The sequence below is a fragment of the Phalacrocorax carbo genome, chromosome Z (assembly GCF_963921805.1).
Source record: "Phalacrocorax carbo chromosome Z, bPhaCar2.1, whole genome shotgun sequence".
Classification (NCBI taxonomy): domain Eukaryota; kingdom Metazoa; phylum Chordata; class Aves; order Suliformes; family Phalacrocoracidae; genus Phalacrocorax; species Phalacrocorax carbo.
Window position 1 is genome coordinate 43,401,218 of NC_087548.1, and position 72,089 is coordinate 43,473,306.

The following is a 72,089-nucleotide window of genomic DNA, read 5'->3' on the forward strand; positions in this document are numbered from 1 at the left end:
TTAATTAATGATTGAAGCATCTTGAAGAGGAAAACTACTTTATAATCAGTAAGTACCACCATTAATCAGTTTAAGTTGATTTTCTTTTTTCAAACAGCCTGTTAGGCTGAAAGATTCCCCTACAGGTTGTGGAAGGACATAATACCCTCAGCATTTCTTTGAGCTGAAGGGCCTGTCAACTTATTGACTATTAGGGACATGAAGTTCAAATGCAGCAGCTCTGTAATAGCTCTTATGTTCAAACAAGAAGGCCACAACAAAGCCATTACAAAAAAGAAGGCAGTCTAGTGAGAGACAGATAGATTTCGTGCACACTTGTGCATACACACACAAAAATCCTATACAAAGGAGTCTCCAAGTGTACCATCAGAAGTCTAAATATGGATCAAACAGAAGCAAAGTAATTACTGGTCTCTATTGTGTTAAATATGAAAACACATAGAGGCTATGAACGGGCAGCAGTCAAGGTTTTGACCAAGCAAGTATTTGTACATACAATTTACGATCTCACAAGGAGGATAGTGTTGCAAACAATCCATGTTTCACAAGTTATGATCACAGATAATTTGCTAATCTGTTAAGACCTGACTGGTTATATATTCTGTTATTTTCCTGTAGTTGTCATCAGCTATCACCACATTACACATTCTCTGAAAGACGACTCTTCTCTGTAATGAGAGAAATGAGAGTAATAAGAGAGACAGTAATGAGCTGGTCTCAATTAAATGTGCATCTATGCAATGGAGGCTACAGTCTAGCATTATTTAGCACGCCAGAGATAAAGTTCATAGTTGTAAGTGAATCAATGCTTTGACATGCAATCAGTTTTTCAACAAGCAAAAATTACTATTTTCAAACGCTACTTAATTCCTTCTTTCACATCTGCAGGAGACAACCCAGCAACATGGAATTTCTGCTCCAGTGACTGCCCCAATGTGTTCTGCTGCCACTGATAGCAGTACTGCCCTGTTTGCTAAAACATGAATCAGAAGATTTACCTCATGCCCAGGTATTACAAGACCTTTCTTCTTCCATTCATTCATTTATTTATTGGGTTTTGTCTTTTAATACAAATTTGAACTGCTGAATACTGACACCATTGTCTGAATTTAAGGTGTAACACTCTAGGCCTTAGTTATCAGAGATTTGTAAATCCAGGTCAACAGACATGCTTACACTTGATCCAAAAGACTAAATCCCCTCTCTTCAACCAAAAGATTTGAGCAAAAAAAGCCACAAAGAAGGATTATCTTTGCAAGAGTACATAAAGGTTATTCCTTTAGCTGCTGTAGTAGAACACAACTACTTAAAAGCCCTATGAGTTAGCAACCTTCTTTTCAAAAAGAAAAAAGAATATTAAAAAAATCAGCTCAGACCCACAACTTTCATATCTTAGTAGAAAAGATTTGCACACATCAGCCACACATTTCAACCTATGCCACAAAAAAATTCTTTTGTTCTTGAAAATAGACCCAAAAAAGCAGAAAAAATGAAACAAAATTTGATGGCAAGTCAGTAGTTGTATAATTCTTTGGCTAGACCATTGTATACCTCTTTTTGGGAATAAAATATGGATACTCAGTAGAATTAGACACCGGGATTAAATGACATTGCCATATTCTTCCCAGGAAAAAAATTATTTTCCATTATTTGCATTATATCCTTCTTTGGTGCAAAGAATATTCTGTATGTGTCATTTATGAGCATACATGAGTGGCTGAGGTCCTTACCATATGTACGGTAAATTGAAGAATTATTTAATCAGAAAAAAAAAAACAAGTGGAAAAGAAAGATAAACTGATTTAACTTTAATTAACTACTCATCCCTTTCTGTACATTCCTTAGTACTATACCTAGATTAATTTTTAATATGCCAGTTATCTTGTTCCGTTTTGGTTCTTTTTAATCTACAGGATAGAAAAGGAGGTCTAGTTTTAATCAGATATTCCATAAAATGATACAACTGTGACTTCAGTGTTCTCAAGCATTCTTTTCAAATTCTTACTCCACAATTTTAATAAAACGCATTTGAAAACATAAGTAATTTCTCTTTGATGGCGGTTTTAGCCTTTGATTATTTGCAAATTAATGTATCTCAAGTCAAAACTGTAGTCTTCACATAAATATACACTATCTATGTTTGAGTGATTCCTCGCATACTGTAAATCTCAGGTATTAATTTAAGCTTTAACTCAACTTGCCTTTAAGCTAAAAAGATACCAAAACCAAGTAACATGACTGAATCAAAACATAAGGAGACTGAGAAGGACAATTTCACTATCAATAACAGAAAAAACTCTACTAGATCACATGAAAGATCCCTGCAGGCTAAATTCCTGTCTCAAATAGCATCTAGTAGTTAGTTTCTTCCTGGCTTCCTAGAGAGAGAAGTCTAAGGTTTTGAAAGGGAGAGGTGACACCCATATCCAGGGAGAAGACCTTGAACTTTTTAAAAAGTATCTTGTAACAGATAAGTAGCTGTGGTGGGTTGAACCCAGTCAATAGCCAGACAGCTGCCTGCTCATTCACCTCTCCCATAGGATGGGGAGAAAATAGGAGAAATGGGAGAAGACCATAAAAGTCCATTGACTTTATTCAGTCCACAGCTTGGGCTCCATCTATTACAGAGGTTGCTCAGAAGAGAAGACATGGCTTGTTGTGTTGCTGAGAAACAAAGTCAGCTCAGGCTGAGTCACCACCGCCCTTGCCCAGTTTCTTGTGAGGTTCACCCTCCATTCATTTGGGTGGTTCTTGCTGTAGCACTTTCTCTAAGGTACAACTCAAACCATGGGTTACCACAAGTTACATATATATCCATTACACTCTCCACCCCTTAGCCATTTGAGGCTACAGTGTTAGTACTGCAACAACATCCACTCATTGCACCTGTATCAGCAGGGCTCCTCCATGGGCTGCAGTCCCTCTGAGGGAGTACCTGCTCAAGTGTGGGCTTATTCACAGGCCACAGCCCCTTCAGGGGTGTTCCTGCTCCAGCTCAAACTTGGCTTCCTGCATGTCTGGTATGGCAGTACAGGAATGGCAGCATTGCCAGGGTCATACACCAGCCCAGGCACATGGGTATATACTGTTATCAAAATGTTACCAGGCACAGCAAAGTAAGATGATAAGTAGTACATCAAACAGCAAAACCCAAAAACAGCCACTAACAAGCCATACACTGTAATATACAACAAAGTAAATGAGCCCTGTGGCAAGGACAGGAGCCTGTCTATTAACTGCTAAGAAGTTATAACAGCTGTAAATTCAGACTAGCACACTATAATCAAATCTGACATTATGTCAAACCCTTTAAGCCCCATGTTGGGCAACAAAAAGGCCTGTGGTGGATTGACCCAGGCCAATAGTCAAATACCTATGCAGATACTCCCTTATCCCTTGGGAAGGGGAGAAAACAGGAGGAAGGCGAGAAGACTCATGGATCGAGACAGACAGTTTAATAGGTGAAGCAAAAAGCTGCATGTGCAACCAAAGGAGGAACTTACTCGCTATTTCCCATGAGCCAGCAGATGTTTAGCCAATTCCTGGAAAGCAGGGCCTTAGCATGCATAATGGTTACTTGAGAAGACACAAACCATAATCACAAATGTCCCTACTCCTTCCTCCTTTCCTTCAGCTTGTATTGCAGACCATGGTGCTATACCGCATACAATACCACTTTCATCAGTAGGGGTCAGCTGCCCTGGCTGTGTCCCCTCCCAGGTTCTTGCCCACCTTTAGCCTACTCACTGCGGGAGGGAGAAGAAAGAGGAAAATAGAAAGCCTCGATGCTGGGCAAGTTCTTCTCAGCAACAGACAAAACATCGGTGTGTTGTCAACACTGTTTCAGTTACAAATTCAAAACAAAGAACCATAAGGCCTACTATTAAAAAAAAATTAACTCCATCTCAAACTGACAGAGGGAAGAAAAGACTGATGAATTAAAGATATTGATACTTCTCTGATGAACTTTCTTAATTTTCAAAAGTGCACATCTTAGGGACTTCCTGAGGTGGTGGCATTAAGCATTTGATTGGATAGCTTGTGCTAGTACTACATTTTAGTTAGAATTTAGAAAATTCACCAAATAAAAACCTCCTACTCTTTTTTTGAATATATGTAAAGTACTGGCATACACACTCTGTATGAAAGATAGTGTTACTGTAGCTTTAATTCGCAAGTGAAAAACATGTTTAATCTCTGCTGGAATGGTTCTGTCCAGGGAAGTACACACGGAAATAAGATTTAGTGCCACACAGTGCATGCCTGGGGAAAAAAAAAAATTATTTGCACTGCACAGACAGTCTACATGCACACCACTAGGTCAGGTCATTGAAGTAGGTTATCACACCCCAGGTTATTAAAGCTTATCAGACCTTTGGAAATCTTGGGGGAGTGGTCAGAATCCTCACATTCTGCACAAAACAGTTCAACGAGGGCTGAAAAAAATATATAAATAAACTCCACAAAATTGGCCCTGCTTCCAGGTTTTCCTAAATACATGGCAATGAGAACCACTGCTCTTAGGTCTTTTCTGGACACATGCTTGCATCTCTCCACTAAACACTTGCATGACTAGTTATTTCTTCTTCCTTTGTCTTTTATCATATTCTGGGAAGCTCCTCTTTTTTGTGTTGATTCATTCTGCTATATTCTCACTGTTTTTTCTGTCCTCACATATCCTACCAGTTTAGCAAAGCCTGTGCACTCTGCCTCTTATGCACTCGGCATGAAAACACAGGCACATATCATCAGCGCTACATGACTTAGGTACCCCTCAAAAAATCAACACACAGACCAATCTCACCCCATCAGATTGTAAGAACTGTATCCACAGCCTTTGAATTGAACAGTTCACAGAAAACTACCAAATAGTTCTGTAAAACCATTTTGTATATTTCATGTTGGATATCAATGCAGTAACAGATCACACAAGAGTATGATTCTGCACATTTATCACCATTTATAGAAGCAATGATTTTGACATGCATTCTTCTTCTTTCCCCCTACAACAACTTGCACTTCAGTTCTACCGACATATATTTTCATTTGAGTTGCAAGAAAAATGAAGGTTGCATTATGCTTGTTACAGTTCTATCCCTTCCTTATAATGTCAGCAAATTTTACTAGTTAGGAGTGAAATTGTCATGCTTCTCTCTCCTTAAGGCTATATTAAGTTTATTTAAAAGGACCAGCAGACACAGCTCAACCATTTCTCAGAAAGAGGTCAATGTAAAAAAAAGAAAATTAGTGAAACTACCTAGTTAAGTCAGATGATTTTTTTGGACACTACTAGCCACTTCATGACTTGTGTTCTGCAGAGGATGAGCAAACAATAAAAAACTTACATTTGTTACCTTGATAAATATATACAGATTTGTAAAAGCATTTGGAAAACAGAGAAATCTTTTGTCCAAGCTTTAAGTGAAATTTGTATCTTAATTCCTTGAAAGGTCTAGCTTTCCTTGGCATTCCCAAATCACTTCAAACAGGCACCTTGGCAGACTGTTACCTACTGGCATGAAAGTCTCATGAAAATACACTTTTATTTACCAGGGGTAATACTATCCGTTTTGCAGTATCTTCTGGTACAACCAAAAGAGAACTAAGTCTTCTACCACACAGAGATATACCATCTAGGATGAGCAGACCAAGTCTAGGCTTGACTGTTCTATCTTCTACAAGAGTTTTCCCAGAAATGTTATACTCCTGCCAGGGTCAACGGTCAATCACAGGAACTTCAGGTATCAGCATGCCCCTGGTTTCCAGCTTACACACACTAGAGCTTCAAGTAACATCATATCTCCAGTTACTTACTGTCATGGTTTAACCCCAGCCAGCAACCAAGCCCCACCCAGCCACTAACTCAGTTGCCCCTGCCATGGGATGGGGGAGAGAATCAGAAGAGTAAAAGTGAGAAAACTTGTGGGTTGACATAAAGACAGTTTAACAGGGAAAGCAAAAGCCACACATGCAAGGAAAGCAAAACAAGGAATTCACTCACTACTTCCCACCAGCAGGCAGGTGTTCAGCCATCTCCAGGAAAGCAGGGCTTCATCACACATAATGGTTACTTGGGAAGACAAAGACCATTACTCCAAATGTCCCCCCCTTCCTTCTTCTTCCCTCAGCTTTATATGCTGCGCATGAAGTCATATGGTGTGGGATATCCCTTTGGTTAGCTGGGGGCCAGCTGTCCCGGCTGTGTCCCCTTCCAGGTTCTTGTGCACCCTTGCTGGTGGGTTGGTGTGAAAAGTAGAAAAGGCCTTGACTCTGTGAGCACCCTTCAGCAATAACAAAACCATCACTGTACCATCAACACTGTTCTTAGCACAAATCCAAAACATAGCCCGTACTAGCTACTATGTAGATAATTAACTCTATCCCAGCCAAACCCATCACACTTACATTAAGAACACAAGCAATAGAACATAAGAATTTCTTCTTGTGTACGACAAATCCAAGGCTGAGATGCAAACAATGAGTATTACATGAACTTTGCCCCTTTTGGGTTCCTTTGATACACTGAAACAAGAGAATAGAAATTATTAGCCAGATCATTCAAACTACAAAACCCAGACCACTGCTCTGGTAGTCTAAATGGATCACTATATGTACTTGCACTCTGACAAGATGTAACCAACTTTTTTTTTCCAGACAGATGGAGTTCACCATTGAGGAGGGGTCACTATTCAGAAATATGTGTTTTAAGGAATTTATTTTAGACCTCATGTACCTCCATTTTACATTTACAGTAGATAGTAGAGACCAGCTCCACAAACCACATGCTTCTCCCTCCACACTGCTGGGGGTTCAGCTGTCTCTCACTGAAGGTAATCATGCTGTAATTAAGAAACCCTTAGCTTGAGCAGCTGTTTGATGAACTGGGTTGTTGTGAATTCAGCCTCTCCAACACCTGACTTACCCAGACAACAGGAAAAACAGATTGGACAAAGATTATCACAAGTGCACAGCCTATGGTTTTCTCAGAATAAATTAGAGTTTTGCAATACAGACAGTGGTCACACTCCATCCTGCACTCAGAAGGTAAGTTCTATACAGAATCTGTAAAGAACAAAAAAGACAAGGAAAATAAAAACAGACAAAAAGGTTAGATAAAAACAAATTATACATGGAGTTAGACTTTCAACATTCCAGTTAAAGCTGTCTTGCAGCAACTTTTGAAGGGCTAGAATACCTTTACCTGCTGTGCATGTTTAAAAAGAAAACCCTCAAGACAAAATATGGAAAAATAATTTGTCTTCAGAGTTAAGTTACAGAACAGGAAGTTCTATTTTCCAAGTGTTTAAAGTTCTTGCTCTGAGGTCAGCGGTGGTTTACCTCCTCATTGTAAATACGGAACAGATTCATATCCATAGCTCAAGTAGATTCTGAATGTACTTATTATGAAGTTCCTGAACCATGAACAGAAGAGTCCTTGAAACTGTAATCCCAATATAACCACTAAAAAATGAATAGCAAGCATCTGATGTCAACATTTCCTGCTACTTAAAAAAGGATTAAGCAAATCTTCAATCTAGATTTCCGGACTTTTTTGGCAGACAGCTACAATTCACAGACTGGACTCTGGAGCATACTCTGGAGATGGTATAATTACCTTGATTTTTCATGTTCCTCCTGATAGCCTCTCTAACTGATAGTCATTTCCTTGCTAGGCAGAAACCCTCCTAGACACTACTAGTTTCTTATTTGCTAAATTTTGAGGTGGTAAACTGAAATAACATAGCAAGCCTGTAGACTTTAACATATTCTACTGACTTGAGCAGTCACAAACAGTCTGTGAGAAGTGACTTACCCAAATACTTGTCATGTCCCTCCTTCCCTAGGTGCAATCAGTTGTTTTCAAGTCTGGATTGAATTCCAGGTTTGGGTTTTAAGCTATTAGACTTCACAAGTATGGAACTCATTTGAAAGACAACCCTTCTCCTTTGCCATACTCTTAGAATTACTAATACCAGAGTCTGAGCTGGAACTTCAGTGACACATGAGAAGGCACAGCTGGTAAGACTTTCAGCTTCAAAACTCTACTTTCATACTTGTTCCAGAAGAACCCTTATCTGTCTCTGGGGCATACTGAAAGAAACTGCTGAAGTGGAGCTGCCAGAATGTGGCTGGAAATGCATACGACTGCTGAATTAGTTGAAATGTGACTAGCCTTCTATATCTATCACTTCTGGATTAACTTTATCTGACTGAGTTTCACTCATCTGCTAGGACAGCCAATTCAACTCAGTGAGAATAGTTTGGAGTACTGGTAATATAATAGTTAAGCCTGCTTTTGTAGGCTAATCTAGATCAGCATCACACATGCCCTGTAATGATTGTTCCACTATCGCCTTGTGAAGATTCTGTTAAGGTCATAAAGATATTTGCCTACCTGAAACAACTTTCATCATCGATCCCTAAAATATACTGCCAATTAGGAATTCTTATTTACACAAGGAATTAAGATCTCTTAATTTACAAAATCTATATTTGCCAATAATTCACATTTCAGTTCTACCACAACACGCAGCAACATTTACATCAATTATAAACAAGCTGTTCAGTCATATATTTTAATGTATATGTTGAAACCTAATTAGCCTCTTAGGTCAAACTGATTATGTCTTTTTAAATCTTTGCTTTTCGTATTTGCTATAGTAAGCTTTTAAATGCAAAACATACTAAGCAGCATTTCATCTGAATCCTATCAAACAAAGTTATTGAAGCATGAGGTCTGTATAACCAGTGAAGCAGAAGTCCTTGCTATTACATGGATAAATGCTCCAGAGTTACTGAAGCAACACAAAAACAATCATAGAAACATGGCTTTTGAAACCTCATAAGCAACTCATTTTGGAAAAAAGTTTGTGTGTGCATAGATATATATACAGATATATTTATGAATATACCCGCACATAAAAATATAAGCCATTTGACATCAAACTCCAGAATAGATACACACGGCTTTGATTAAAAAAAAAAAAATTTTCCACTCATCTGCTCCCAAAAACAACAGAATACAAGCCAGAAATCAAAGCTGTCTAAGTGAGTTAAAAAAAAAAACAACCCAAAATCAACCTTAAAATGAACCTTATTTCCTTATGGTTTATTGTTCTTTTTCACATGTTCAGACAAAAGAGAAATAACAGTTATCAGCCTGTTTCATCTCTGGAAACACAGTACCTTCAGCACCCACCATTTTAACAAAATCCTCCAGGGCTCCAAGGGTGTTCTGCACGGCCTCAGTTACCATTTAGGATTAGATCCTACCGCCTGGCCTACCTTTTAGACAGCTGAACTTATGCCCATGTATGTAGGGCATCTGGGCATTTTCTCCCCAGAGTCACTGAAGTGAGCTACTGGGTACTTAGGCCCAGATGCCCCAGCTCCCAAACCTTCGGCAGCTGCAGCCAAGACCACCAGGGAGGTGGATGATAGCAGGGCTGGGGCTTTTCCAGAGAGTGGACATGACTGACTCATCTTGGTTTAAAAAAAAAACAAAAACAAAACCTTATGCAAAACAATATGAGTTTGTATAAAACAGTACATCCGAGTCCCATGTAGGGCTGCGCCCCGCTCCCTGCATGCTGTGTGGGAGCATGAGGCAGCACCAACACCCCGAGCAGGGCAAGGCCGAACACTGCAGAGAGGCTGGCCAAGCACGAAATTTTACTCTTCTTTATGCAATTCACCCAACGATGCGGGAGAGCACTCTTAGCAGCCTGCAGCCCAGACATCCTCTCGAAAATAGGTGCTGTTACAGGCTGCCCATATAAATAGCACTCTCTCAATGCCTCCATTTACCCACTTCGTCCTTTCTGTCCCCATCTCTCCCCAGCCCTCTGAGCCTATTCCCCTTCATAAATGTTAATTTCCTCACCACCCGCACCACAGCCTTCCTAGCCTGCAGCAGGGCAATGTCTGCTGTCTCTCCTCCTACACACAGAGACTCCATGCAAAATATGGGAGGGGTTTGGCTCAAAAAATCCACCCTGGGAGATATCCCTGACAGTAGACATCAGCACTCACCACCACTGCCTCGGTCAGAGGGGGCGGCCCTGTGGCTCCACCCTCACACGCTCACACCCCCACTCAGCAGCCCCACTGCCAGGGGGGGAAACCTTCACGTCAACCCCCAGGACCAGGGTCCTGCTTCACCCTTGCCCACCAGCTCCAGGAGCCCCAGCCTCCTTAGACATCCCCCACCAGGACCGGTCAGTATCTTGCAGGGCTGGGACCTCGCAGGAGGGCAACAGCAGCTGGTTAGGGCAGATTCCTTTTTCTCCCATGTTTGTGCAGCACGTGGAAATTTTTAATTCAAGCCTCTCATGATCTCAGGGGGCAGCAAACTCTCCACAGCAGCAGGCAGCTAGCCCAGGGCTCAGGAACAGGGACACTGGGCTCTGCAGGCCATGGCAGGCCAGCTCTCACCTCAGCCCACAGCCTCCACAGTGAAAGCAAGGGCTACCATAGCACCAGGACAGCATCTTTGATCCAGGATCAGAGGCTTGCCACTTAATGAGTAGTTTTTTCCATGTTTGCAAGTGTTTTCCATGGCACACAGTAAGATTAGCGTGGAGCTCATTTGTTTCCAACTGCAAACATTTGTTCATTACCCTGGGCTGATCAGCAGGGTAAAGAACAAACATTTGCTGCATTGATGAAATGGGGCAATGAATAAATACCTTGGGACTAGCCAGTCTTAATATTCACAATTGTTTTAGTTAACTTGAGTTAATTGCCAATTAATGCATGCCACTACACAACCAAAAATTCTAATCAGGGTAGTCCCAAAGTGAAGGCCTTCTGTTTCTTATATTTTAATTATTTATCTATTTAAAAATTAACAAATTCAGACTATCGAGATATATGTGTAAAGGGACTCTTAAAAGAAGTTATCTCTTCAGCCCACAAGATATTCCAGGACACAAACCATGGCACACATTCCTCATTCTGTGCAACATTGTCAGTCAGAGGAGTTGGAATGGGTTTTTTCCTTCTTTCAAAGACCATAATGAAATGCATTTCATTACAGAAAACTACCCTACAGCAATTTGTTTTCATAATAATAATAACCTAAAAGACAAATGAAAGCAAAGAATGAAACTACTCCAAGAATTTTTGCAAGATAGCAGCTGGCAACCATAGCCACAGATATATCTGCTGCACACTAACTGCAACATGAGAAGAGCCAAACCAATGTACGGCAAAAGAGATGTGCTATGGGAGTGGGAGGGGGTCTGTGTGGGTGTGAGGGTGGGAGTGTGTGTGTGTGTAAGATTTTTGAATATGAAACTTAGCTTTGGGGTAATTTTTACAAGCAATGAATAAACCACTCAGAAGGGTTGTTTTACTGAAAACAGTACTGAATTTAATTAATGTAGTACAAATGTTCTGCTATACTAACCTACTTATTGACTGTATGTATTTCTAATGCGGGAGTTTTCTGTGGTTTTGCAACAGGAGCCTAACTGATGGATTAACAGAATAGAATGTTATGCTGGACGTTGCTGCCCTCTAGTGACTACACAGAACAAGTAACTGGAAAAGTGCTGCAAAAGGTTTCTTTGCTTTCAACATACAAGTGATCAGCTGGGTATCACTGAACTGTGACAGAAATTTATTAAAGTGAAATCTTAGTTAATCTTAGCCTTAAAATATCATTTGAATAAAGAAAGTACGTGAATGTAAAATAAATAAACATTTCTGTAAATGGAATATGTAGTGCAATAAATGATCACAAATTATAACCAGCAATACTTTTGTGTTGCATTAAAATACTGCATGACGAGTAATTCGGAAAAGTTACAGCTGCAAACAAGAAATCTATATTACATGACAACTAGTTCAATGAACAAATTAGTCTAATTTATCTAGGAACTGTGTTACATATGTTATAGTGTTTACACTACTGAGGATTTTCACAATAAACAGTGTAGGACATTTCAATAGAAACCAGCATAAATCATAAATGTGCACCATTGCCTTCGTTCCATAAATTGCGTATGTGCAGAATTGCCCATCGTTTCAGTAGGAGTAAATGACTACTATAAGGTGTGTTAAAAATTCAAATATTTTTTTTTCAAAATCTCTATTTTATGGTAGACAATTTGTTCAATTGTTCTTAATAGCGTAGTTCCAATTTTCCAACACTTTGTGACCATGGTGTTTTGTTTAGATTATAGACCTTAACTCTAATGGGACCTTGCCCATATTATGAACAATGCTGAAAATCATACCCTTTGATGCAGTTTCTTGATGCAAAATCTCAAACCTATTTATTTCACTACATAAATACCAGTTAACTTGACCAATTATAACAAACTGAATCATCATAGTCATCATAGTAAAACACTTCAGTGAAAACCCTGTTTTTTATCTTGATATGGAGCAAGCAGGTGGAGAATATCTGAATCCTACAGACATAAACCTCCAGTTTTCACTGGAGTTTGCCTGGAATGTCATCACAGTTATTTGTAGCAATATAATCAAATTACCGCAGCTAGCAACATAATCACATAACTAGCGTAGGTTTGCTGGTGGGAAAGGGGTTTGGAAAGGGCTAATGCACCATTAATGTTTCCTAGTGTAATAATTTTCGAGAAACTTAACTGTTGTTTTTCAAAAGTAAGTTCCGGATTATGAGATGGTTGTTTTATAAAATTACTGCTGATTTCTCAGATTTAACTTTGTTAAACTGGCATTTCCTCCCAATAAAGAAAGCTATTGCCACTCAAGTACAGTTATAAGTTAGGAAAAGGAACAGTCTGTTCAAAAATTACTATTTATGGTGTCGTTGACTGTGTTAAGGCATTGCCTTGGTCTATATTTGGCCTTATCAGGACATTAAAAGTCAGTTGCTGACCCAATGATATTATAAACTAAGTAGAGGGTGCATCTATTTAAGCCAGACTATTTCCTTTTCCAAGTTCTCAGGCTATATCTAAACAGCATGCACCACAGATGTTCCTTGGATACTCCAGGGAAGCTTCTTCTGGACCTCACTCCCATTTCCTTTCTGCTAAAAACCAAGATGAAAGTGCAAAGCAAGGAAGAAAGGAAACAAACATGTTGTGAATGGGGAACATGATCAGAGCACGCACCCAGGTCTAACAGATCAAAGTTAGTCCTGAGTCCATAATGGTTTTTTTGGTAGTGCAAACTTGTGTTCTGTAGCTAGTTTCAGGAAAATTCTTTTGAATCAGATCTGTACTGAAAAAAAACCCCAACTTGTTCATGCCACCTTTACAGTCTTTCTGTTTGCCAGTGCCTTTTGGTTTCTCATGCATTTCTGCTCTGACTAGCAGAGCACATTCCAGTTTTTGGTTAACCGGGGACTACAATGCTCCAGGTGAATGCAGCAAAACTATTTCTTCTGTCATTAGCAACCTTTTATCTCTGTAATGAGCCTGGCAGAACTGAGGGTGCTAAATACTAAACAGCTACCTAATAATCAACCCCTGGGACACACACATGCACTCCTTTAGAATCTTGCATTGCACTTTTCTACTCCACCCATGAGCTTTTATCTGAAAAGAATCAGTGATAAAAACAGCTACCCATTTTCCTATCTGAAATCAGACCAATGCCAACCACTCTCAGAGAAAGCATCTACCTCCTGGGCTCTTTAGTAATTTGGCAAAGAAACTACAACATGATTATATGAGAAAGTTTTCCCTGAGGTAGAGCAGAGACAGGCCCAGGAGTGTCAGAAGACAGAGCCCTTGCACTGGGATCACACTGAAGCAGAAGGGATAGAATTTTGCAGAGGAATAGCTGTGGGTGAAAGAAAAAGAGAAACTACATGAATAATTGGAAGTAGATTAATCAGAGGGGTGTGGAAAAGCATGGAAGGAGAACAGTGAGAGTATGGGATGGATAGACAGGTAGAGATGCAGGATAAAATTAAAAGTAAAAAAAAAACTAAAATAACAAGAGAACTCCAGTACTTGGGAGCAAAACAGCAAGCTTTTCTGGGTGTACTGTGCGCGTCAGCTTTTGGCCCTCAACTGTTTGGTTATATTTTGTGGATATATGACTTTCCTTCAAGAAAAAAAAAAATTAAATGTCTTGATGTATAAAGTACTCAGTTGCCTAAATCCTAAATCTCAAATTTAAGATAAAAGCAAGAAAAAGATGGGAATAATAAAATGTTATGACTTAACAAAATGTTTACAGAACTTGTATGTAAAGGAAAAGACCCAGGCTAAACCTGCTTATACCTCTTTCATTCAAAGTTATATAGGCATTTAAATGGTTTGCTGGCTGGGAATTTAAAGCTCCCCATCTAGCTTGAGATATATTCTTTGGAAGTATAATTTTACCACTTTTATTCAACAAAATCCTATCAGTAGCTAATCACCAAAGATATTTCACACTCCACATCACCTATTTGTTCCATTCACTGCAAGTGTCATACTCTATTTTGAACTCACTTAAAAGCTCGATTTGTCATCACAATCTCTGGGAAAGCCACTACACACAGGTTGCAGGACTCCTATCCTCCCCGGTACTTCATTACTTGTAGATACACTTCAAAAAAAAAGAAGACAAGTCTTTAACAGGCAGAAAAAACTATCTCTCCGTTACACAAACGAAATGATCCGTATATGTTCCCCATTTAAGGACAGATTTTATGCCCATCACAGCACTTCACTGCTCCAATTATTCACGTTCCTCTTCAAAAAGCACAGTTATTCTGTGAGAACTGTAGTGCTCAAATGGTCCATGAAGTCTTTAGGAAAGACTCTATTTATTACTTGGGACTACCTTGCAACCTAAATCATTCAAACAGATCTTGGGAGAGGATCATTCTGAGGCACTACCACCTCAATTGTTGGTGCACATTCCAAAGTAATTACAGAACAAAAAGCAAAAAAAAAGTTATAGTACCTTTGCCCAGGGAAGTGGAGGACTCTCCACCCCTGGAGGTGTTTAGAAGACATGTAGATGTGGTGCTTAGGGACATGGTTTAGTGGTGGACTTCGCTGTGTTCAGTTTACAGCTGGACTCAATGATCTTAAGGGTCACTTCCAACCTAAATGGTTCTATTATACTATGAACAAGGTAGCCCAATGCACTTTGCAACCAAACACTAAAAACAAGCTGCGTGTTTCAAAAGCAAAAGTAGTTGCTGGTGTGTGCTTAGCAGGGTACAACCTTGGATTCAGAGACTTACACTAAGAGGAAAATATTACAAGAAAAAACTGATGTCACTGTTGCTGTTTATGAAAACCACTATGGGAAAGCTCCTATGATCTAGGATTTTAATTTTTTAAGGGAAAGACGGTAGTCATTGTTTCATGTACATATATGCATGAATAATACATATATAGAGACATGCATGTGTCTATATAAAAGCCAAATAAGAACATATATATACTCTAATGTATATGTGTGTATATATATAGGCATATATATGTAGATACCTGCCTAAAGCTGTTTTTCCAGAATCGAATACTGCTATGGAACAAAGGGTTACTAGTCACTGCTGCTAGTCACTCGTGTTTGGTCACTTCAGATGACTTGAAAATAAATGTGGGAGCATATGTATTTTGGTGTATTTGCTGAAATCTCTTAGAGTAGAATTTATTTCACCCCTCCAGGGTTGTTCAGAGTTCCACCACTTTGACCAAGGATAATAGTTAAGAATGGGAAGAGTTACAGAGTTGGCAAGGGTTGTGTATGGTTACAGAATTAGTAATTTCTATTTTTATTTCCATCACTTATACACACAGTTTAAATACAGCACCGTGTGCTTGCACAGGCCTGTTTTAGTTTGACATCTTTCACACAGTTAATTTGCTACATTATTTTAACTTAGAATATGTATTTATTTAGTATCTAGAGGTTAAGTGAGTTTGTTTAGTGGAATCAATCCAAATCTCAGGCACTTTGACTTATTCAATTGATAAAGGGAACTTTTCTCACAAATTTCCTGCAAAATGCCTGAAGCTTTTCTCTGGCAACTTCAATAACAGTTACCTCTGTAAAGACAGGTTTGTGACATGAACAGAACGATTCCCTAAGAACTACAAAGCGAAACACTATGGGAATGGATACAGACCAAAGCCGAAAATTACTTTCAGTAAAAAAAAGCCACAAGGCAGTCAGTACTCTGTTCTAAATATAGTAGCTTTGGCCTTCTTTTTGTTTTCCTATAACGTAAATGTTTCCATTGTTCTTTTATTCTGGTGTAAACACTTTTAACATTCTTCCTCCTGGAAATTCACAGTTGGAGCTGGGAAGCAGAAAAGAAAAAGCAACTCATAAGGAGGATTTTCTCCATTCTTATAAGGATTCTATCTTTGATTCTGTCTTTGATTTTTTTCCTATTTTTAAATAAGATTGAAAAAAGACCTTTTGCAAAAGGAAAACAATATGAATTTCTTAGCAAGGTCAGTGTTTATTTGCACAGGTAACAGAAGAGTGTAAGTGGAAAACTACCAGGTGAGTATTTTTAGTTACAGTAAAATCAACTTTCATTGCTGCGTATCTCATTTTCCTTGGATTACAACACTGGCTTATGAACGAGAATTCCTCGCTGACCACATAAGTAAGAAGATATAGCTCCTTAATGTAGGACTATAAAAATTGTTTCCGATTATATACAGATATGGCTAAATGTTTCAGTTTCAAGAACAATTTTTAATATGTGCAAATTATAAAGAAGGGAAAACTACATTTTAATTATTACTACTTTTATGGCCACAGGAAGAAGAGGTTACAGAAATAAGGGAGGAAAATACCTAAAAAGGAAAATTAATATGAAAATGAAATTTGATGCCTTACTTGTTAGCTGTGTTCTAAAATAAATTAATTCAGGCTTTGAAAAGGTCAGTTTTGTAGTGACACATCCCACCCCATTCTTCCAGGCTTTATTGCTCTGTGGCAGAAAACAGCACACATTCATGCTTTAGTGCCAGACCCAATCAATAACGAAGCTGCGTGTGAGCTTAGAAGAATAGGAGTTACTCTCACACTATGCGTGCTGTCCCAAACCACTCTTTTTCTGTTGCTCTAACTCTAATTAAATTGGAGGTTGATATGCATGAGAACATAATGGCTTTATGGACTTCAGAGTAGCTACAAAGACGAACTCAAGCAAATCCAAAATTCCTTGAGAACTTCCAAGAATGTCAAAGTTTCGCTCCAGCTTAGAAACAAAAAAAGGTACACAGAGTACTGCTAGCCAGTGTCACCCCAAACTCACCTCATCAAGGAGCTGAAGGTGTCAAAACTTTGCAAGGGCAGATGTCAGTACTCCTCAGGAAAACAGTAGTTGTTCTGAAGCCTGGGAACATACACCGCAGCAGTTCTCCCAGTGAATCTAAGGACTAAGAAATCTCTTAGGTTGTTCTCAACTACCTTGTTATTAAAATGGAGTGTATTTAGTACGTTAAGTATTGTACATATTAAGAATATATTTGTTAGCAGGTAGACAACAAAGTGCTTTTAAGGTCCTATTGGACCAACATGGACAGGCGGGCTCAAAGAGTTGCTGTGAATGGACTTAAATCCAGTTGGCGGCTGGTGATGAGCAGGGTTTCCCAGGGCTCAGTATCAATGATCTGGACAAGGGGTTTGAGTGCACCCTCACTAGGTTTGCAGATGACACCAAGTTGGGTAGGAAAGTTGATCTGCTCGAGGGTAGAAAGGCTCTGCAGAGGGATCTGGACAGGCTGGATCGATGGGCCAAGGACAACTGCATGAGATTTAACAAGGCAAACTATCAGGTCCTGCACTTGGGTCACAACAGCCCCAGGCAACACTACAGGGTTGGGGAAGAGTGGCCGGAAAGCCGCCTGGTGGAGAAGGGCCTGGGGGTGTTGGTTGACAGCCAGATGAACATGAGCCAGCAGCGTGCCCAGGTGGCCAAGAAGGCCAACAGCATACTGGCTTGTATCAGGAATAGTGTGGCCGGCAGGAGTAGGGCAGTGATCATGCCCCTGTACTGGGCACTGGCGAGGCCACACCCCTAATACTGTGTTCAGTTTTGGGCCCTTCACTACAAGAAGGACATTGAGGTGCTGCAGCGTGTCCAAAGAAGGGCAACGAAGCTGGTGAAGGGTCTGGAGAGTAAGTCTTAAGAGGAAAGGCTGAGGGAGCTGGGATTGTTTAGTCTGGAGGAGGCTGAGGGGAGACCTTATCATTCTCCACAGCTACCTGAAGGGAGGTTGTAGCAAGGAAGGTGTCTCTTTTCCCAAGTAACAAGTGATAATGGCCTCATGTGGCATAAGGGGAGGTTTAGACTGGATATTAGGGAAAATTTCTTCACCAAAATTGTTGTCAACCATTAGAACAGGCTGCCCAGGGAAGTGTTTTAATCACCATCACTGGAAGTATTTAGAAGACGTAGATGTGGTGCTTAGGGACATGGTCTAGTGGTAGACTTGCAGTGCTAGGTTAACGGTTGGACTCAATGATCTTAAGGGTCTTTTCCCACCTAAATGATTCTGTGATTCTATGATAACATTTAAAGTTGCCAATTTTACCTGAAGCAGCTTTTCATTTGGGTTTTGGGGCAGTTTCTTCTTTGACATATGGACCCCTAAGTATTTTCTATTTGAGGTCTAGAGCCCCTTACAATAGGGGCTTATTACTTTTGGCTATTTTTTCCTTTTCTTTCTTGCCTTACCAATGTCACATATTAGAGGTTAGAGGCAGACTGGCTAAAGCATCTCTGTAAACAGATACAGCAGCATAACTTCAAGACTTATTCAGGATTCACAATGAGCGACATCTCAGCTGAGATATAAGCTGATGGCTGTTTACTGAGGCTAAGAAGTTGGAGGCAGCTAGAGATAACAGTGGTTGCATCACTCTTGTATGTTGTTGGCCACAGGAACTGGTGAACCCTAGCGACATTAAGCTGACAGGTCACAGATGCTATGCCAGACTGCTGCTCATGAGCACTGACAGAAAGAAAATACACTGAAGAAAAATGGCATTGAAGCATATTTTATTATACAGCAATTTGTAATACAGGAAATGTGTAGTTCTTTTTGAGCATATATATGTACAAAATCACAGTGAATGCAGTGATCTGTAGTTTTGAGGAGGAACAACTGCATGAACACCTCAGTTTTACTTGTAAACAGTATAAATTAAATTTCCAAAAATTTTCACAATTTAGAGCCTTATTTATATAATATACCGGACTTTTAATAAAATTGGCACATGCAATTGGCACTGAATTTCTTCCTCATACTAGTGTGAAAATACAGTTCTATTTTAAACAGTTCACTTTATATTCAGTGGGAAACCTTCACAGCTTGGGTTTGTTACTCAGCCACCTAATGACTAATTTCCTATAAACCCAGCTATCTACAGCCATAGCTCAAAAAGCAGAAATTGTACAAAAATGACTTTTTACAAACTGAGTAGCACATTTGAACATACATTCCACAGATCTGAGTCAAATTTTCTTTTACCATAAGAAGGGTTTTCTCAAAAAACAAGATAGGTGAAAAAAAAAGGAATAATTATTAATATTAATATCACCAGTCCTAAAGATACTAATAAGAAAGGATTAGGTGTGATAGTAGTAGAGTGGGAGAGAAATACGGAAATAACTGGTGCTGTAAAAGCTTCTCCAATCCATAAGTAGCCTGGACAGGGTCAGAGGGATAGCACTACATGCTGTATCAAATCTGGCACACAGAGTGGTAAAGGGCATTCGAATTGCACATGCGATGTTAGTCCATTTTTTAAATTATACAATACAGCCAGAAACGCCTTGGAAGTGGGTTTCTCTGTAATATAATAAAGTGCCTTGTCTATATGAATAAATACCTCCCTTTGCTTTATGAATTAGAGATCTTTCACTGACATCTTTTTCCCTAAAAAGTTACCTAGCATTGTTATACAGCAGTGGATTAGGGAAAAATGGAAACCTCTTTAAAGAATCTATATATTGCCTGCACTAGCACAGAACCTATTAGCTTAATTGGGGATCTGCATGGGTGCACATGTGTATGATGATGCTTCTTGCAGGAGAGGCCTGTAGATACTTTCCTTGGGATACATTTAACAGGCTACACATATTTAAAACTGTAATTTATTTCTCCTAAAATAAGAGGACTTCTTAGTCCAAACAAAAGTAGCTACACAGAAAAATATACTTAAATCACTTTAGGCCATAACTGTACTTCTAAGAACAACTAAAAGAAGCTGCAGCTTGTCTGATTAAGCTCCTAATGTATGCTCAACAGGCACAAAGTGGTTACAAGAACTTACACAAACAAAATATTTTCAGAGCATCCCACAGAAGTTATTGCCTCAGAAATGTGTACTACACCACAATTAAAAAGGGTCAAACACAATACAGGATAAAATAATACTTTTGTGTCAACTGAATAACAATAATTTATCTACAGATCATGAGGAAAAACACAAAAGGCCTTTCCTTTTCAAATAAATATATGCATTTAGGGAACACATCTGCTAACTAAAATAACTTTGTGCAATTAAATGAATAGTCCTTATGTCTAAACAAACCCATAATAATGTTCAAAGTACAATAGTGCAACCATGTCAGAGCATAAAGCTGATGTTTACCATTTTATATTTTTGGTAGAAAGCAAGGTAACCTTTCAAAGCAAAACAACAGAAAACTTTATATATTAATTATTTCCATGTATAAATACATGCTTTAATTCCTAAATTTAAGTAATTCTTTTCCAAGTTCTCTTGCTTTAACATGAATTCTACATGATATTATGTAAATATTCATACTTGGAGTTGATCATCATAGGATTTCCAAAACCAGTTCCAACTGAGCTATAACTACATCCCCATTTGGTAGTGCTTTTTTAGTAATTTAGACATTGACCATAAAACTATGCCACAGTAAAACTTTGTTAACCATTTCCAACACTGAATCTTACTTAAAAAACAACACTGTTTCAAATTAAGGTTCCTTTACATGACACATAAAAATTACAGAGCTTTAAAAAAGGGATTCACTTTATATAACTTGGCCAAAATAACACAAGAGAGATTTTGGTCATTAAAATCAGTGGGGGAAAAAAAAAGTGCCCAAAATATCAATGGCCTAGTCCTGCAGAGAGAAGAAAATAGGTGTCAAGGCAGGTCCCTGAACTCACATCCTCCTACCAGGCTCTCTACAGGCATGGACATTCTTATCATACAGAGAGTGCCACGTGAATCTTAGATATGAAAGCAATTACTGCACATGCATGCACACAGCTAACTCTGGGATGTGGAACTCGCATTTGCAAGGGATACCTCACAATGTTTATTATATCAGTGAAAGGAAGGCCAAGGGGGATCTAATGGCCTACATACACTGAAAGGGAAGTTACCAAGATCACAGCCAAACACTTCTCAGTAGCAGGAGATGATAAAACGAGGGGAAACAGCTACAAATTTGTAGCCACTTGGGAAACTGAGGTTGGACATGGAAAGAAATCTTTATCTAGAAGGGGAGTGCAGCACAGGAACAGCCTGCCCAGAATGGTGGTGGTATCTGCATTTGCAGATTTTTACAGCCTGGCTAGCCAAACCCACAGCTAACCTGATCTAGGGCTGGCAACAGTACATCTCTGCTTAGGTGCTTGGGAGGTTGGACAAACCACTTCCAGAAATCCGTCCTGCAAACAACTTTATGTGATAGTCTGTATCCAACCAAAATGTTTTCTTCACATAGGTGTGCCAACAAGGTTTAGGCAAATATATTTCACCTCATTTACTGCAGGCCAATACTACAGAGCTGGTCAAACACTCTGGTTCAGGAGACACACATAGGACACTGAGCCTCAGTCTAAGCCCTACAAGTTAACAGAAATTAATAACACTGACAGAGTGATATTTTGGAACATAATCAACAGCTCATAATCATGACCTTCTCATCCTGAGGAAATGCAAATGCCTACATGTTGTAAGCTTACACTTTAGAAACCAAGCAATGGATCATCTCTCTCTCTCCTCCCTACTGCTGCAGGAAGAACTATCTGCAAGTACAGGCCACATTAATTCTACTACCATTTCACTCCTTTGGAGAGACAGAAGCTTTTACACGCAACACAGAAGAGGCCCTCATCAATGCGCTCAGTTAAACGTGGTTTTCTCCTCAGAGAAGCTAGTTACAGCTGTAGTTTTCTTGTTTAAATAATACATATGTATTGTTTACTATTAACCCTGTGACCACCCATATTCCTGGTACACCTACATCTCCTTCATTCTCTGCTACCTGCTCCAGATAAGTCTCAGGACTACAGTGAGGCCTCTTGTACTGCTAGGTGGGAAGATGCTTCAACCTTCTAAAGCCTTCCGGATGGAATCAGGTAGTGTGAGAAGATTCCCTTAGTACTTCAAAAAGGACACCAAACATGTTTTCTATTCTAGGGCTGAAGTACAATACAGTGACATGAAATGTCTTATTCCTTCTGGCATTAGATTTCTCTGTCTTGTTAAGAACAAGCTTTCAGGTACTTATTAGCTGCTGTGATCTAGAGGTTTGAAAGGATGCCTAAAAACACTGCGCTTCCTACTTTAAAACTGTATTTTTTTTTTCATTATGAAGACCCTGTTTCTGAGAACTCTACATTTTATAAAACTGATAACACAGCACAGACTATACAGTGTTCAAATATAATGCTGATAAAATACAGTAGCAGCTGTTAGTCATGTGGGTTTCCCAACAGTCCATAAAACTTTATCCAAGGTTGATTTACTGAGCTAGGTCTCAGCCTGAAGACGTTTTATTAATATACATAGAAAAGACTGCAATGGTTTGCTGGGTCTGAATGGACCCTATCCCATTCCCATCAAAATCAGTGAAAGCAGAGAAGTGGATCATGATTGTTAACTATAGAAATATCTACAATTTTTACTACACTATAGGACTGTTAGGAACTATTATAAGCAATAACAACTCAGTTTTTAGAGATGCTGACACCTAAAGCTACCACCCACTGGTGAGTTTCTCAGAATTTTCCTAAAATCAGACAAACGAACTCTCATTAAGGTAAATGGTTCATTTCAGGGACTGCTTTTAATGAACAGTTTATACAGATGGTTGTGTATGTGCAGCAATTCTTTCACATGCAGGTTTAAAACTTTAAAAATGTATAATGAATATCCATTAAAACAGGCTCCTCTGTACTATTACAATCGCTCAATTAGTGTCTGAATGGAAGACATTTGAAAAACAACGGGAAAATTACAAACCACCTCTCTCTGTAATACTAATAATGATCTAGTCTAAACAAACAAGCAGGTAGTGGATCATTAGTCTCACTAATCCTACATATCACACATATTATAGTCTCTCTGGAATTTTGAACTGTAACGGTCCATGCAAATGCTACTTTTACTTCTGAGCTGTGTAGGATCAGATGTAAAGTCTACTTCTCAGTTCTGAATCAAACCCCAAGTCCCAAAATTAAATCAATTCTTACTCAGGAACTTTTGCAGAATTACACCGGAACCCTATCAACCTGCCACTGTCTTCTGACAGAAACCACCCTGCTTCATGCCCTGAACTCAGGGTTTAACCTGGATCTAGGCAACCTTTCAATGGTTTGGGGTTTTCTTGGGAAATGTTTCATCAACATGTAACTTAAGGCCTTCAAAAAACTAGATAAGCAGACATGAGCAAAAAGAGATTAAATTAACTGAAGCTGTAATTTTTTGTTTTCCAGGAAGTGATATATGATATTACCATGTTCTGTATGTAAGGAATAATGAACCTATAAAGAAGCAAGCAGGTAAAGAAGACAAAATATATTACAATGTTTGATGCAGAGACTACTGTAGCAGTTATTCTGAGCTTACTTCATCAACTTATATTACTTAAGAAAAGTGAAACCAGAGCCTACGGGGCAAAGCACGTGCACAAATATGAATGAGTAGAGAGTAGATTCTGGATTCTTAATATGATGTGCAATTTCTAAATACACAAATGTATAAATCCCCAATAAAAAGAATATATTCTTGAAATCCTTCATTATGTTACTTTAAACATACAAGTTGCTTAGGTCAGGAAAAGTATCTGTCACTTAAACATTACAACAGTTTTTCATGAGTGCCGATTTTTGGACAGGTGTCCCGGCCAGACTGGTTAATGACCTTGTATCATCTTGCTTATCACTTCGTTTTCGCACTTCACTGTAAAAAAAGCAACAAATAAAAAAAAATTGCACTCAATTCATATGTTTTTATTCATGTTTACTGTTCCACTTCTCCCACCGTATCTTACAGAGGTCACCGTCATCTATTGCATGGTTAAAACTGTGGGTTTTAGTGCACAGAATCAACATGTGTCATAAGTTTCCAATTTGGGAATCGTATAAATATTTTTATACAAATCATAGTTATAGAAATGTAATAACTTATGATATGTAATAACTCCACAACGTTCCGTTTTTCTTTTTTTTTTGATAGTTCTTCTTTGTTTGCTTCACTATTTTACCATCAAATCAGCATATGTTCATAGCTGAAAGTATATAACTAAATAACTGCAATTTCAAGTATAAATCTACCCTCAGAGGAAAAATGCATATTGTTGGATGTTTTATTATAAATGCAGACTTAGAAGCTGTGTATGTATGAGTGATTATTAATCAGTATTCTTACTATGGGCCCCCTATAATGTCAAAAGCCAGCTCTAAAATTTCTTGCTTTTAGATGTGAGTCCTCCTCATATTAGTAAATCAAATTCTTTAAGTTCCTTTCAGAATACTGTATTATTCAACATAACAGTAATGAAATGTTAATTTAGAAATTTTTCTTTCAAAATGAAATGCTTCTTTCAAAGAATACTAATTAATGCGACTTGAGTAAAGAAACTGCAGCCAACCATTCCAGACCAAGGTTCTGGGCAATGTCTACACCATCTGAGGATCAAAGAAGAAAAATATCTTTTTTTTAATTTTTTTTTTTTTGAGATTCTGAAAAGAGAGACTCCAACTGCCAAAACATTTTTTATCCTTGAAACAGTTAAAGTTATCATGTTTAAACATCGAGATAATTTTCCAAATGTGATTAATTTTACATAACTGTGCTATGTATGTTCTCTAATTTCATTATACACTGCTGCATTCATGGCCAGGTTCTTGGAAATGAGTCATTTAACAAATCAGCAATTAACTTCCCATTGACATCAACAGACAAACAAATGCCTATATTCTTGCTGCATCTGTGACAGATGCATTTTCCTGGTGCTATTCAAAGTCTCATTTGAAGAAGCAAAAATCCTCTCTAGAAAGCCAGCATTTTGTATTCAAGCCATGTTAATCAGTTGTATTTTAACAATGACTAATCAAATACTGACCTAATGTCAAAAAGTTTCATTATTGCATTAGGCTGCTGCAAAAACCACATGAATATGGTTTGTAATTCTGGCCTTGAGCTCCATGTATTAAACTGAAAAATCAGAGGCTGAGGATTCATGACATACCACCAGCCCTTCAAACTGATATTGTAACCAAAAATGCTTTGGAAAGTTAGAAGTAGTGTAATGTTTGGCTCACACATTATCACTGAAATAGCAGATTGCTAAATGGATATAATCAGAATTTCTATCTTTTAAATAGTTTAGAGAAAGGGACATAAAAGAAAATATGTAGATTAGAATGATCAGTAATAAAACTGAACATATATTAATATATGTGAAAGATTTAAGAATTATACATAACTATACGCATTTGAAACTAATTTAAGAATTAGAAAGTAAATCCATGTACCATTAAAGATGTAATTCATTCACCAAACAGGTTTTAAAATTGTGAGCTCCATAACTGAACTTCAATTTAAATATTAGTTATTGAGACAGCTTTGTAATATTTGCATGCAAAAACATTTCTTGATTGAACTGAGAATAAATCCTGTCTTGCATTTATCTGCAAAGATTTAACATGGCATTCTTTTTTAAGTTTTGTTTGTTGAATTCAGATGTGTTTACTTGAAAATAGAAACATGACGACTTACCGAGCAAGATGAAGAACTGCTTCTACAACATTAGATCCATCTTTAGCACTTGTTTCACAGAACAGCGCACTGTAATTCTGTAAGTAAAAATAAAATGTTAATCCATCTAATCTGAAACAGTTCCCACATGAATATGTATGTTCAATTACAAATGGTTTCCTCAGTAACACAAAGAAAGACGACACACACTTAAAAGAACAGGATTTCTTCTGGTACTCATCATTCTCCAACATATTCACTTTAGTACTGTGAAAAAAAAACAGTAATTGCTCTTTAATTTTATCTTTTTTATATTAAGTATATTCTGAATTAATAAACTGAATAAAAAACGCATCCCAGGCTTAACATCCAAACTCAATCTTCTTGTCCACAAGATGGCAAAATAGGAAGAGACTTGCTAGGACTGGTTACTGAATCCAGCTTGTTAGCTACTCAGACTACAGCATCTGGCATTCTAGGTTAACTGGAAATGTAATTCCATAAATAACAAACACGATATCTGCCTCAGTATAATCAATCAATTGCGCAAGTACTCAGCAACTCAAGACTCTAAAGATTCTATTTTTTTTTCCTGCAAAATATGGGATATGTGTATCCCTTACCCCCATATAAATACACACAAAAAAAAACTTGTCTACACTTCTATTTTTAGCAGAGTTCCTTTTTTTCTTTTCCAGACATAGCAGGAATACAAGATAGTCCCTTGAAGATGAAAATACTACACTCAAAAGCTGGACAGACAAGCCAGGCGAAAAGCCTCATACACTCACTAGTGTCCTTCCTATTTGCACTGCCAATTTCTCTTTGGCAGCAGAGAAACTCAGCCTCCTAGTCCATCCACTTTTTCACCATAAAGACTGAGAAGACTATCCCAGCCAATAATGAAGTTCAGCTCAGTGGACACTGAGATGCGATTTAGCCCAGCAAACACCATCCAAACAGAAGAGTTTTCATAAAAAGTATCCATGAGTCGTAATTACTAAATTGAACAAATGACCAGAAAATTATGTTTGTTTACTAGCTTCTCACATGACTTTCAGATTAAAGTTTTTAAGACCATTTTATACTAAAGAGGTAGACTCGGACCTTACCATAGCCAGCTTTTCTCCATAGTTTATAGGCACACATTTTTGCCCTTGTTCTGTAACAGCTTGACGGAGATCAGCTTTGTTTCCCACCATCATAATTGGAATATTCTCATGAGTTGCATCCTGTAAAGAAGATTTTATTTCCTTATTGCTTTAACACTCAGAATTCAAAAAGGTAACTAGTATCATCACACCATACTGATTTCCTTCCACAAAAAACGTCATGTGCACTGCCACAAAAAATGACAAATGATGAAAGTCATGCTGAGAACTTTTCATGAGCTAAGTCAATATTTAAGCATCCAGCTTAAACATCAGCCTGCAAAGATATGCTTCCACTCCCATAAACCATGTTTCCCAGCAAGGAATTTCATGTGTTAAGTTAATAGAAATGCTATATGACAAAATTACTATGGGAAAAATGAACAACTCCTATACCACGATTAAAAGAAACGGCTTTCAGAAGATGAATGAAAGATTTCACTTATCACTCTCCCTCCTATTAAACACCTCTGGTATGAGAGAAAAACCATTTTCATTAAGCACAAATTTGTATTCAAATAAACAAATGAGAAGTAATAGTAGAAAGAAGTACTGAAAATTTCACTTGAACTATAGCTATTTTACAGAGTCTAACGTATTGGTTTAAAATGCAAAGACTCCGAGGAACACTCAACCCATCCACATGAGGGTATCTGAAATGGGTTCTCATGTTCATTTCAAAAGGAAATGAATGGGAAGAGTGTGATTACATGAAACCCTTTTATAGAAAAAGACGTGCCAGTTTTAACACTAACAATACATCAGGATACATTTACGATTTCCATGTAGATTTAACTCCTATGAGAGACTGCAGTCTGGCTAATTCCAATACACAGATCTTCAAATTTTATAAATAATAAGGTTAACAATGCAGTGAAACATAGTTTTTAAGTTGTATATACTTAAGGGTCTTACCTCAATCATATCCACCCATTCTCGCACATTAAGAAAGCTTTTTTCACACGTTACATCATATAGCAGTAAGACACCATCTGCTCTCCTGAAGTATGATTTAGCAATACTTCGGAATCTTTCAGAAAAAAAAGATTTGCATAAGGCCACATTATCAAAAAAAAAAATTCAATTTAACACCATTAAGAACACAGCGTTACTTTGTTGCACTATTGAGTAAGATTCTCTCCACATTACAAGATGAGCGTTCTCAAAGCTTTTTTCATAAGTAGTTCCTGAACACTGGTGATGCAGGTCTACAAATGATCCTCAAGGATCTGCAGGATTCTGTCCTAAATAGCAATCAATATTTTTTTTTTGTATCAAAACAATTTATAATGTATCTATTACAAATAACCTGCTTTGCACTGGACTTCTGATTCAGTGGCAAGGCTTTTTTCTCCTATGTATAAATTCATAAATTGAGTGGGTTGCTTTGATGAATTTATAAAAATAGGAAACCAATAAACTCATTCCAGGAATGAATTCACCGGTTACAGTCATCTTTGCCATTAACATAACATAATCTACTTAACAACCAAGTACAGCAACTAGGTATTTACATTTTATACTAAAATATTCTTCACAAATTTATTATGTGGGAGGCGTCTGATTAGGCCTCTGACTATCTACTTCACATAATCACTCATTCAGGAAAAGTAAACACATACAGCCCAGTACAAATCTTGGTCAGTGAACAGATTAAACTGACTTCCAAGGTGTTAGATTAACCTCTTAATAAACCCTAAAAGCTGTCAGTAAAGAAGTACTGGCTCTCAAGTAAGATGTCATAGGATTTTGATGAAACTCTAAACAATAATTTTAAGAACCTTGGATATGCATTCAGCAACCTGTACAGTTTACCCATAATTCTTTTTAGTCTCTGGAAAGAAGTTTTCATATACTAAATACAAGCAAATCAGGATCAGGACTTTCAAGGAAAGGAGAGAAGGGTGAAAAAAAGGGAATTTCCAAGATCAAACCTGCTCAGAAATACAGGTCTGTAAGTAAGAAGAAAGCTAAAGACTACAGATTGAAGAAACAATGAACACCTGCTCCATCTTTTTGTATTGCAAGAGAGGGACACATGGATTTAATCAATTAATGTTGTGATGCACCTCAACTATTTCTCTCTGCAGAGAGAAAGATTACCTCAGACATCACCAAAGCTAGCAAATGAACATTCCACCTGTCTTGGGTTCTCAGCTGAGCAAAATCACATCTGTTCATAGACATTTACATACGGCCACGCTGGCTTACTATAGGGCAATCTAATATTTAGTGAAATTTTTTTCACCTGGATGAAAAAAGGCAAACATCTTTTAGAAACAAAACAATTGAAACTACGTAAGTGCAGAGAATCACTAACCTCTCCTGCCCAGCTGTGTCCCACAGTTGTAGCACTACAGGTTCTCCATCAACAATTAGTCTTTTCATTTGAAAATCCACACCTAAAAAGAATAATGTGTATAGTCTAATAAAAAACATCAATAACCTTAAAAAAACCACAGAAAATGAAAAGTTGTGCCACATACAATAGTTATATCTTTTTAACAGATTATGAGATTTCAGTTGTTCACATAGCTTTGAACTGCAATAATCCCCTGAATGTATTTAATTTGTCTTTAGAAAAACATTTAAAAGAAATATTTTACCCACACATTTTCCCAGAAGCATTGACACAAATTTGGCATTATAACCAGCAAACAAGAAGACCTCGCTCTGCTTTTTTTTGCTAAGCAGTTTTATAGAAGAAGAAAAAATGTTGTATAATACAGACTTTATTTCAAAGGCCAAGGAGGGCAAAGATAAATTAGAAGACAAATCCTGGATCAGAAGCAATAAAACACATATATAACTATGATTTGATTGGAAGACCAAATTTCAGTCTTTGGAATCAGTAAGACAAGTTTGTTAGCTGACAGCTATAATATATACACAAGTCAGTCAGAAATCCCTGCAGCTGCATTTAAAACCAAAGCTTCAATAACACTTTGAAGAAATGGAGACAGAAGTAGTATGAAAAACATCAAAGTATAGTACGAAATACTAAGGAAAGAGGAAAGAGCTGAGAAGACAAGAAAGCAATGAAAAATGCAAAAAGGATCATTCATACATTCTAAGTTCATTACACTGAAACTCCCTTTTCTGGTGCTTTGTGTTGTTCAGTAACAAGCTTTGTACTTTGCAAAGAGAAACTAAATTAGAGTATTATCCACTCCAAATAGCAGTTAGGCACTTCCAAGCTTTAGTACCCAATTAGATCTCACAGCCTAAGAAACCGTGTTTGTACACTCAGGAAACCCTGGCAAGCAATCACAGAGCATAATCTTTTCACCCACTTCTGCAGAACAGCAATGAAATTCACTGTAATATTTTAGGAACAACAACAACAACTATACCCAGGGTTGCACTGGTATTGCCTCGAAATTCATTCTTGCAGAGTCTCATAAGGAAACTGGATTTCCCCACTGCTGCATCTCCAGCAAGAACAATCTTGTAAGCCTTTTCTGAATTGGGGTATTTCGGAGTACATTCAGCTGCACCTGACTGAAAATAAAGAGAACCCCTCTATTTCAACTCATAAAAAAAAATTCCTAGTATCAAAAACTTTTTTTCTTCCCTAAAGAACTGGTTACCTGAGGGGTGAGAGCAGATATATATTTCCTCGTTGATGCAATTGAGCTGCTTCGGCTTACTGGTCGTGAGGGCTTCCAGTCTAATACTGTACCGCTGTTATCAGGACTGTATGCTTCTTCATCCCTGATCTCTGGAACCTGAAAGTGCAAGCTTGTGTGTTAGCTCTGGTGAAAAAAGTATGCTATTTTCAAAAGGCACACCTAAGACTGATTAAAACATTTTTTTAACAGTTTGGATTAAAGAGAGAGAAATGACCAAATAGAGCTATGCAATTTCAGTCAAAATACTGTGATTATTCTGTTCTTATTCACATTTGGTGTTCACTATAGCCTACATTTGGTCCTTAAACATGTGTGCTGTTTGGCATACATGCTTTCATTATTTTCCAGATAGAGCAAATTAATTTCCATATGAAAAACTTCAGCTTAAAAAAATAATTACAATAAATAAATCCTTTCTTTCAAAGCTTATTTTACCAAAATTAAGAATTTCCCTACAAGACATTATTCTCTGTGCTATTATTACTCAAGCTAAATTAAATACAGCACAGCTGTAATCAGCACTATTCACAGCATTTTGAACCACAGAGACTAAATGTCTATACTAATGGCACAGTAAAGGATCTGCTCTAAAATAACCCATGTTCTGCTGTGCTTGATAATAGCCTTGATATGTAGTCACCAGTAAAGCTCTCCATTTTACTGACAATGAAATGGACACAATAATACCTCCCAGTATTTCTAAATTCTCTGAGACTTACTGGGTAAGTCAATGTATGCACTAACAGTATTCTTTTTCTCATATATGTAATTTTTTCATTCACTGCCACAGCATGATGGGAGAAAGTGAACAGAAACCTGGTTTACTTCTACAGTATCTGCTTTTGCATCATTAGAAAATGGGCTCCTGTCTGCACGCATTTAAAAACCTTCAAAAAAAAAAAAGTATTTTAAAAATGAAGTTATTACTCAAAAATCTATGAAAAATGTAAAAAAAACCATTTTATTTTAAGAAGGAGTAACTATGCATTCTCAAAAAATCCTGTCACTATTCTTATTTAAATGCATATAACCCAGGTACTTAGCTTTAACTACCCTATGGGCAAAGATCCATTCCATTTTAAAAACACAAAACTGATTTTGTCTCCAACCAAAGGTCTTTCTCAGAGAAGGAGTAAATCTGGCACTTACATCCGTATCAGAAGCATCACCACCAAAGCTTTCTTGCATACACTGTGACCTTTGAAAAATCCTTTGATGTCTGTATTCCACTTCTGAATCATACTCATTTGAATCCCTCAGGGTAGACAAACCACTGTCAAAACAGCTCTCAGGTAAGCTGTCAACTTCACAGTTTATCCTTTGCATAGGATCACAAAGGGCTAAAGAGTCATAATCTTCATCCACATAAGAAGAATGAGATGATCTAATAAAAAAATATCGGGGGGGGGGGGGGGGGAAGTTATTCCACTATTGTTTTTCCCAACAAAATCTGAGCCATTCCAGAATAGTCAATACTTAGAAATGCTAACTATACAGTTTAAGGCATATGTCAATGTCTATTTTGCTCTTCTAAATAATTTCTTTTTCAATCGTATCTCTTAGGATGCTCCAATTAAATTACATAATCTATGTTATTGCTAATGACTTCCCGAATCTCAGTAAGAATATCTATTTATTCATACACAGAAAAAATAATTGTTTAAAAAAGATTCAGAAAATATCATACTATGAAGACATCAAAGGCAGAAAATGATAGCTGATGGCGTAGCTAATTTTGGCCTAGGCTAAGACAAATAAAGTGACCTCAAATAGTGTATCTAATTTAAATGAATCCATTTGCTCACAGAGGCACACAGGCCAATAAGTAACAGCCATAAATATAGAAAAGGGGATAACTGAGTTCAGTACATCAGTCATGGTGGAAGAAGTCACTGAATCGTGTTCTCTTGCAGTTTGATAGGCTATGCAAAACTTAAGGTTTTACAAGAAAGTCCTTTCTTTCCCCTCACCATTCCTTCAAAGGTCTTTTTTTTTCATTCTGGGTGCTGTAATATATAAAAATACTTCCATGGATGTGGCAATGACAGTATGGCTTACAGAAAAAACAATTTTGTTTTCATTTAAGTAAATGAGAGCACAGAAAAGAAAGATTATCAGAGTGAATCTTAGAAGAATCTATCTTTTTAAAAAGTTTACTGTGGCTACAATCATTATCCTGCTCCTGCAGCAAGACAGGGACAGGCACAAATCACTGCGGGGAGAAGAGAGAACCAGTCTGGCACTGTCCTATTGGGAATGGATTTGAAGCACTAAACTGCTAGAACAGACAAGGTCAGCATCAATCTTTGTAAAGACAGTTTGCTGCCAGAGGGGTTGGGGGCTCCCAGTGCAATGACACACCGCAGAAGAGTACACTGGGGAGAATCACCACATTATGAAGCTGTTACTGAGTCAAATATAATTCCTCTCTGCAAGTGGCCTAATAGAGGTGACAGAGGCATCATTGTCCCATGTAACAACATCCAGAACCACCTAATCTACATCCTTCCAGGCTAATGAATAACCACATGAATGAGCATGATCTTTCCTGTGGAATTTCACAGCATCCATGCTGTTTGTATCCATGCACCCACTAGCCTATACCAAATCACTGAAATACAGAGGAAGGGTGCACGCTATAATGAAGTTAAGCCTGTCAGGCATTCCCTGAAATAAAGGTCTTTAGTAGTCAATTTTCAGCCTCACTGACGCATGAATTCAATGCTGAGAATTTCATATGCGCTTAAACCAAGTTAGACCAAGACGTATGATACATCTCAAGAAAGAAGTATACCTACTAATGTAAATTGCTTAAAACATGCTATAATGCAAATTAGTATCTCTCGATGCTGATCTGATGTCAGAAGCCAGACAAAGTACTGAAAATCAACAGGTTTGGGGACATTCCTATCTCCTTCTGTCTTTCAATACTACTAAGTCACACCTGTTAAGAGTAAGTTTTATTCCTACCACATACACTTTCTTCTAAAGTAGCTTGCATTTCTCACTTTTGTGGGAATGCATAGATTCTACCATGAGGCAGGTACTAATAAAGACATCACTAAGCCTCCAGAGAGGCTTTAGTTACCCCTTCAGAAAATTACTCAATATATTATGCAACTTAGTAGTAGATGCCTCTGAAGATTTGCAGAGGGTCCAAGAGAAGGGAGTTGGTCTCATCTGCATTCAGCAGAACAAATCAGTTTGTGGCAAGCAAAACTTTACAGCCAGCAAGCACATCTCACATGGAGATAGCAGAAGACAACTAACACTATTGAATTAAAATGAATGGGGATACTACTAGCATGAAGCAGAAGCCAACTTAATCCCTATCAAAGATATTCATCTCCTTGGCAAAATGTAAAGCACAGACTATTAAGAACTTTCAGAGATCTCTCTAGAGTTTGAAGTTACCACTGAAAGAAAAATAATACAAAACAATCTATCAGTTGAGTAGGGACACATATTTTTGCTGTCTGTTCCAGCTTCTTAGAAAAAAACAGTGTGAAAACATAGCATGATGTCCGGCACATGAGGTTGGATCCAATGCCCAGTGACTTCAGTGAGAGTCTGCAACAATCTGAGAGAGCTCTGATCAATGACCGGCATCCAGCAAATGCAAAACCAAAGTAGGTCTGACCATTCGATATTTGCATTTAGATAACTTACTGTTCTCTGTGGCTCTTACCCCATTAATATCCAAGTCCGTTCACTACCCTTGCATGTCAGTGTGAGATAAGGGTGTGTATTCCTTTGACAAATTAGGCCCATATACCTTTGTAATAATTATTACATGGAAAAGCCAGACATTCAGGCTGAAGATAGGACTAAAAATGTTTGATTTCCAAGTACTGAGTAAGCTAGCTAACCGAGTACCTCAGCAGATGTTTATAGTTTCTTGGAGACAAGGAAGGATGATTAAGAATCAAATTAGAATCAAAACAGTCCAACACCAAACAAGAGGCTATCTGAACTCTCTGTAAGTTCATAATTTGTTCTGAAAAGAGTATTCCTAAGTTTTCTGAAGTAATTGAAAAGATTCCTACTGAATTCAGTGTATTTTAGATCATATGCTATGGTCACATATTCCTTTCTCAATCAGACGGAGCTATTCTCTCTGTTATTTGACAATATTTGTTCTTCTAAGAGAAGTGTGATGCCCTAGTCTTTTTAAACTTAATAAAAGCAAACCTGCCTTACCTGTCATACCGTGGGTTTAGAGGAGACTGTCCACCATTAAACTTAGGACTGCTTCTAGAAGTGGTACTTCCTGGTGAGGTGTTTGCTAACCGCTGCGACAGATACATAAAAAATGCATAATAAGTTCAATGAACACAGGGTAAGCATCTAGATTTGTCATGAAAAAAGTGTGCATCATCAAAATTACTAAGGTGTATTTTCATATATATTCAACTACTTATTTTTAATTAAGCCTCATGCTTTATATAGGACTGGAAGTCAAAAAGCCCCTTACATATAGCATTTAGGCTCCACTGTTCCCTTAATACTGACCCTGCTAGCCACACTCAACCACAAAAGAAACAGAAAGTTCCAAAAGGATGATTTCATTGACAGCATGTGAAGACTTTGAAATGCTGAAATTTGAAAAGTGACACTTAGAAAAATGGCATGTTGACTACTAAAGTGAAAAGGGAAATGTCATGGCTGAGATAGTTTCAGTAGAGACACCTCCTGGTTCTCGAGTGAGATAGTGGAGAGGAGGAGAGAAATCACCAATAGCACGTGACAGAGTATTTCATACATTCTGCTGTCCTTCTACACGTTTATTTAATGGGAATAGTTTCCTCTGCCTTCTCTGTAAACTGCCTCCCTTATGTTTCAGGGCATGGCAGAAGCAAATGGTATCTCTTGTTGCATCTGCAGTGAATCTCTGGTAGCCTGTATCAGCAAAAGGCACTCGTGTTCATTGGTACAGTATGCTGGAAACAGGCAATGACCCCTATTTTCCTCCTTCCCAGCCAGTATTGTCTCTGTGGGCCCATTATTTTGGTCCCATCCTTCTAAAAAAGTTAACTGCTTTCCTGATGGCATAAGGGCTTGCCCGATCATTAGTTTTGGAGTTTAAGAAGTTTCCCAATATTGCAAAATAGCGGTGCAGAGTAAATTTTTTGTAACTTTCAAGCCTTCCTTTCTCTGGTTTGGAAGATGCCAGGGGACATCTGTTGCAACAGATCCCCATACATTTGTGATAGCCTAAAGGGTCTGACTGAGGTGCCTACTAGCAGTCTCTTCTATTTGCTTTCCCAGTGACTTGCCTGGACAAAAATTCAAATTACATTAAGACTTTGCTACTAAAGAAAGCAGTTTTCTGAAAAAGCGTGTTTTCAGTAGTAGGGCACTCCCATATACACAATACAAACATATTCCCTTTATTGCAAGAGAAATTGCTGAATTAGTCACCTCAGATATATTTGGCCATACCATACCAAAAAAATCACTGCTTTCCAAACCACCTCAGAAAGTAGTTGTGCTCTAACAAACTGCATTATTTCACAAATCAGAAGTAAAATCTAACAAAATTCACCTATGCAAGTGTATTCCCAGAGTGAGTACACTGAATAAAACTCAATTTTCTGAGTACCCACTGAAGTACAAACAAATTTGTGTTTGGTGTTAATTCTTAAACTTCCTAGTACAACACAACAAAATTATAAATACATACCAATGATCTGTTGTACTTGCTGAAACTGTTTTCAAGGGCACTTCTTAAACCATCATTGCTGTCATGTAGCTTTCTATTAGCTGATCTGACAAGGAAGCATAGTTTAACTTGCAGGAGTACAGTAGAGAAAACAGCAAAAATTATGTAACTTATCACAAAGAAAAACTGAAAAAATACACATCAAAAAAACCTTCTGTTTTTCTTTAGATAAACACTAAAGAGTAACACGGAACTGGAAATGTGTTGTCGCATACTAAACAAATGATTGTATGTGAAAAAAAGCAGCCCAGAAAACCCTGTTTCACTTCTTGTAGCATCGTCTGTGGTCAGCTGAGGGGAAAAAAAACAGTGTAGGAATGGCCCCAAAAAACCAGCTATGGGGTAGTAAACCTGTACAGCCACTTCTGAAATACAAAGAGACTACCCTGACTACCCTTTAAGTATTGGTGAGATGACTCTAAGGACAGATGTGATTCAGCTGCTTGAAAGAAAGCATATTTTTAGGATAAAGAAATTAACTAAAGATATAAAAAACCTATTCATCGTGACCCTCCTTGAAAGCAAAAATCTGCATGCCCCTTGTATGATACTGCACACACTCAGTACTTTCCAGATAATGGTAAGACAGGGAGTTACTGGCGAAGCAAAGTCAATGAAAACAGGAGTCGAGTAATAATTTTTATAATAGCATGGATAGACTCAAATCCCATTCAGCTTATCATAAAGAAGAAAGTCAGTAAGGCCAAGAAAAAAAAAAAAAGAAAAAAAAATGAAGAGTTAATGGCTCAGTAACACTGGAGAGTTAATAGCACAGTACCTTCTACAAGAGTTGAGGTAATTTCAGTATTTTTGCTTGGTACTTCTTCCCAAATCTCATCCCAGTTTTTTGCATACAAAAACATTTACCCCCAAATATGTTGGGACAGAGTTTGTTAGGAAAAACCTAAACTACTAAGAACTTACTGAAGTATTTCAATTTGTCTTTCCAAATTATCTCTGTCTTCAGTATACTCTCGGATCATCTCCAGGTCTCTGGAAAAAAACCCAAGAAGTTATACTTTATGGGATATCCTTTTTTATTTTTATAATATTGCTTTTGGCAGAGGACAAAACTCAACAGTCAATATTTATAAGAGGTGATAAATATACAGTGGGGAAATGATATTTCAAAATATTTCTGAATACAGTTTTTCTATGTTTACATTTCTGCTGAATTATGTTAAAAGCAGTTTTATGCAAAGTAAACTCACTTGGTAACTTCATTGATCTCTGCCATTATATCTCAACAAAGACTGAATGAAAAATAAAAAGATACACAAAACAACCATATGGATTTCCTCCTTTCCCCTTGAAATATCATGTGTTATCCAAAGATAATCACATAATAAAACTGTCATTTATGCCTCTTTATCTAGAAGCAGCTTTCATTCACTTTAGAAAAAAACTGGTTGAGACTGATGTAAGAGACTTCCAAAGCTATTCTCTCTAAGATTCATACAGATATTCATCTCAGTACAAGTCATCGAGGAAGAGGTTGCCTGATGCTGAGACTTTTACTTTTACCTAAAGTCCTAGTAAAAAAAAAAATGGGCTTCCTTTCAAGATTATGGAAGTTCGCATCATACCCAGTAGTTGCTCTTTCAGTGACCTGACAAGAAAAGTGAACAGTAGTCATGGCATATTTTGCATGGTGTCAAATGTGTACCTGCCATTTACGGCAAATTTAGAAAATAACAGCTACCAACTGCACATATTACAACTATATCAGACAACAGAATTTTTTTCCCTATGGTGAAAATATTATCATGTAAAAGTACGTTACCTCTCAGTGTTCAAAGTCTGATCTGCATACTCGCTTTTCAAGGTATCTAATTCACTCTGTAGAAAAGCTATATTTGTCTGTGCTTCTAAGAGATCTTTCTTAAGTTTCTGGTTTTCCTTAACAAAAAAAAAAGGAAGGTATTAGACGTTAGCTGTCATAGTCATCTGCATATAAAGTTAACATTAAAATGGTAAAATACAAACCATCAAAATGGTAATGGCTAGAAAATCTGAGCATAGAGGGGGAAAGAAAATGAAAGAAGTCTGAATCAGAGAAGTCAGTAACTTAGCATGCAAGAACCACTGAATTTTTATTTTCCATTTCAGTTTCACAAAAAGGGGCCTATATCATCTCAAGGCATTGCTAAACATTATACCTAGAATGTGTATGTATTTATACACAATAGGTTTTTTCCAAGTTAAAGATCCTCATACACTTACCAAAGTCTTTAAACGTTTATTTAAAAAAAAAAAAAGTATTACTGAGGTTAAATGAATATGTTAATTATAGGCATCTCTTACCAGCAACATATCATGTATTCTTTTTTTCAGTTCAACCACATCTTCCCTGTGATTTACATTTTTGGACTGCTCCTCCAGCTAGAAGGATAAAAAAAATGCACAGTTAATGTATGCTATTGTTCTGATTTAAAGTAAATAAAAATAATGAAAATCATATTAAATTACCCCAAAGAGATTTTACAGCTATTAAAGTTTTTAAAACCCAGAGTTTTCCCAGCTGTGTGAGTAGACAGCATTACTCTAAAAATCACTGGCTTTCTATATAATTTTTTAAATCAATACATAGACTTGTTTAATGGGCATTTGCACTTTGTAGGTGTTGAATATGTGTAACTAGTGACAGAGAAGCCAGCTATTGAGAAGATATAAACAGGTGGATCCCTGCTAATGTAAAAAAAAAATTTATATACTACCTCATCTGTGTAGTATTTGTACTACAAGCTCTCAGTTTCTTGTGAGAAATTTCCATTTCTATCAATAATCTTAAGTGCAATTCAATACGAAGAAACAGAAATATATCCTCATCAGTCACTATAATTCTGGTAAAACTTAAAGCAAAAACTAATGGCAAAATTAAACCCAAATTCCAAAATAACCCAAACCAATATTCATATCTGAGATTTCAGTTTACCTTACACTTAGGTATCAGATGAAAAGATCAGGTTGGATTTAGGTTGAGACTAGTAATAATTAGTTCCACTAGTAATTTCAGTTTAAAATTACAGCTTAAATCACCTCTACCATTAACATTTAGGAGAAATGCACTTGCTGCTAAATGGAACTATATTACTGTAAATTACTTGATTTGGGTGGCCAATTTCATCTAAATTTATGAGTTACAATTTACAAATACTTAGAGGCAATATATTAGACTCTTTCTAATGCATCAAATACAAGACTTAAGTAACTGCAGAGTTAACAACTTGATGGACCTAGAAAATTATTCAGCAACAGAGTTTGGCTAGAAGTTGGTCCCCTTCCTAAGTGTTTCAGTAGTTTACACAGAATGAGTACAACAGCACTGAATGACAACACAACCAAAAAAAATAACTGCAGTTGTCATTTACTAATACACACTAAATTAAAAAACTACAATTATGATTATTCATCTTGGGAAAGGCACCTCATACAGTCAGCATCTCCCAAAATACTTTATAAACTCTCACCACAGCTTCAACTCACTCACCTTTTTAAGTTTTTTTATTGTCACCTGCAGATCCCCAACTTCAGTATCATACTGGCGCTTCAGCTCATTTAGTGCTTCTTCAGCTTTTCTCTTCTCCTGTAATATTTTTAATCTCATTACAAGTTGAGACAGGTTTAAAATGTTTATTAAAAAAATGCATTCATCATTTGGAAACAACAGTTTGGAAACAACACGCTTTCCCCTTAAATTAATGTGTGCAATTTTGTCTTTCCATATCATCAACCTGCCCCTTCCTTAAGATCCACAGATTCTGATTCTCTAATTGCACTCCACTTATAAATTATTCATAGTAATTAAATGGTAAGGGGAAAGCAAAGATATGGGTCAATTTAGTATTGGTTTTTACACGTCATAGTCTCCTGTGCTTAACCTTCTTGATGCATTAAAAAAAAATCTGAAAAAGAAGTGTTCAAGTTTTATTTGTAGACATATTTAGGTGTGTTTTGCATATATAGATGAATACATACACACCCACACGCAAATCAGGACACTACACCCTTTTTTTCAAACCAGCCTTTCATGGCTCAGCTTACAATGTGCTAGTAATAACATTACTGTGACACCATCAGTTATCTATTTATTTCTGGTTTTCTTTTAGATTTTTTTTCTGCTTGCAGGTGTTGGAGTGTTACAGGCCCATGTTCAGTAAAAAGTATGTGGATGACAGCGTCTTTAGTTTCATATGGTACTTGGCCTGGATATCAAACCAAGTACACTATCCTGAGTTTTATTTTAATCAAAACAGAGAGATTTTCAAAGGAAGTTACAGCAAGCACAATGAGGAGAATGGTATGTTCCACATGCTATAGATGAGTATGCGTTTAATTCGCTCTGGTCACTCCCCAGGGACGTCAGTGCACAGTTTCACAACACAAGAAACCAGAATGCGTCAGTGATACTTGGTGCCCATGGGACAGGTTGAGTTTTTTCACATGAAAAGGACAGACATGGACTTTGCTCAGAATTCAGTGCTTTGCTGTAGGTGATGCTGACATCCGTGTGTTAAATGATGATAATCCGTGTGTTAAAATGATAATCAAAGTAATCAGCTTATACTGCATTCTCTTACAGCTGCCACCTATGTAAGACTCCTGAGTATTGTTTGGTAACTATTTGCTTCCCTTGAAGAAACAAAATATATGCTAGGCTCAACCTGCAGATACTATCATGCAGAGGCAGGTGTCACAGTGGCACCAGTGAGATCACTCTGACAAACAATAGCCTTGAGTACAGGCATTAAGATTAATGCCTTAGTACAATCCCACAAAGTAAATATCTTATATTTACTCTCAGGGCGTTTTAGTAGGTGGAGTATGTGGAGGTACAAGCTAAAGGGAACATTTAGGAGTGAAAATGAAGAGTGCTGTGAGAAACAAGTTACAGCCCACCTTTCATATCTACAGCCACGTGTGAACAGTGAAATCACAATCCATGCAACATGGTGACAATTTGAGGACAATTTAGAATGAGAAGCACAAACTAGATGTGGATAGCCGATATGTTTTTACATAATGCTAATACATAACCGTGGATGTTCTCAGTGAGCGAACACGCACATGCCAGTCATCTCTTCACAGTAGTGAAAAAGAGTCTTCAGGGCTTTTTTCAGTGATTTACCACTTTCTCTAGAACATAAATTTTCCAGAGCAAATTTATTTGTTTTCCAAACATAAATGCTTAGTCTCCCTGGAAATTGAAAGTTTATCTCTACTGAGAGTTGCACTATCATTAATTAAACATATTATGATACGCTTTTTTCACTGGGATGGTAGCTGTAATATTTCTGTGTCATTTTTTTCTTCCTAGGAAAACAACTTACTTTGATGGTTTGGTAGGAGTATTTTCTCTTGTATAGAAAAAGATGCTGTTTGAAGCAAATCTATCAGAATATCATTTACCTTCACAGATCAATTACTGTGAACTATTTAAAATCACCAAGTTGGCAGGCTGCACTTTGCTGCTTCTGATTCTGCAAAGGCTTTGGTGAAAGAACTCGTACCAATTATACAGACTCAGTATACTGTGTACCTACAAAGCAATAACTATGCCAATAGTATATGTTTTAATTAATGTATTTCTTATGCCCACATTAGAACACTTTCACAAACTGTTATTCTTATGCACATCATAAAGTTATGTTTATCTTATGTGAATTTAGTAACAGTTCAACATGAAGCAGACAACACAGGTAGGGTGGTTTTACTGTACTGCTTTCTGCTTAGAATTACACAGCCACATGTGGCTTTAATTTATCTATCACTGGGTAGGAGGAAGAGGATGCTTGTACTTTTCCATCAAGACTGCAAGCCGTTGAAACAATGGCTAGAACTTGAGCACATTAAAAGAGAATTTCCCATCAACTTTGGGAGATCCAGGCCCTCATACACCATCATCATAATTACCCTCTCTTATGTCCATAACTCTCTAAAATATAGTTGCAGGATGAGAATGGGGGAAAGACAGATGACCACTCCAGGCAGATATACAAATTAGGAACAAATGATCTAAGCATTAATTTCTATATAAATTCATCTACTAGGAGCACTAAATTCCATTCTTTTATGGTAAAAGGTAATTTTCTCCAATCTGATTCCAATACCGGTCTCAGAAATAAATTCCTCTAGTCCATCATATTCTCACAAAAGAGAAAGACTTTTTTTCTTGGTTTATTACATCTGATCACCCATTCCTCTTTTGGAAAGCATTAAGATAATACATTTTTGATCTCATGGATAGCTTCTTTTTATTAAGACCCTGCCTTCGTCAGCTTTGAGTGAGGTGATCAGGATCAAAAACACACCTGGCCATCAATCCTGCTTAAGACCACTGAGAGTTTGGTAATTATGAAATTCTGCAAATATAAAATACTCACTTCCTTTTTAGCTTTATGCTCTGCAGCCTGTATCCGTTGTTCCATCTCTTCCTCCAGCTCACTGAGCTGAACTGCCGCTTTATCCTGAGCTCTAAAATTTAAAAGTAAATACTCTCTTAGGAATTGACCTCTGGCTTGACAGAAATGTTGTGTGAAACAGATCTGCCTACCTCAGCTGAAAAATATGAGACAGACAGATATGGAAACCATTTAACATTGCCCAGACCTTGAAACTGGTATGGCTGGGAACCGAAATCACAAATTAATTTGAAGATACAGGCAAACAGGATTTTAAGTAATAGCTGACAGCTCATGATTAGTAGGAAATATATCACATCTGCATTTTGAAAATTAAGTTACAGAGATAAAAGGCCCCTCTGGTTATTCTATGAAAGGACTTCAAAAGGATAACTACAGCAATTGCATCACCCACACATACAGGATCTCTGTTCTGAGCTAATCTGTTTGGTTTTGGCAGTAATTATACGAGATTGCAAATGCCAATTAATTGCAATAGGTAAATGCACCCCTTGAAGCTGAAGAAGCAAAAATAAAGTTTCTAAAATGAAAGTATAATGGGCATGTGTGTTAGAACTCAAAGTTACAGCCAAGGAAGGGGAGTCAAAATCTTTTAAGACGATAAATATAAGAATAGAGCCAGCAAAAAATTTGGTCCAGACCTTAACTGAGACATGAACAGGGAATTGTTGGCAAGCTACTACATGTGCTTATGTACATGTATGTGCATGTAAACTTTCAACTCAGTTTATGGAAATACCCTGCATGACATATTTTGGCATTAACTACCAGTAGTTTAATCTAACAAAGTGTGACAGAGAAAAAAAATACCTGCATAGCTGAACTAGAAACACAGCTCACTATACCTTTTTACTGCAATGGCCAACGTTTCCATCTCTGTGCTTTGAAGTTTGATCTCTCGAATGAAGTTCTTAATGACATGTTCATACGGCTGGATTAATCTTGGTTCCACTATGTGTATGTTCTGATACAGAACACTGACATGCTCTTGTCTGAAAAAGAGAGATACCATTTTGTCACTTATTTGGAACAAAGTTCTATACAGGTTTGAAAAATATATTACAAATATATACCCCTTTTTGTACGTCTTTAAAAACTAGCAAGATAGATAAAGACTTTGAACATTCAGCATAGTATGTCTGAATTCCTCTAAATGAAGTTTACCCTTCCTGCTTCTCTTCTTTAATATAGCTACTGGAGAAAAAACTTTTTAGCTGGTGTAAATTTTGTTTATGCTTCTATTAATGGTGTATTGAAGAGCATGCCACTAGAGTAACCCATAATGCATACCATGTTTGTTGGTGGCTCTAATGTTAATCATAACCTATGAAGAAGTTTATAACTTTAGGAGACTGCATAAGAAATGAAAATCACAGAATCCCAGGTTGGAAGGGACCTCAGGGATCATCTAGTCCAACCTTTCTAGGAAGAGCACAGTCTAGACAAGATGGCCCAACAGCCTGTCCAGCCGAATCTTGCAAGTGTCCAACATGGCCAAGTCAACCACTTCCCTGGGGAGATTATTCCAATGGTGACTAACCTCAATGTGAAAAATTTCACTCTCGTGTCCAATCAGAATCTCCCCAAGACCAACTTGTGTCCATTCCCCCTTGTCCTCTCCATGGGACTCCGTGTAAAAAGGCAGTCTCCATCTTCTTTGTAGCTACCCCTTAAGTACTGGTACATGGTGATGAGATCCCCTCTGAGCCTCCTTTTCTCAAGGCTGAACAAACCCTGTTCTCCCAGCCTGTCCTCATATGGCAGGCTGCCCAGTACTTTGATCATCTTGGTGCCCCTTCTCTGGACCTCTTCCAGCCTGTCCACGTCTTTTTGCATCGCGGGGACCAGAACTGTACACAGCACTCCAGGTGTGGCCTGACAAGCGCTGAGTAGAGCAGGATAATGACTTCTTTATCTCTGCTGGCGATGCCCTTTTTGATGCAACCCAGCATCCTGTTGGCCTTCTTGGCCGCAGCAGCACACTGTTCGCTCATGTTGAGCTTCTTGTGCACCGGCACCCCCAGGTCCCTTTCCACAGAGCTGCTCTCCAGCCAGGTGGATTCCAGTCTGTGCTGCACTCCCGGATTATGTTTTCCCAGGTGCAAGACCTTACACTTGCCCTTGCTGAACTTCATAAGGTTCTTGTTGGCCCACTCTTCCAGCCTATCCAGATCCTCCTGCAGAGCAGCTCTCCCTTCTGGAGTGTCACTTCCCCACTCAGTTTGGTGTCATCTGCAAAATTCATCAGGCTACACTTGATCCCGTTATCCAGATCACTTATGAAAATGTTGAATAACACTGGGCCCCAGATTGATCCCTGGGGGACCCCACTTGTGACAGGTTGCCACTTTGAAAAAAAGCTATTTACCACCACTCTTCGGGCACAGCCTGTCCGCCAGTTTCCCAACCACTGCACAGACCACTTGCCTAGGCCAAAACACATCAATTTCTCCAGGATGAGGCCGTGGGGAACTGTATCAAAAGCCTTGGAAAATCCAGGTAGACAGTGTCCACTCCCTGCCCCATGTCAACCAGGCAAGTCACTCTGTCGTTGAAGGCCACCAGGTTTGTCAAGCACAATCTGATCTTAGTGAAGCCATGTTGGCTTTTCCCAATCACGTGCTTCATTTGACTTGTGATGGCCCCCAGGAGGATTCATTCCATAACTTTCCCAGGGATTGAAGTAAGGCTGATGGGCCTATAATTACACAGATCCTCCCTCAAGCCTTTCTTATAGATAGGGGTAACATTTGCCTTCCTCCAGTCCTCTGGGACATCCCCTGTTCTCCACGACTTCATGAAGATTATGGAGAGTGGCGTTGCAATGATGTCAGCCAGCTCTCTCAACACCCTCGGGTGGATGGCGTCAGAGCCCATCAGTTTGTAGGGGTCAAGCTCCTGTAGTAATTCACGCACTAACTCTTCCTTCACTGATGGTGGGTCTATGTTAGGATCAACCAGGAATTTCATTCCCAAAGCCTGGGATCCAACAGAATTGGTAAAGACAGAGGTGAAGAAAGTGTTGAGGACTGCTGCCTTTTCTGCATCATTGGTGATTGACTCTCCTTTTCTGTTTAACAGTGGGCCTATATTTTCCTTCTGTTTCTGCTTGTGGTTGACATACCTGAAGAAACCTCTCTTGTTATTTTTCACATCTAGAGCCAGTTTCAATTCAAGCTGGGCTTTTGCTTTTCTAACTGCATCTCTGCATGTTCTGGCAATGCCCTTGTAGATCTCAACGGATAATCCTCCACTTCTCCATTTCTGGTACCCTTCTCTTTTGGATTTGAGCAGACCCAGGAGGTCATGGTTGAGCCAAGGGGGGCCTCTTGCTCCGCTTACTTCCCTTTCCTTTATAGGGGATAAACTGGTTTTGTGTGAATGTCAACCCCCTAAGTTAATATGGATATTTAAAGGGGGTAGAGGGAGGTGATCATATCTCCCTCAAGAAAAAAGAAGTTTGATATTCCCTCAGCTGTTGGGAGTTCTAGTATTTACATCTTTTGTATCAATGCATGGCGGGTGGGGAGTTGTAGGGTATATGAGAATGCAGATCTTTGATTTAAGACAAATTATTCTGGTCCAGATGACTGCATTCCTATAATGCCAGCCCTGTTTTATACCCCAATAAATTAATTGTTATACAAACTTAATTCTGTATATGATTCTCATGTGAAAGATAAGAGATATATCCCATACAGGAGAAATAAAAAAGTTTATGTAGATTCTTTAGTTATTAAAAGCCCATCTGAAATTTATACTGCTTCTGAAAATCTGCCTCAATGTGGGAATAGTATATTCCAGCTTCCACTTGATCCAACTCATTTACACATTCTGTATACAGTTTTAACTGTAAAAAGCAAGACTCTTGACAAGATACAAAACCAAAGAATAGCATAAGCACCAAAACATTGTTACACAGGTTACTACATAAAAAGAACTGATTTCTCATCATACCACTAGTAACACCACGTAACCCATTGTATTACATGCCAGCTAGGTTCCAATATCTGGATTACTGTAAGGAAATACACCAGAAAAAAAATCCTATTACAGAATTTAGCAGTCCCAGGGAAAACTGAAGCTGATTGCCACATAGACTATATGCCAGAACATGAACAGGTATTCAAGAACTTAGAAGTTAAACAGGAGAGGAAGGAAAAGGGAAGATCAGGTCTAGAAAGGCGGAGGAAGCAGACAAGAAACAAGGAAATATGGCATGTTAGTGGGCAGAAACACAAACACAAATAATCTCTGGACATGCTCCATCACCTCAGTACTTGTACTGAGGGGCCCAAAACTGAACACAGTATTCAAGGTGCGGCCTCACCAATGCTGAGTACAGGGGCACAATCACTTCCCTACTCCTGCTGGCGACACTATTCCGGGTAGGAGCCAGGATGCTGTTGGCCTTCTTGGCCACCTGGGCACCCTGCTGGCTCCTGTTTTGCAAGTTCTAGTCTAACACTATATGTAACATATCACAAATATATGGCCTATTTTTGTTGTTAAAGGAAAGCTTAAATTCTGATATAACGATCATCCTTGTTAGACAGCTGATGTTTTCCTATCTTCTGTAGAGTAGTGCTATTTAGTACTTTCACCACACACGATAGCAACAATCAGTTTATATTCTCTGCATTTTTTCCCACTTGAAGCAGTTCCACTACTTAGATTATCAACACTGCAGCAGCCTGCTTCTTCTATGCGATTTCCCCACTGAGGGTATAACTTATTTTATTACAACAGTACCATAATTTTTACTATAGCTCAGATTCACATTTTAAGCAACGTAAGTATTTCAGGACACCATAAAAATCTATTTCTAGCTGAAATGCTGACATTCATTTCAATATATAGAAACATAACAGCAGCACAAAGAAATACAGATTTACTGATGCCAGGGGCATTTCTGTACACATACCTGTTTCTGTCTTGCAAAGGGTTTCCTTTACAAAGGCTAATGCTTTAGCTGTATTTGGTATTTCCAGAAGTTAAACTTAATGTAGTGCTCTGAGTATCTTCCACTGTATGCACACAATTTCTTTTTCAAAATATATTTTAAACAGGGTAATGCCAAGGTTCAAAAGTACTCACAATGATGCGCAGATTTATCTGATAATCAGACGCTACAAACTATATATAAATAATATCAAACAACTCCCAGATGTATGTTTACTCAATTAATAATTCTCATTTTAAGAAGTGTTAAGGACATTTTCCAGATCTACAGCTTTGAACTAAAACAACACTGACATTATTGACACCATCAGAAATATTAAAACTAGGAAAAACAAAACAAAAGTTGTAGACTTACAATCTGCCCTCCTTTCAATCTGTACTTTTACATAATACAGACAAGTGTGATATTTCTGCACTGAAGGGTTTACTGCACAACAGTTTTGGAATGGTTCTGATGATGAAGTATATCACAAAATAAGTCTGAGGTTTGGGTTCATCAGATCTCAATTAAAGTTCAAGTGTACAGCAGATTTGTAGCATTTAGACACTGATTTTCAAGTACCCACAGCTGGACTAACGTTAAGGTCAGTGTCTCGAGGTGTTACCGCTTACAGAATTCCATTAACGTTGGGTAAGCTTGAAGCTGGAGCCTGGCTGTACATCAGACATCAGAAAACATAGCCTCTCCATAGCCTCTCCATTTGAAATTCCATTTATTTTTGACAGTTGGACTGAGAGCTGGTAATGTACACTGCACTTCATAAATTCCTAGCACTTCAGCAGTTGTCCTTCAGAGCTGCAAACTGCTCACCAAAACAGCCAGTAAACTGTTCCAGAATAGTTTCAAATTTTAGATAGAAGCAAATGTCATGCATAACAAGAATTAGCTGCTGAATGATGTCACTTCTTCACTGTGAATATACACACAGTTCTTTAAATGAGTCGCCTGTAAAACATAAATGGCACTAGCCACAGCAAGATGGACAGAGTTTATCAATCTTCCAAGGCAGATAAATTCTGCAACATCTATGTCAACATACATGATTTTTAGCAACATGAAATACAAGCCTGAAATCTGTGTTCTGAAATTTTCTTTTTTCCTTTAGATTTTACCAACAAGATGCTTACTAATAACCTTGTTGCCTAGAAAGCAAGCAAACAGCAGGAAAATTGTTATTTGATGCTAACATTAAATATTCATTACTAGAGCAAATGTTTTCCTGATTCTCTTCCAAATCACAGGTCACTGAATTAGGGTTGGATCTTTAAGGACCCGCAAAACTTTTTTCACAAGATTATAGGGTTATGTTGGTACTCTATCTTTCTCACCCCATCTTGTGAAGGACTAATCAGCTGCTGCCTTTAAATCAAATGAAGCTACACCCATAAAACTGCACGGTACCTCAAACAGTACTACAGATCCTGTGTTCAAAAACAGCACATGCATACTGTTAAAACCAGAGGCCTCCCACCATACAGATTATTAATGAAGTAGCGAAACTGAAGGTACAGTGTTTTACACTGATGGGAGCAGAGAATTAATTAGTCTGGCCTTTGCTTACTGTATTTTGTGCCAGGAGCAGAGGACATTTGTAATGGAATATTGTAAAGAGAACAAAAGTTGCAGAAATACCTTACAAGAATGCCACAGCCACTCCCTCTTGCAGCTTCTTTTCAAAGTGTATGCAAATACACATACCCGAACTGAAGATTGAAACGAAGATCGAAATCAGTATCTCCCTGCTGCTGAGCCTCTGCCATATACCTAAGACTGCTTTAAGATGCAGCAGTGAGAAGCACAAAGCAGTTATTGTGAGAGTTTATTCTCCCTCTGTGATACACAAAACCTCTTTATATTTACCATTCCTCCTTAGCTCAGTGACCAGCTACCATCCAGATGCATTCAAAATATCTCAGTGACCCAGTTTTATGAAGCAGTACTTAGGCTTAAGAAGCAAAACAATGCCCATACAATCACAACGGTGAAGGATCCTGGAAAGGGCCTGGAATGCTTTTTTAGATTAACACTGGCCACTGAAATTCTCAGTGACACTTACCTGAGTGCTTCTATGGCAACTCTATGGGAAGTTGTAATTAAAAACATGACTGAACAACTACTGCAGCAACAAAAACACAGCGGAGAAATTAAAATCATACAACAGAATTGATGGGACTCTGCTTCATCACTTACACCTCCAGCAAGAAGTAATACACTTTCATGAATTGGGAAGAATGCTATTGATTTAATCACTCCAAGTATCTGTGATGAATTAGCAGCAAGTACACTGTGGTTATATTTTACAGATACACAGGCTTTAAGAAGGATGCAGCTATATACACTCTATATCAAGATGCAGTAAGTATTTGATGATTATGAGAGGAATTCTTCTGAATGGTCTTTTTCCATATTTTCAGTCACTCCTGTTTTCACATGCCTTGGTAAATATCAGTGACAACACTGCAGCAGGACGTATTAGTTGAAATTAATATTGCCCAGTTTGTTTGTTTGTCTCCAGTTCCCCTTGAATATATGCTATTTCTTTCTGCAAATTCATTAGTTATTCAAAATTTTTTATCAAGGAAGATTTCACAAGTGGATTTCACCAAGCTGACTCCTGAATAGTCTATCCTTTTGCTAGACAAAAAGACAACTAGAATGCTCTTCATTTTCAGCAAAATCCAGCAGAAATGCCCTTTAAAACTGCCCTTCCTTGAAAACATTTTTAAATGGATTTGGCTGCACCCTTTTAAGTTCCACACTAACACTAACTGTAGACATTCACAAATACTAATGCATAGAAAGAGCATTTTCTGATATACCACATGAAAGAAACTGTCCCGTTGGACCATCTGGCACCTATAGTTATTCCACCTACTATGCATGCCTTTCTGCTGCTTCTAGAAAGTATAGACACAAAACACTAGTACCCAAAAAAGTATAGTGTTCTAACCAAGTTCTGTTCTGGCTTTACCTTACATCATCCCAAAGGTTTTATAACCTAAACTGTCCATAGAATTAGTAAGTGTAATTAGTAAAAATTTGCACAATTTCCTATAAGAATGAACTTAAGCAAAGTAACTGTATTCACATGGTTCAGGGAGTTCCTCACAGAATTACAGAAAGAAAACAAAACTGCCCTGATGATAACGCAATGTGTAATATTACAGATTTAAAATACCATGGCAGAATACAGGAGGAGAAGAGAGAGAAAAAAAAAAAGAATAAAAACACTGGGATTAGAGAGATCAGATATTTTGATTATATTAACTGGCATAGATTATATTAAGCAGCATGATTTCATTTAACCCTCAGAGCTATCCTAATTCACATCAATTCAGAGTATTATTTTAGTTTGATGAATATACAGTGACCATTTGCCTAATGATCCACATTCTGAGTACAGCTCAGAAGGAGTTGATGGAATTTATAAAAGAGTAACAACTCTACAGTTGCTCAGTATCTTACATGTTTTCCCTATGTAGGTACCAGAGAGAGGACGCTATGTTACACGGGCCCCTTAGTCTGACACCAAGGGCAGTTAATTTTCCACCAAAGATGTACAAAGGGCAATAAGCTAATGGAAAACTGGAGAAAATCAAAGATGCGCCAGTGATGTTATAATGACAGCTTCCCTCATTTACATGGTAAAGATTGAGTGTTTTTTCCATTGCTATTTTGTTTATGTTTAGCTGTATCTGCTTTAGAAAGGCAGAGACTGACAAGGTGACCAGCACACCTTCAGCCCCTCCCCACCCCTGTGCAGAGCACTCTGGGGAGCACAAAGCAGCGAAACAAGGTAAGAGCTCAGTTAGGCAGGAGCTGTGTGGGGGCTATCAGGCTTAGCTGGGCGAGGGTCTTGTTGAGAGGTAAGAAAACTAAACCAAAGTGTTCTCCAGCAGGCCTGTTCTTGCAGGTCCTTCTGTGTACACCCATACCTTTCTCAACACCATCCCTTGACAATTACTGCCCTCTGTCTTCACTTCTATCTTTGTTCTTATCCATGTCCTTACCTGCAGACTTAAGGTCCCCGAACACTTACTCTGTGTCTTCTTGACCCAGACATGTTTCAAGCACTGGTAAAATATAGTTTTTTGTTTTGTAGCTGCAGGTAAAAGCAAAGATAATCACCACTATACTTAAACTTGTTTTCATGCTGATAATATGCTCACGTTCCTAAGTTTTAGAACACTGTTCTAATGGTCTCTTCCCAGTGAAGGTGAGCTCATCATTTGTATCAGCTCCCTTCTGGTATGGGCATGAAAGGATGAAGTATAAGGTGGTCTGAGCCAGGAAGGTCTGAGCTGGGTGGATGGAGCAGGAGAAAGATCAAACATTACACATCTGATGATTACCCTTACAGTGGCGACCAATAGCCTGTGTGCGCCACCAAGAGATAAATAAATACCTCTTTCCGAAAAGCAGACACACTGGATGTGCCATCATATCACCCACCAGAAAAGATCTACCAAATCTGTTCCAAACTGGAAAGGATCTACTTTTGTCACAGCTCAGTGCCTAACACTTCCTCCTAGATAAGTGCCTTGAGGAAAAACAGATTATACGGAATGTTAACATGTTGAAAAATTCAAGGTATTTCTCAACCTGACGCACTATGGGGTGTTTTAATACCAGCTTTTCTTTTTCTGTACCTGCCCCTTCAGAAACAGGCTGCACTGAAAGAAGACAAACAAATCTGCAATCCCGGATGAGAGAGCCCGGCCGTGGGCTGATTCCCAGGGAAGGGATTTTTAATGTTTCCACGGAATAAATACTGTTCCCTTCCCAAAGAGAGAGCTGTGATTTGGAGCAAGCGGAGCAGGAGTGGAAACAACTGTGCAACAGGGAGGGGAAAGATGAAGTCTGTGGAAAAGGAGAATGCTCCAAAGGATATGGTTATGACAAATTATCATGTGACATGAAAATACCAGGAAAATGAATGCTACAGTGCTTAAGTTATTTGGCACAGATGCTGCTCTGGTTAAAGCAAAAGCCAGAAGAGCAGTAAAACCTGAGGTAGCTCAGAAAGTCTTCTGGCTCACAGAAAGGCGTCCATCACACTTCCGGCAGAGCGCATTTGTCAAACCCCCTGTCGCGAGATGTATAAAAAGACAAGGCATCCTTCTTACAGCAGAGATTCCCCCTTCCAGCACTGTGATGATGGGGGACCCAGCATTTGGTTTTGCTCAGGATTTGTCTTTATCCCCTCTACAGGGAACACACTTTGACTTCCAAAGAAATCTCGCCAATGCCGATATCATGACTATCATCTCTTGGAAGTAAACACAAATTGCTGACAAGAGCTAATGCTATGCTCTGTATCGACTTCAGCCAAAACCCATCCTGGCTCATGATGGCAAGAGCACGACAGGTTTTGGATGGTTTTTTATGCAGCAGAGACCCTCTCCCTTGCTGTAGCACAGCATTATATCCCATAAGCACTCCCTGACTTCATAGTTTAAGTAGTTCATGTTAAAAACAGTGATCATTTTATCACATCCCCCAGATCCTAATTTTCTATACAGCTCCAGATGACATGACTGGGGGCAAACTGTTATCAGAATCACATTAGGAGGCTTTGGAATTGCATGATGCATAAAATCTCAGTTCAGCAGCACTAAAATCAGAGTCCAGTGAACAGTCGGCTTGGCCCAAAGTACAAGGCACACAAGTAAAACAGACCCCAAGACTAAAAAGCAAACCAGTGACATACAAGGACTCTCAGAACCAGAAGAATTTAACTCCAAATAGGAGTCCAAACTTTCTAGATTCTCTCTAGATTCTCCCACATTCATGCTCAAATTAATTTAGTTCATTTTCCAATCAGATTATCCAACTTACCAGCATCACACAAAAATAGCCTGGTAGGTCTTAAAGGGATTCAGTTCATGCCAGAGTGATTCCACAACACACAAGAATGCACACAGCACACACAGTCCCAAGCCTTTGCTCTTTTTGACTGCAGGACTTTCACATTAAAATTTTAATATCTGTTTTTGGGGAAGTTTTTTTGCCTGTAATTTACAGACAAAAATAATTGCAGTAGCATTCATAAGTACAGGTTTTCTCTTGAAATGTCAGTGGATATTGGACCATTCTTTGCTCAAGCCGAGGAATGGAAAAGCATTGCCATTAGGAGACTTTTGCACATGCTTAAAGGAGCACATGCCTGTTAGGAGCGTGGAGGGAACCTTTCAACCTTACCACTGAAATCCAAACAGACCTGAGGTTGGCCGCATATTAAAAAAAGAACGGAACGCCCAGTAACACGGTCAAGGGCCAAACCCTTCCACTGCAGGCAGTACACTGTAGCACTCGCTTCCTGAAGTGCCAAAGAGGTAAGTTTCTTAACTTTTTCTGTCTACTTCTGTACCATTGCAAATATTTCTTAGAGGAACAAACTAACAAACCTGCCTGAGCTCTCAATAAAACAGATCTCCTATGGCTCACAGAAGCATATTCCAGCTGGCAACTGACTACATATAAACCAAGGGCATTGCAATCTTTGTGTTTAATTACTTATTATACCTGATTGAATACAACAACACAGAAGGTTAGCTGCATTTTAAATGAAATGAAGGAGAGAAAAGCAAAAAAAAAAACAACCCCACAACCCTTTACACAATTCCACTAAAATCTGACTTCACAGATTATATCAAGTCATCAGCCTGGAAAGACTTTCCACTTTTTTTGACAAGAGGCACAATTGCCCACTGAGCATGTGTAAAGACTAAAGCAACCACTACTTTGATGCACAGTGACCACCTTACCAAGAAATCTAACTGAATTTGGTCCCAAAAATCCATTCAGGTGGGAAGGCTGAAAAGAAAGTCTTTGATGTTACTCTTCCTGTTTAACTGCAACCAATACAACTACAGCTCCAGGACAGACTTTGACATTTTAAAGTATAAGCTAACAGAACTGTACAACCGATACACCAAACAGCAGAGAGGCAGGATCCATCTCACAATAAAACTATCTTTTTTCAAATTAACTACATTCAAAATACACCTCTTGTAGTATATGCTTATTTTAGTACCTGGAAAGTGGCAGTACCTGGCAGTAAACCATGTTGCATCTAAGGTCTGCTGCTACACCGAGGACTGGGTCAGGATATTGATTTGTTACTAGGTTTCATACCTCCTTGTGGAGGCTTATTTATGGCTTTTAAAGGCTCAGTTGCAGAAACAGAGGCTTTTTCACATCAGTGAAAAAGATCCCCTTGATTTTCACGGGCAGTCAGTCAACCTCAGGAATGATAGAGACCACTGCATCATTTTATCCTGACTTCAGCCCTGGTTTTATCTTACTACTTCCACCTAAAGCCATGCCTTGTTTCTCTGTATATAAACCACAACAGCATCAAAGTACACATGCCAGTGTTTTGCTAGGTTGGGGCCAGAAGGCACAGCATTTTCAGGGACTGAACCCCAAAATGATCACAACAGAAAACATGTATGATCAAGATAAAAAAATACGGACAGCTAACTCCACTCATCTGGGTTTGAGGAGTTTGTTCTTTGTAATTACTTTTCTCATGGTTTTCAATGCCAATGTTACAGCAAACAGTGATAAACAACAACGTGAGGACACCAACTGTTTTATAGTATAGAAAATGCAGGTGTGTTCCAAGCTAGGTCTGGTTTTCAAAGTGCTGCTTTTCCCAGAAAAAAACCTGAACTGATAAACAACAAAGAAAATATAAATAATTTAAATAAAAATATAAATAACTTTGACGTACCAGCTTGTACTTTACCTGGTTTTGTTATATTCTGTTGCTTAAAACCTCTTCTATGCGCAGACTCCTCAAACAATTTCAAACTATCATTACTTAGGCAGTCCTTATGATTTTAGTGGGACTACTCACATAAAAAAAAAAAACCTACACATACGTTTCAACAAAAAAAGATGTGGGCCACAAATGTAAAAAAGTTGAGCTGTAACACAGATTTGCTTCTAGCACTTTGGGACAGGGAAGAGAAAGAACAAGAAAACAAAAGGCACAGTGTTCTTCAGCTGACGTTGGCACACACCTAACAAACACAGCCGCCTACGAAGGATGTTCAATGCTATTTCTAAAGCTAAAGACGAATAGGACACAGTTACATCAAATGCTGCCCACCTGATACACACGTATTTAACTATCAAAATTCAGTTCCGTTTGCAATTTTGATGCATAACAATAATAACACAAATGACATTAATTGTGTCATGATGAATTTAACAAACCTAAAGGATACGTCTGCACAGTCAAGCCAACGAAAGCTACTCCCCTTCCCTCCTGCTATCCTTAAACAAATGACTGGACTACTTTCACACTGCTGCTGCAAACCCAGTAACCAAGATACTGAGACAGGCTTATTACCAAAAGGAGATAGCTGCTTTCACAAGCCATTACTGTTCATGAGGCAGATTTTTTCCATCTCCTATTGGGTTTCTGTCTGGCTTTAGGTTAAGTTATTAATTGCTTCTGCAAATTTTCAAACAGGCTTTCCTTTTTGGTTCTCTTTCTGTAGAAAGCAAGCATGTAGCAAGGAAGGCATCATGAACTAGGTAAAACAGACGTGTATGAAGTTACTGATCTGTCTGAAATGGAGCCGCCCAATATGACCAACCAATGTTATTTAACCTTCCAGTCCAAAAAGAAAAGAACAATCGACTCCAGTTGCACACGAGTAGCAGGTTAAGTAACTGAGAACTTCTCTGAAGAAACTTCTCTCACAATCCAAACACATTTTTAAGAGTGGCTAGATCCAAATTACTGGAGTAGATAAGAATTTAAGGTCCATTATATGGAGATTGGTATGATAAAAATTTGTCAATGATCTGATACATGCTCCTATGAAACAACAAACTCCACATTCAACTCGACTGTTACAAAACTTACACAGAAGCTAATGTGTTTTTTATTAGCTTCTGCGTACCTCACAGCCAGGACCCGCTGCAACTCAACACAGTCTCTCTGGATGTATTCATGTACATACGTACATTTTTTTAAATCACCTCGTAACTAGCTGCCAAGCCCTTAAACTCAGATTGCTTGTTTTCCGCCTTAAATCACCATTTTTAAATTGAGGCAGAATCACTCTGTACTTTTTACAGCCAACATTTTCATATTAATTTTGAGCGCCTGAGGTTTCAGGCGGATGACTGCGCATCACCAAAACGCGCCTCTGTGAACTGGAACCAGCTCAGTACTGCCAGACCCGTGGCAATCGCGTTTAGTCCCAACCCAAGCTACCATTAATCGCCTTCCTTTCACTGGCATCAAGGGCGAAGGCTCCGACGAACTTCAGCGACCTACTCAGCGCCCCAGCCGTACTTAGGAACACGGTTAACCTGGAGCAAAGGTGGTGCCGGTCCGCCTTTACCAGGAAAGCGAAGACGGGTGAAAGAAAGATGCTGGGGGAGGGTCAGTGGGGTAGCGGGGGAAAGAAAGTTTCGCTGGCGGAGCTGGCAGCACTTCGCACCCCGAGTTTCACCGGCCTGATTTTCCCACGTGGGCCCCCGGCAGAGCCGCGAGGAGGAAGCAAGCAAGCGGCCGCACGCTGGAAAGAGGGAGCTGCCAAGCCTCAGAGGCGGGAAGGCGCGGGGAGGGCTCCGTACGCCTGCAAGCACGGCGGGCGAGGGGTCAGGCTGGCGCTCCGTGCCGCCGCCGCTCCCCCGCGGGGTATTGCATCAGCCCCGGCGCGAGCTGCCGCCGGCAGGGCCGTTCCCCTCCGGAGGGCGAGCGGCGGGGGCGGCTCGCCGCCGCCGGGCTGCCCGCGGGCAGGCTCGGCCCCGCCGCCACACACACACACACACCCCCCCCACACACACACACCCCCCCCACACACACACACCCCCCCCACACACACACACACCCCGGCGTGGCGGGGGCGGCGGGCCCGGGCCTTACCTGGGGATGTACCTCGCCTCGTCCCCGAGCCGCAGCTCGAAGTCCCGCCAGGGCTGCTCCAGCCCCGGGGCGGCCCACGCCGCCGCCGCCTCGTCGCCCTCCGTCTCGCCGCCGCCGGGCCGCCGCCGGGTGGCGCCGCGGAAGCCGCGGGCGAACTCCGGGAAGGTGATGGCCCCGTCGCGGTCGCTGTCGAGGCGCTGGAAGATGGCCTCGGCCTCGGCCGGCCGCACCCGCAGCTCGGCGCAGAGCGCCGCGAAGTCCTCCCGCTCGATGCGGCCCGAGCCGCGGGCGTCGCAGGCCAGGAAGAGGGCGCGCAGGCGGGACAGCTCGTCCCCCGCCGCCTCGGGATCCATCGGCCGGCGGCGCGGAGCCTCTGCCCGCGCCGCGACGGGACGGGACGGGACGGGACGGGACGGGACGGGACGGCGCGCTGACGGCGGCGCGACCTGCCGGCACACCTCTGCCGTCGGCTCGGCGGGGCGGGACGGGCCCCGCTCCGCCCTGCGCCCCACGGGGCCGGGCCGGGCCGGGCCGGGCCGGGCCGGGCCGGGGCGGGGCGGGGCGGGGGGCGGCCCTCGCCGTCCCCTTGGGGCGCCTCTGGCCAGCGCGGCGCCGGCGGGGCAGGTGGGTGCTTACGGGCGCCACACGTAAGAACACGCCCCAGCCCCGCGCAGCAGTCAATGTGGTATTGCGCGTAAGGTGTTCGGCCTCATTTCTGTTTTCCAGCAGAATAAAAATGCTCCGCATGTTCACGGGGGACAGGGAGCCCACCACGACCCGAAGTTTCACTAGATAAATTCTTGCTGACCGCGAGCACTCTTGGGAGTTACGCGTTGCCGAGTACGTGCTCACTGCTAGCCCATCACCGGTAATTTATCGATGGGCATTGTTAACACACCAGGTGCAGCAATGCAAATGCAAAAGCTGGATTCAAGCTCTGTATAGAAGAACTAGTGTCCTGCTTGACAGAACTCAAGACTTCTCGCTTTCCTGAAGTCAAACTCAAAACTCAGATTCCATTGGAAGCAGTTAAACTTTACCTGAAGGGTTGTTCTATTATTATTATTATTTTATTTCCCTGCACTTATTCTTGTTTAGCCCAGCTGCAAATGTATATTGCTTATACCAGAGCTGTGACAGAGTGAAACAGAATACAAATCCAACTACCGAAACGGTGTTTCCTTACTGACTGAAACACAGCCCAAGGCTAAGTCCGTGATCCGGCAAAGTACAAAGAGTCCAGCTGACCTCCCATTAGAACAAATTTATGCACTGTAAATGGGAACTGTAAAGCGTTCCTCTGCGTAAGAGGTGTGGAATGCGCTCAGAGGAAATTATTATGATTTTACAGTTTCTGATTACTGTCTTCTCAGGCTTGGAGAGACTCAGCCTAAAATCCTGCCAACAACCTATCTCTAGTCAATAAAACGTTTTGTGAAGTGTTCCCTGCACTCTAGAGTAATACAGCTGTTAGGTAATTTGGAGTATAAATTTTAGCTTAAAAATATCAGGTAACTGAAGGACTTCAATTTATGATTTTATACATTTTTGTCACTATATTTCCATTACACAACTGTAAAACTAGAGTAGCAAAGCGGTATCATGTTCAGATTCTAGGTCTAGCAAAATCTAGTGTTTTATTAAAGCAGATTTAATTTAAAAGTGTTCTTTCTGTTCCATGGTTTCTCATCTGCTTATGAAGCTTTTGTACCCAAAGAGTACTACTAAGCCCTTACAGGGCTGGTGAAGGGTTGTTCAGCTATCAGTAGAGACAAACTTATCTTGCTTACACACACCACCTCTCTGTTCACAGGAGTCGGGATATTTGGCTTTCAGTGTTGACAAGCTCCTGAGCTGAATGGGAGCAGCCTCATCCGGGACTGACTGTGTCTCACTAGACAGGGAGTTCCCACTCAAATCAATGTGCTGACCTTGTTTCCTTTTGTGGCTGCAGGTTTATGAGCTGACATTTGTCAGTAATCCGTATCCTACCCACTCGCTTACTCGGTTCTGCGCATCTCTTATACTAGTGACTACCTTGGACTGCGAAGTAAGGGCATAGACTTTGCACATATAGCCCCCATCTTTTTTTTTTTTTTTCCCCTCTCTGAGATTTAACATCACCTTTTCCCAAGCTTTTCTATGTAACCCTGTTTTTATGTGACTTGGGATTTGACCCTCCTGCTGCAAAGGTCTGCATCTTTGTTTTCTTGGAAAGCTTAAAAAAAGACATCTTCACATTAACATTCAGTTTTTAATCAAGCCATATAAAAGTCTTGCGATATTTGCCCATGCGATGCCTATATGGGCCAGATTTCTGCCTTCACGTGCAGGTAGTAGCTTGTGTATTCAGTGGATAACATAAAATAGAATTCAGTCTTTGGCATCCACCTTGTTTCCACTGTTATAGAAGTTTTGCCACACAAATCTCAGGCACTGGCATGAAGTACGGTGTGTCATTTAGCACTGCCATAGCATCGGTATACCCTGCAAAACACATGGTGCCTCCAGTGTTACAGAATGCCACGCAACCATTGCTTGCCTGGCAGGCCATGGTTCAGTCAAATGGTCCTAAAGAACACCACAGAGATAACAAACAAAAGATGATTTATTTGATGAGACCTGAGTGGTGAAGGCAGGATTCCCAGCAGGCAATAGCAAAACAGCGCTTTGCTCTGAAATTATGTGCTTTCTCTTAGAAGGACCTGTCCCTTCAAATCCAGCTGTAAATTAAATAAGTATGCAAAAGCAAAACACTGTTTCTGTGGTCTAGAGGTGTGGATATGGTACAGGGTGAGTTTTACATTCATAAGTAGGTTATCAAAGATAAAGATAGAGATATACCTCACATGCAATTTTCAGTCTATCTGTTTTACTTCCCTGTGCCATGAAGCACACAACTTAGCTGGAGCATCTGTTCGGTTGAAGAGGCACAACAGAAGATGAAATCATGCTCAGGAACTTCAGGGAGGCCTAAGATAACATGTGAACAAGAAGGGGTTCGTTGTACCGCTACCAACGTGTCCTATTGTACTGAGTGGGCAAAGGTGGGTTTTGACGCAGTTACAGACACGGAGGTTAAATGGAGCAGATTAGAAGAGACAGGGTAACCACAAACTGGAGATGTGGCACCACGTGACATCAAGACCTAGTGTTGCCCCAGGAAGTGAGTGAGCAGAGGAGCTGAGCTGGCCAGTGGGATAAGCTAGAGATCTCTTAAATGCTATTTGAGTGTATGTAGTCTTAAAGTAACTTTGCAGAAATATGCAGAAGCCCAGAAAAGCTGGAGTGCTGTGCTCCAGGCAGATCCCATACCTAAAATATCAGCCCTCTTCCCATCCCTCTCTGTGTATTGTTTTAGGAATATTACATACATACTAAAGGAAGACTTTTGCTTGGAATATCAAATATTTAAAAGTTAGAAAATAGAACAAAAACTGGAACAATTATTCAATAATTTGTTACTCCTCGTTATTGTATGTGGCATTATTTAGAACTTAATGCACACTATTCAGACCTTACTCTGAAGACAGAATATTTCTTTTCTATAGTTCTCACATGCATTAATTAATCTTCCCAATATTATGCGTGGTTAAGGGACTGAATGAATCCCTCTATGGCTGCACTGACACTCTTATTCACCTTTGTCTGTTTTTCATTTGCACAGTTTAAGCAGTTTATCACAAACCGTACAGTTTACTTGGAAAGTAGAGGATAAGTAAAATCAAATCAACCAGCAATGTAGAAACATCTCATTGAAAGCAGTTATTATTACACAGAGGTATCATACTGGCCACAGCATGATGAAAACTAATTAATTAAACCTACTTCAGTTTCTCCACTCGCTGACACAAACGTTACCACCTCTGCAAGCTGTCATATAACTCAAAGCATCACAATCCCAATCTGGCACTCCATCTCTTCCTTTTGTACCCGTACCTGTCCATGAACCTCACCCTCTCCCTACCATCAGGAAGGGAAGCACAGTGTGTGCAGGCAGGTGAAGGGCATGGTGAGAGGGTGGCGTGCAGAGTGGAGCAGCTCTGGGAGGTCCCAGCAGATGGGCTGTGGCAATGGTTCTTTCCCCCAGCTGTTTCCCTTCCCTGCCTTTCTTCTACTGTGCCTTCATTTGCATTTCTTATTACTTTGATGGCATTTTCAGCTCTTCACCCAGTTATATCGAGGCACGCACCTCCTGTGAAGCATATAGGATAGGTACACATACTTAAATGCCAACTTTTGGCAGAGTATAGACCATACTCTCATTCCCTCCTGTGTAATTTTTAGTACTTACGGAGTGTGACTCACTTTTTATTCTCTTCAATTAAAAACTAGGGGTAATGTAACAGCCATCATGTAGACTGTGCTTCTCAGATATGTTGCATCATTATAACCTCTGAAGGGGATAAGGCATAATCTATTCCTTTAAAAACTTAGTCCAAGGCAAAGAAATTAACTTGCTTAATTGCAAAAGAACAAAATTTGATACTGCAACTTTATCGAAAGACAAGATTCAAAGTGACATAAAAGCTTTTTGTCAAAGCACAGGAACATTTAAAAGCCAAAAATGTCTCTCAGGCTACACAGAATTTTTCATTCAATTGAAATGTTAGCAGTTGGGACAGTGAGGTTATGAAAGACTTTCACAGTTTTATTGATATCTTTAATGGACTCCAGACCATGACTGAAGGGGAAACCATACAGATGAAGTATCTTCAGCCTGCAAGAGAGAAAATAGATCATTAATAAAAGCATAGTGAAGTACCCAAAGTACTTTTGCAGAGATTATTAAGTATTGGCAGCAAAGGAGGTATGAACATCTGACATCCTTTTTAAAAGCTTGTCTGTATGATCAGCTGAATATCCAGGGAGATGCTTAGATGACTAACAATGACTGTTCGGTCTAGTTTGGAGGATTTAGCAGTCACCCTCATGTTGCTTTTACAAAAGTACTCCAACAACAGAAATAACAGAAAAATACTTTTCTAAATGCACACTGTCATTTCGCGAGTTCTTAAAATCCATAATGGTTTTGAAAAACGTAAGCAGCTAGCAATAAATACTTATGAATGTCACCTTTTGCAGGAAGGCTTTCATGATGATTTCATGATATCATGGGTTTGTTTTTTTTAATCTGCCCAATTTTTAAGGTGTTAGGAGTCCTGACAAATACCTTGCTTTTTAATAAACAAGAATAGGAATGCAGAATTGGCTGAGTGAAATGCAAAAGCAGTCACCGAATCTTAAATTCCACCTTCAGGTATGGAAGTAACACTTCCTCAGAAACAAAGGGGCAAATGAGACTGACTGACCTGGAAAGATCCACAAGCATACCTGGAAAACAGAGATTTTTCTTCCCTTCTCTTTTCAGTCCCATTAGGCTCAAAGAAATCACAGCTGCTAGATCCATTCTGTCATTGTGTTCTTGTGTTAAGGCTGGATTGCTACAGCAAGCAGTAATTACATTGCTCTGTGGAGAGAAAACCTGACCACTGCTTAATTTCTTATTATTTCTTTCTCCATAGCTGTAAGAGAAATTAATCTAAAGCAAAATTCTCTGTCTCCATTCATGAAAACAACTGAAAAGAAAAGCAGTTATTCTATTCACAGAGGAATAACATGTCAATGCAAAAGTAATTTATTACCTTAGAATATTGCATCCTGCTCATTATTAGGAGTCTGAATTTCATCATGGACTAAATATTCCTTTGTGCGTGGTCAGAGATGGTAAAATCCACATTGATCAGGACCCTGAGATTCCTACAGAAGCCACGAAGAGAGTCACTGGTAGTGCTCTGATTGACAGAATAGTCTAAAGAGGTAAGCAAAATAACCTTTCTAGGTTAAGGCAGTATCTTTTCCTAACTGAAAGATATGCAAGCTATCAGGTACATAAGCCTTCCTTGGGTTCGAAAGTCTACACACTTTTTTTGATTCTAATATCCAAAACCAGATTATGTCTACTGATGAACCTTCTCCGTTCTTGAAGAAATAGGCATCTTAAAATGCAATTCCCCATCTGCAGATCCAGTTAATGGTGAGCAATGCTGAAGACAGAGGATAGAAGTGTCCTCTTCAGGAAAGAGATGAACCAAGTTAGGTCAAACGGACCTAATATCTCTTTCCAGTTAGGATTAGCTTTGACCTTTTTCTGCGGGATGGTGCCAAAGCTCTTTCAAAACCACAGCAAGGTCCAGGTTTTGCTTGCAAACAGTAAGGCCACTGTTTCACCCTCTTCTTACCTCCCTTTCTTACTCAATGTGTTGGAACATTTCCCCAAAAGCAGGAGAACCAAGTTTAATTCACTGCCCCGCCTGAAGCAAATTAATGTTATCTCTCTTTTCCCCCAGTCAAGTGTCCTAACAACAGAACTACTGGGGAGAGTGATGGATTTGAGAAACATCCAGCTGCTCAAAGCCACTGCTCCAAGTACCTGTGTTTTACAGTGCATTATAACAACCTAGAAAAGCCTTTGGAGCAGATGCTGGATGCCAGTTTTCCCTATTCCAATGGATCACCAATCCATCCTTCATTTCTCTCTATCTGGCCCCAAAAAATCTTGCATTATTTTCACAGATTCTAGCTATATGGTGTGTATATATATATATGTTTATACACCATTATGTATGTATGTGTATATATATGCACACACACACTTATATATGTCTTATATATATATAAGACAGCCTAAAGGACAGGGTTTCTTACATGGATCAAGAACTACCTGAATCTGTTCCGAGAGAGAGGAAGACTGGATCCATATCCCAAGTTTGTATGTAATGCTTTTACCTGCAGGCTGCTTTATAAAGAAAACATGCACCTTGGGTAAAAGTAGCTGCTGCTGTTTCATTGTGTGAAACCTCTCCTGGTCATATTAGGCAAACTCTATGTGTTGATATCAGAGCAGACCCTTAAAGAAAGAGGGAAGAATGTCCCATTTCGGTATCCCAAGAGGATTTGGGCTGTTGAGCGGATCAGTGCCAGCAGGGCTATTGCGCATGCTCACAACTTCAGGCTTCTGGGCAATTTTCCTGGAGAAGGCAGAACTGTAAATGCCCCATTGAAAGCAGTCTTGGATGGTGTCTCTCAGTGCCCTTGACTGCAACTAATAATTTCAAAAGTGCCAGATCTCTCTGTTCATACCAGAATGACATAAAAGGCACTGAAACTCAACCACCTACACTGTTAGATTGCCTAGAACACTCCCCTGGCATTGGGTGCAGGACAACTAGCATCTCCCAAATGACTTCTCTCTCCTAACAAGCACTGTCTGGGAGAGAAGATAAGTTTCAATATGGCCACCCTGCTTTGGAAGGTAAGTCCAGTTCAGTAATAATGAAATGGACAATGCCATGACCACTGGCCTCAACGCTAGAGAACAGTTCTGATGTTTATCATTTACTAGGGTAGAAAAATAGCTTGAGCAGGCCTTTTTACTTATAAAAGGTCAGAATAACATTTGAGATTATAATCTTATTAGAATCTACTTCCTGAGTATATAGTAGCTTGAAAACAGTTCAAATTTAAATGCTGAATAAAGGTGAACACAACTAATTTGACTTTTCTCCACGTAAGCAAAGTTAATTCCCTATCCTGTGAGAAAGAAAATAACTTTAAAAAATATTAAATAGCTATTTATTACAATGTATGACCAAAGATATTGCAATAAAAGAATGGAGAGCTGGACAAGAAGAAAGGTGTAGTGATGCATCCAAGGATCTTCTAAATAGGAAAGTGTTAAAGGAAATTCATGGGGTTTTTAAACCAGAGGAGATTAAAGGTTACATGACTCACAGCTGAAAAGTAAAACAAACAAAAGAATCACAAAGTTATAAAGCCACACTAATTCTTCTGGAATGTAGGAGAAAGTACTGTGCTTGTTAATCTTGAAGAGGAGTGAGATTTTGTCATAGCCTTAGACAAAAAAACTTGAAAAAAATCTGCCAGAGCTTCTACCAATTTGAGATATCCTTTTTTTCCATCATACAAATTACAGAAGAAACCAATGCATCTCAGCAACATGGTATAAAATCAGAAAGGAAAAAATATAATATTTCTATCGGATGTTTCCTCCTCTAAAAGATCACTAAAACGAGGTCCTTTCTCATCTGCCTCCAAAGCATAAAGATAAAAAATTATGTTCTTCTGAGCCCAAATCCATTAACGGACCTCATATACCCTTCAGATGTGTGTATTATCTTGCAGACCTTCAAGATACAGATAGCTGGAGAGGACTAAAAAAAATAACTATTTCCAGTATGTTATTTTTCCACAGGTGAAAATTCTTCCACAGATTGTATTGTATTAACCTTTGCTCACAAATATTTTACAAAGTGTGTATACTGATGTTCATGTATTAGTAAACTTCAAACAAATACTCAAGAAGATCTATGGAAAGTTAATTCTGTGTGTGCACAATAAGTGCTTTCAGTAGCAGGCTGATCCTCTTTCTAAAGCACCTGACTTCTGAAACCCAAAGGTAACAACAGCCACTCACTCGACGGCATTGTTAGGCTTTAGCTGTGACGAGGTCCAAGCGCTTTAATTGACTATGCTCAAGTCCAAAAGCTGTTGAATATATTAATATTGTATTTCTTATCACTTTATAGCTATGTGACAGTTAACATAATGTGCTCTGCTGGCTGCTGGGGTTTTTTTTTAGCACAAATGGGCCATCACATTCACCCATCTGATCAGGGAGGAAAAGCATATTGTGCTACTTTGCCTTCAGCAGAAATGAGGACAGCTCTAGTTTTGAACAGTCACCATGAACTTTTGTTCTAAAACTAAGGATGATCCAGTGGATAATTTTTAATAAATGGATTTGAGGAAAAAAGAAAAAGAAACTGTGCACAGGTAATCCAGGACAAGGGAAGAAGTTTTGTTCTTTATTAACCAACTATTTGTTAAATGATTCATTTCAACAGGGTCAAAAATATGTATAATGATTCTTATTTTCATGATAAACCTTTTTTAAAACTTGGAGTTTAAATAAAATACAATCTTTGTAAACAAATTTACTCTTCATGAATTTCTGTACTATATAGTAGTAAAGGTGCCACTTAAAATATATATATTATAATGCTGTAATATAGTCTGTCCTTGAGAGCTGTAATTTTGAAAAAGGGATGTACCACCTAAAAAAGTAAATTCTTTAGCAACAGACATTAAGAATTACTTTAACATGATTATAACACACTGTAGTGCAGACAAATTCCTGTAAGCATAACACAAACTAGTTGCATTTTAAAAGTTAGCTGTGAATGGCTTTAAAAATGTATTTTGCATTTAATGAGAATAATAGTGATTTCATATCCACATTAAGTTGTCCGGATCTGACAGGAAATGCTGCAGCTATAGCCAAACACTAAAGGATATTTTTTCTGGAAAGCCAGACACTTATCTTTTGCAGTTACTACAGAGTTTTTAAATTGCATCTAAAGTGACATCTCTGCAGAAATTGAGCTTCGTGCATTCCAGACTGACCTAGCAAAAGCTGGCCAACAGGTGCATCCTGAGACCCACAAACAAAACCCAAGTTAATCCCACATCCTTCCAGAGAACTTTAAGAATACCTTCCAGTTCTATAGGCACAGAGACCTACACATCACATCATTGTAAGGGCTAAGTCAGCCTTGCTTTTGGAAAACCATAAATAAATACTAAATGCAGAATCCTAGTAATGTTGATGAAGTTTGAATTGCTTTAGAAAAATAAAAGTAAAGAAATGGAAATTATGTATAAGCTGGGAGCAGAAAAACCTCTGGAAATAATAGCAAGATTTAAGGTGCTGATCTCTTCTCACCGGTGACCAATGACAGGACCTGAGGGAATGGCAGGAAGATGTGTCAGGGGAGGTTTAGGTTGGGTATTAGGAGAAGGTTCTTGACCCAGAGGGTGGTGGAGCACTGGGACAGGCTCCCCAGGGAGGTGGGCATGGCGCCAAGCCCAACACTATTCAAGAAGCACTTGGACAACGCCCTCAGACACGTGGTGTGGATTTTGGGGTTGTCCTGTGCAGGGACAGGAGTTGGACTTGATGGTCCTTGTGGGTCCCTTCCAACTCAGGGCATTCTAAGATTTGTAAAAATTTTTAAATAAAGCTGAATCTTAATGCATAACTTCCAAGGTTAGGAAGAGGCGCTTTGTCCACTTGTACAACTTAAATAGCTAGTTTTCCTCTTCTTTGGCATGTCACTGCTACTTCCTAGACACTGTAATTCAGCTGCCTCTGCTAGTAACTTATTAGACCCTTTCTTGGCACAGACTTGACCCGTTCTAACCAGCACTCTCTGAACAGTTCCCAGGCAGCTAAGAATGGTTCAGAGACTGTTCCTGAAACAGGTTGTGCATGCAGTCAGACTGCACAGACACGTGACAAGCCACATGGATTGGTTTGAGTACCCAGGAATACTCCCAGACACACTCATTTATTTACTGGTACAGATTTAAGAGCTATTTCTTTTCTCATAGGACACTGGGGTGCCAATTAATTCTGAAGAAGAATTGTTGAGTGGCACATTTCTGGAAAGTGATCTAAAATACATACAAATATGTCAACGACTAGGATAAAGAAAAGGAAGTCCCTTTTTCTCTACAATTCCCATTTCCTGTAATGGCAAGCAGTGGCTAGTGTTTCTAACAACTGCTCCATGGCAATTGAATTGGTCTGGTAACTGAACGTGAACCAGTACATATGAATGCAAGAAGATTCACAGGTCCATCAAGAATACTGCCACTACTTCAGCAGGGTCAGATTTCTGTCCAGAGAGCTTAAGCAGCAAGAAATAACAAATAAATAAATAAATAAATAAATAAATAAATAAATAAATAACCCACAGACCAAAACTAATCAATATAGAGGCATATGTGACAATTCATTGTACCATCCATTCTTCCAGATTTTATTTCAAACTAATTAAATGCAAAATGAACCAGCAGTATCTGGTAAATTTAAAGATGAAATTTATTCCATTACATTTAAGTAAAGACAGAAACAGAACTGTAACCTGATTTTGGTTTTTGAAAAAAATCTGGGTTTTATACAATAATTTAAGAAGTAAGAACAATTAGTGTATTGCAAAACACAGCATCTAAGAACTTAGGAAACATAACTGGCTACGAGGAATTTACCAGTCCGTCTCAGGTGTAACCTGCAGCTGGGAATACGGTTATTGTTCTCATACATGGGAGTGTATAGTGGTGGTGGTGTAAATTTAATTGCTATTTTAACATGAATCCATACTTTATTACAAAGCCTATGCATCCTAGAGTAAGATGTAAGAGCTTGCTTTTAATTAAGATTTTTATAATTAGTGCTTATTTACAAAATATGTAATTGTATTTAAGTACTTGATTTTGTTCCCATCGCAACTCAAGGCATAAGATTAGAAAGTGACAATATGTCAGAGGATAATGCAGTTAAAAGAAAACTTCTCTGTCTTTAAATAAAAATTGAGTTGGAAAATAACATAAATGTAAGATTATAACTAATAACAACTGAGAAATTAAAATAAATTCTGATTACTACATTCATTTCAATTCTTTCAGTTGACAAAATATGACTATTAATTCGGTGAGCTCTGCTGTAAATATTCTTGTGTTTAAATTAGCGTCTGAAAAATGGTTACTGGCAGCAGCAGCATTTGATGAAGAAAGAGTTGTGGTTTCCAAATCAATAAGGGCACCTACAATTCAAATTTTCAAAATCCACAAGTCTTACTGAGCTGACAAAATCCAAACAAGGAGGTTTGATTGGCTGCTGAAGGAAGCAGCAGGAGCAACATTTGGCTCTGGCTACATGTTAGTTGCTGATAACTAGCTCAAGGCTAGATGTTCCTATCTTCTCTTTCATTTGTGGAAAATAGGAAGATTTAAAAGTATACATGCACCTGGGAAAACATAATCCAGGAGTGCAGCACAGACTGGAATCCACTTGGCTGGAGAGCAGCTCTGTGGAAAAGGACCTGGGGGTGCCGGTGGACAGGAAGCTCAACATGAGCGAACAGTGTGCTGCTGCGGCCAAGAAGGCCAACAGGATGCTGGGTGGCATCAAAAAGGGCATCGCCAGCAGAGATAAAGAAGTCATTATCCGGCTCTACTCAGCACTTGTCAGGCCACACCTGGAGTGCTGTGTACAGTTCTGGTCCCCGCGATGCAAAAAGACGTGGACAGGCTGGAAGAGGTCCAGAGAAGGGGCACCAAGATGATCAAAGTACTGGGCAGCCTGCCATATGAGGACAGGCTGGGAGAACAGGGTTTGTTCAGCCTTGAGAAAAGGAGGCTCAGAGGGGATCTCATCACCATGTACCAGTACTTAAGGGGTAGCTACAAAGAAGATGGAGACTGCCTTTTTACACGGAGTCCCATGGAGAGGACAAGGGGGAATGGACACAAGTTGGTCTTGGGGAGATTCTGATTGGACACGAGAGTGAAATTTTTCACATTGAGGTTAGTCACCATTGGAATAATCTCCCCTGGGAAGTGGTTGACTCGGCCATGTTGGACACTTGCAAGATTCGGCTGGACAGGCTGTTGGGCCATCTTGTCTAGACTGTGCTCTTCCTAGAAAGGTTGGACTAGATGATCCCTGAGGTCCCTTCCAACCTGGGATTCTGTGATTCTGTTATACATTTTTGAAAGAGACCGTGTGTGTTATTCTGTTGAGGGACATAAACCTTTGACGGTATTGGTTAGGCTGCAGAGAACTGAGATACCTTCTACATTCTGCCATTTAATAAAAAAAGGGCAGAAAATGTCTGTTCTTTGGAATCCCTCTTCTGTACACTTAAAAATCTAAAATGAAAGAGAAAGCATGCAAAAGCATAAGGCAGTCCTTTGCTGTCAAAAAGCTCCACATTTTCCAGTCTGCAGGGCTACCAATTCTCCTATGATAACAGCACTGTAATTCAAGAGAATCATCCATGAGAAGTAATACTAACAGGGAAAATTGCAGGTGTCTGCTTTGTGGTTCCACTCTAGCTTAAACAAACAAACCAACAAAAAAACTGACCTCCACCAAACCCAAAACACGTACTCCATATATGGGGTTCACTTGTATAAATGTTAACTTCAGAACAAATTATAACCATAAAACTGGCAACATGTGGCACTTAGTATTCCTTGGTGATTTGTTCTTTACATTCAGAGGGAATAAAAGTAACTCTCAAAATACTGACAGAAATCTTACCAAAAAGTGCAATGCATTTAAAAATCTGATTTACAGAAACAAATTCTAGCTACCTGTTCACAGCAATACTGAGCGTACAACTGAGAACAAGAACAAATGACAGCAGATAGTGAGATTCAGGTAAAATCTACAAACCCAGACACTAAGGTGAGGTCATGAAAAATCCTCTACAGTGTATGTGCTGAATAAGCAGGGCAACATAAAGCAATTATAACAGATAAAATTGAAACATATTAAGGATAACTCCCAGAAGACCTTTATATTGAGCTCCTAAATCCAGATATGAACAACCAAGGCCCAGCTGCAATAAAAATATTTTGAAATGTCTAAGTACTTGTCTAAGTGGTTTAAAGCTGAGAACTTCTGCTTTAGTGACTTCCACAGGAGAGAAGAGGGCTGTGGGAAGGAGGAGGTGGAAGGGAAGGCCCACTCCTCCACATGGATAAGGGAAGAAGTGAGTTGGTTTCCTCCAGTACCTGATGAAGTGATGGCACAGAAAGCTGGAAGAGAGAAGAAAGCTACAGCTTTCTAGTATTTGAGCCCTTGTCAAATGCAATGCAGGTAGATTCCATCTTCCATTCTAGACATGCAGTCACATCAAAATCCAGCTCCCAAAATTGTATGCTGTCTGTATGAGACAATCATAGCTAAGCATCTCTTTTTTTTTTTAAATCTCTTGAATGGTTAGAATTATTGTTTGATAAAAAATAAGGAAATCACTTTTCCTCTGTATTAAAATAAATACTAAAATTTTCTTTTCTTTCTTTAAATGTCAAACTAGAGCAGTCTAGCTGTGCAAAACAAATCCGTGTAATTATTTTAGAGTTAGAGCATTCATGCAACCTAACTAATTTACAAATGATACAGCACAAACAGAAACACTTTTGGTCTGATTCTTCCAAAAATAGAGAGCCTTCCATGGAGTCGGCAAAGTAGGAGGCAGTCACAGGCATGAAGGTCCTTTAAAATTATACTGATAATTTATTATGCACAGGAAGATAAGTACAATTAAAAAGAAAAAAAAAAAAAAGAAAAAAAAAAAACAAAAACCACCACCAGAAACCACCAAACATGTAGTCAATAGAAGTGCACTTTAATTCATTTTTATCCCAGAAAAAAATTAGAAGTTCAGCATCAACTGAAAATGCACTTTAAGTTACATATAACTGGACAAAAACAA

General features: G+C 39.0%; 1 protein-coding gene across 2 annotated transcripts; it reads right to left on the reverse strand.

Annotated features, from left to right (window-relative positions):
* Nucleotides 1-18,957: 18,957 nt before the first annotated feature.
* On the reverse strand, nt 18,958-58,264 carry RASEF (RAS and EF-hand domain containing). Of its 2 annotated transcripts, none has more exons than XM_064438232.1 (17): nt 57,721-58,264; nt 43,708-43,854; nt 42,824-42,914; nt 39,931-40,026; nt 38,745-38,822; nt 38,224-38,339; nt 37,365-37,433; nt 36,402-36,486; nt 34,919-35,010; nt 31,868-32,102; nt 30,677-30,814; nt 30,440-30,608; nt 29,407-29,488; nt 28,002-28,116; nt 27,048-27,167; nt 25,957-26,033; nt 18,958-24,135 (listed from the first exon to the last, which is right to left on the reverse strand). In XM_064438232.1, the coding sequence occupies exons 1-17, from the start codon at nt 58,071-58,073 to the stop codon at nt 24,027-24,029; spliced, it is 2,172 nt and encodes a 723-aa protein (XP_064294302.1). In that variant the 5' UTR covers nt 58,074-58,264; the 3' UTR covers nt 18,958-24,026. The 2 variants fall into 2 exon arrangements, with proteins under 2 accessions (XP_064294302.1, XP_064294303.1); XM_064438233.1 differs by having other exon boundaries at nt 30,440-30,587; nt 57,721-58,262.
* Nucleotides 58,265-72,089: the final 13,825 nt, after the last annotated feature.

What these genes read in the sequence shown, in the direction of transcription:
- RASEF (XM_064438232.1), bottom strand. Translation starts at nt 58,073, where the DNA reads ATGGATCCCGAGGCGGCGGGGGACGAGCTGTCCCGCCTGCGCGCCCTC. An exon ending in TTGGCCATTGCAGTAAAAAG is followed by an intron (nt 42,915 to 43,707) that starts GTATAGTGAGCT and finishes TTTAAATTTTAG; the next exon opens with AGCTCAGGATAAAGCGGCAG. An exon ending in GACACAGCTGGGCAGGAGAG is followed by an intron (nt 28,117 to 29,406) that starts GTTAGTGATTCT and finishes TTTTTCTGAAAG; the next exon opens with ATTCCGAAGTATTGCTAAAT.